The sequence below is a fragment of the Rhinichthys klamathensis genome, unplaced genomic scaffold, assembly GCF_029890125.1.
Source record: "Rhinichthys klamathensis goyatoka isolate OS25496 unplaced genomic scaffold, OSU_Roscu_1.1 h1tg000303l_1, whole genome shotgun sequence".
NCBI lineage: Eukaryota > Metazoa > Chordata > Actinopteri > Cypriniformes > Leuciscidae > Rhinichthys > Rhinichthys klamathensis.
Window position 1 is genome coordinate 2786387 of NW_026606822.1, and position 60948 is coordinate 2847334.

General features: G+C 38.9%; 1 protein-coding gene across 1 annotated transcript; it reads left to right on the forward strand.

Moving 5' to 3' along the window:
• Positions 1 to 17749: 17749 nt before the first annotated feature.
• angpt4 (angiopoietin 4) lies at positions 17750 to 59490 on the forward strand. Its single transcript, XM_056270527.1, has 9 exons — positions 17750 to 18572; positions 46475 to 46624; positions 48017 to 48138; positions 51047 to 51279; positions 53420 to 53532; positions 53658 to 53759; positions 54686 to 54852; positions 54969 to 55099; positions 58777 to 59490. The coding sequence occupies exons 1-9, from the start codon at positions 18258 to 18260 to the stop codon at positions 58935 to 58937; spliced, it is 1494 nt and encodes a 497-aa protein (XP_056126502.1). The 5' UTR covers positions 17750 to 18257; the 3' UTR covers positions 58938 to 59490.
• The last annotated feature ends 1458 nt before the right edge of the window (positions 59491 to 60948 follow it).

The window sequence follows — 60948 nt, forward strand, 5'->3', positions numbered from 1 at the left end:
GGAGTCTCGGAGAAAACATGCCAAATACAATGTGAAGTGACACATTATATGATGTGCTGTGAGCTTGATGCTGAGCGAACAGCTTCAAACCTGACACATGTCTTCTTAAGAATGCAAACACCCTCTTTTTTCTAAGATTTATGAGTCCATATGATTAAAGCGCCTCTGGGTGAACTGTTATCAGTGGTGTTTTCTATAAGAGAAGCATTGCTTAGGGCTATGTTATTGCTCTAACAATATTTGCTACAACAATGAATGATACGGTCTAAGTTGCGTTTATTCAGCTGTCTCCAAATTGCTCAGATGCCTGTAACCTTTTAACCCTACACACACATGCACACACCCATCATCTGTTAATTGTCAACAAACTCTGCAATTAATAAACACCCTAATTTAATACATGTTTAAAATGGTAGTTCAGGAGTTCTGGACGGTTACAGTATTAGGGGTTGCTCAATGTCTCAATTTCCTAGATACTGTGTCTATAGATATGACCTGTATTTTTTTAGTTGTTTGTTTATTATTATTCATTTTATTATCCACCAGATTTTAATATTTCAATACCTTCATGTTCACTGCTCTCTGGTGTAGGTTAAAGGTCACATGACATGCAGGTAAACAAATAATCTTTTTTGTTGTTGTTATTTAATCTTTTTTTAGTCTTTTATTTTTTATATTGTTCAAAAAGGGAGAGACCTCAGCGAACGAATAATATGAACAATACGAGAAGGAATGATTTGTTTACTTAAATGATTCGTTCAAAAGCACAGATTCGCTCACAGATGAAGCAATTCTGCTTTATACCCATAGAGCATTTTTCTTGAGCGATTTTTTTGTTTTCTACAGTTAAAGTGAAGGTGAATGCTAAATTACCATACAGGCCTACTTAACTTATTCATTGAAGGAAATAGATTATAGGCCGCTGAAATTTCATAGAAAGTAGCTAAAGCAATCAAATGTTTGGAATCTTTTAAAGTTTGATATTTTTGAAAGAAGTCTCTAATGCTCCCTAATGCTGGATTTATTAGATTTTGTGCTCAAGAAACATTTTTTATCATTATCAATGTTGAATATGGTGTGGAACCTTTTTTCCGACTTTTCTCGGAATTCTGACTATTTATTCCTCTGAATTGCGTGATACAGGCTAAACTCGCAATTGCTAGTCATAAAGTCAGAATTGTGAGCTATAAACTCGCAATTCTGAGAAAAATCTGTATTTTTTCCCTCAGAACTGGACTTTATAAATCTTTCTTTTTGAAGAATAGAAAGTCAATAGGACCAGCATTAATTTGAAATATAAATCTTCTGTAGCATTATAAAAGTCTTTACTGTCATATTTGATCAATTTACTGTGTCCTTGCTGAATAAAAGTATTTGTTTCTTTTAAAACAGAAAAACGTACTTATACCTCAAACTTTGAACAATATATCACAGTTTCCACAAAAATCAACACTGATAATAATAAGAAATGTTTCTTGAGCAGCAAATCAGCATATTAGAATGATTTCTAAAGGATCATGTGACACTCATTTATTACAGATCTACTGTACAGCCGAAACAAACTTTGTTGTGTTATTTTCCTGTTATCACTGTATAGCTGTTTTGAAAATAACCTGTATTGTAAAAAGCGCTATATAAATAAAGGTGACTTGACTGAAGACTAGAGTAATGATGCTGAAAATTCATCTTTGATCACAGGAATAAATTACATTTTAAAATATATTTTAAAAGAAAACATTTATGTCTTGGACACTCGGGTGAAGAGAGGGGCGGAACTGTCAACTGATCACCACCTGGTGGTGAGTTGGATCCGATGGCGGGGGAGGAGGCTGGACAGACTCGACAGACCCAAACGTACTGTGAGGGTCTGTTGGGAACGTTTGGCCGGGTCCCCTGTCAGAGAGATCTTCAACTCCCACCTCTGGCGGAGCTTCGACCGGATCCCGAGGGAGTCTGGACACTTTGATTCCGAGTGGACCATGTTCTCCAGCTCCATTGTCGACGCGGCCACTTGGAGCTGTGGCCGTAAGGTCTCCGGTGCCTGTCGAGGCGGCAATCCCCAAACCCGGTGGTGGACACCGGAAGTAAGGGATGCCGCCAAGCGAACTGCAGCCCGGGTGGTTGTGGAGGGAAAAAAATCGGGCCTGGGAGGAGTTCGGTGAGGCCATGGAGAATGACTATTGGTTGGCCTCGAAGATATTCTGGCAAACCGTCCGGTGCCTCAGGAGAGGGAAGCAGTCCCCTATCAACACTGTTTACAGTGGAGGTGGGCAGCTGTTGACTGGGGATATCGTCGGACGGTGGAAGGAATACTTTGAGGATCTCCTCAATCCGACCGACACGTCTTCTATTGAGGAATCAAAAAGGCAGAAGGCTCAGAGAGGGACTCGTCCATCACCCAAGCTGAAGTCACCGAGGTAGTTATGAGATCCGCCCTGAGTACCTCAAGTCTCTGGATGTTGTGGGGCTGTCTTGGCTGACCCGCCTCTGCAGCATCGCGTGGTGGTTGGGGACAGTGCCTCTGGACTGGCAGACCGGGGTGGTGCTCCCTCTTTTCAAGAAAGGGGACCGGAGGGTGTTTCAACTACAGGGGGATCACACTTCTCAGCCTCCCCGGGAAAGTCTATGCCAGGGTACTGGAGAGGATAATTCGGCCGATAGTCGAACCCGGGATTCAAGAGGAACAGTGTGGTTTTCGTCCTGGTCGTGGAACACTGGACCAGCTCTATACCCTCTCCAGGATGCTGAAGGGTTCATGGGACTTTGCCCAACCAATCCACATGTGCTTTGTGGATATGGAGAAGGCATTCGACTGTGTCCCTCGTGGCGTCCTGTGGAGGGTGCTCTGGGAGTATGGGGTCCGTGACCCTCTGTTAAGGGCTGTCCGGTCCCTGTACGACCGGAGCAGGAGCTTGGTTCGCATTGCCGGCAGTAAGTCAGACTTGTTCCCGGTGCATGTGGGACTCCGGCAGGGCTGCCCTTTGTCACCGGTTCTGTTCATAATTTTTATGGACAGAATTTCTAGGCGCAGCCAGGATTGGATCGGTGCAGCTTCTGCAGTCCGGTTGATGTACCGGTCTGTCGTGGTGGAGAAGGAGCTGAGCTGCAAGGCGAAGCTCTCGATTTACTGGTCGATCTACGTTCCTACTCACACCTATGGTCATGAGCTGTGGGTCATGACCGAAAGGACAAGATCTCGTATACAGGCGGCCGAAATTAGCTTTCTCCGCAGGGTGGCGGGGCGCTCCCTTGGAGATAGGGTGAGGAGCTCAGTCACTCGGGAGCAGCTCAGAGTAGACCCGCTGCTCCTCCACATCGAGAGGAGCCAGCTGAGGTGGCTCGGGCATCTGTTCCGGATGCCTCTTGAACGCCTTCCCGGGGAGGTGTTCCGGGCACGTCCCACCGGGAGGAGACCAAGGGAAGACCTAGGACACGCTGGAGGGATTATGTCTCCTGGCTGGCCTGGGAACGCCTCTGTATTCCCCCGGAAGAGCTGGAGGAAGGGTCTAGGGAGAGGGAAGTCTGGGCGTCTCTACTTAGACTGTTGCCCCCGTGACCCGGCCCCGGATAAGCAGAAGAAGATGATATATATATATATATATATACAGTATATATAAAGAGAGAGAGAGAATTTAAGATTTATGTAGCTCTGAAGTACTTATGGCAAATGAAGAAAAAGTAAATCGTTAAAATATATTTACAGTATTAACTTAGATTACATATAACTTTGGCATTTGGAAGATTGCGCAAATGCATGCACACGTAGGCTCCATGACCACACTCATACACAGCCTATAATTCAAAACATCTATTTAACTATGGGAATACAGACATTAACAAATTATTATCATTGCTTACCCTTGTGTTGCTTTTAGGGCCACATTCTAGAAAATGTTTTCCCATTGTCAAACTGCAAAGTGCGAAACAACCCCTCTGGGACATTGTCAGCTTTGACCTGAACAGACATCAATCGCGGTCTTGCCTTGGACGTTATGGTGTGTGTTTATGTTTGTGTGCACATGTGAAAGAGAGAATGCTGCGGACAGTGATCATGAACCAATTGTTCTGCAGTCTGTAAATTACATCTCTCTAGGGAGCAGTGCTCTTAGCTGCAGGAAGTTTCCTACTCAAAGGAGGATTAATGAGGGAAGTTTGAACACTGCACAGACCCCAGACCCTCTGAAACTCTGACCGTAGTTAAACATGCCCCCTTAAACCTCACATGCTCTCTCTGAGGAGGAGGAGGAGGCTGATGCAGATTTAGTTTCTAAACAGTCATTTAGCAGACTTTTCTTGACTAGGCCTGTATTGCCAGGTTTAGTGGAATGATTAATTCTTTCTTAACCTTTGTGAAAGGCAAAAATTGCATTAAATGTCATTAAAATATATACAACTTTAGTGTTTCTTAAATATCATTGCTATAGCAGTTTGAGACAAGATATTGTCACTTTGAGTGACCTTTCAGTGTTCATTGGGTGATATGTTTAATCATTTGACAATTTTATATGCATTTAGACACTTCCACAATAGAGCAAACCAAACTAAACAAATACCTCCCTGGTGTTTTGTGAGCTGGTACTGGGAATGACTTAAGTACCATGTTTAAATTGTCATGACAAACAGCACATTTTGTTTCATTTGAATGAATAGGTTTTGCATGATACTGTTGATAGTATAATGAAAACCGTATACTGTATGATACAAACATTGCATTCTTTGTAAATCACATATTGACTGGTGGTTACATCTTTCTTTTTAATGATCTTATTTTTCCCTGAAGCCTATTTATAGTGCTATAGTCGAGTTTCCTTGCGACAGAAGAAGTCATAATTTAGTTTTTACACCCTCTTTTTGAGCCATTGCATTAAAGAACGCTGTTTTTGCTTTTGTATTAACAAACACATTATCTGTGTTTTGATTGGCTAACCCCTTCGAATGTGAAATTAGCAACAATGATTATTAGTTACAGGTTAGGGGGTTTCTGTCAGGTCCTGTAGTTTGCAGTGCTCCATCCTTCAGCCCCTTTTTCACAGCTGATAATTTCACACAAAAATATATAAAGAATTGATGAACTAAAATATCTGAAATGGCATCCATGAAAATTTCCTGGCCATTCTTGCAGCTTAGTTTGAATACATGATGTTTCGGGGCCAGGTTATTTTCAGTTCTGGAAATAAAAAAAAAGTGTGATTTTAAATGTGAGGGCGTTTACATCTTAACCTACTTGAAATACATCTGAGGAGATGTTCTATTATTATCATATTCATGTGCGTGGAATATCAGGGAAAACTCTAATCATATTTTCGTATAAATCTAAGCCCACAAATTGAAATGCCGCTAGAGTTGCACAATTTAACTGTAGCTGTACACAAGTTGAGAGATATTAAGCATATCCTGCCATTTCCAAAAACTTTTATCTCAGATGTTGATTACTATGACAAGTTCATTGTTTTCAGATCAACAGAGAACATGTAAGTGTAGCTTTTCCACATAAAATTAATGATTTGCTGAATGATATATTAAAGGACATATAGTGTGTACAACATCACATTTAAATCGCTGATACTGCACTCCTCCAGATAAGATTGATTGCTTTTTCGTTGAAACTGTTTATATTTTCTCTCTTGGTATATTTAGAAGGTCATTCCTTAAAGCTTAAACACATTTCTCGCTGGCTCGGGTTTTTGAGATTGCAAATCTGGTCCATGTTGCCAGCTCCAGTGGTCACTCCAAAGGAAACAAAGCTTGTAGGGAACGTGTTTACGAGTGGCTCTGATTTCGTAGAAACGTACTCCAATCTCGTAAGAAAAACAGAGATAAGATAGAATTTACGCAGAGCTTGAACACAGCCAGAAATCCAAAAGGCAACACTCGACAAGTAGTTTAAACACCCCGGCCTTAATTTGTTTAAGAGGACCTGATGGAATCGCAGCAGTAACATGTTGATTGTTGGCTTTCAGGAGATAATTGCGATTCACAATCAAGTACCTACTGGTTGATAAAACGCCACCAGAGGCTAAAATAAACAGAATAATCAAAAAGAGTTATTAAGAAGACAAGCCTGAGATTGCAATTAAATTTCAGTGGGTTCATGTTGTCTTGGGAACTGAGCGCTGTGTTTATGTGAAGACTCTAAAATTGTCAACCAATACAGGCATATGTGACCTTCTGAAGTTGCTCCCGTTAAAATGTCCAGCTTTTGCCAGAAAACATGACGTCCAAGCTATTCACAGTCATTTCATCCATATGCATGTTTTATGAAGACCTGGTCCAATAAACACAATGAACGATGAGAGAGACAGGCAAAGTACAAAAGCTACAGTGAAAAAACGATAAAAACACCAGGTGTTAGCGTCATATCTCTGTTATATTGTCTTGCATTATACATGGGTCATTATCATATAGCCTACTGGATGCCTTGATGTATAAATAAACAGTAAATTAACATTTTACAACATTTAACACTGTATTAAGGGATAGTGTTACATTTGAAATAAGTTCACTGACTGTCTCTGACTGTCATGAAAAAAACTTTATTGAGTTGTATGTTAATGTACTGCGTATTGCATTCACTTGAAGAAAAAAAATCTACTCTGTTTTTCTGAATTAACGAGTTAATTATCTCAGAATTACGAGATAATTTTTCATGGAAAAAAAGTTTTTACTCTGTTTTTCTGAATTAACGAGTTAATTATCTCAGAATTACGAGATAATTTTTCATGAAAAAAAAGTTTTTGCTCTGTTTTTCTGAAATAACGAGTTAATTATCTCAGAATTACGAGATAATTTTTCATGAAAAAAAAGTTTTTCCTCTGTTTTTCTGAAATAACGAGTTAAGTATCTCAGAATTATGAGATACATTTTTCTTGAAAAACCTTTTTTTCACTCTGTTTTTATGAATTAATGACTTACTCATAATTTTGAGATAATTAAGTCGTTAATTCAGAAAAACAGATCAAAAACTTTTTTCCATGACAAATGATCTCGTAATTCTGAGATAATTAACTCGTTAATTCAGAAAACAGAGTAGATTTTTTTTTCCTCAAGTGAATGCAATACGCTTCCGTATTAATGAAAACATGTTTTTTTTTGGAAATAATTCAGCTTTACTTTCTGTCTCCTCATTCTTTTGTAAAATTCCTTTAACTAACACGAACCAGTTTCTATGACATCATCCTTAAGAAGTGGCATAATTTTAGTTGGAAATACAGTTTAAACATCATTAAGTAAAACAAGGAAGACATTTATATCAGTTTCAGGAGTGTGTTGGTGCTGAGAGATTAATTTATGGAAATAGAAGGATGTTATCATATCAAGATTGAGAATTGGGCATATAGATCCACCAATAGGAAACCACAACTATCCAATCAATTCCCCATGGACAATATCAAGTCCCACCCTATGTTTTTTCTTGTTGGAGAAGCCGTTTCACTCAGATATATGTCACAACGTGGAAGAATCACAACTTCCTTTTTATGAGGACTTTAAAGGTATGCTATTATAACCGGTCCTACTCGACCCGCTCCAAGCGGGATTCACACCGGGGTCTCCGGCATGGGAGGCAGGCACGCTAACAAGGCTAAAGACCGCAGCGTCTAGCATCAGTCGCTAGCGCGCCTCTGTCACACTATGAAATTCTGGGCTCTCTAATGATTTTTTGCCAGTTTATTCGCAGAGACATGTTTTTGTCAGTTTGTTCTTCTATATACATTACATGAATCTGATGGCATTAGGTACCCAGTTGCCATGTGATCACTATACCAGAGAAGTCCTCCATAGAGTACCTTTATACTATAATAACACAAGCATATTCATTCAATTGAACAAGTTCAAGTTAATAAGATGATACTACAGGGAGTTATATCAAAAAATAATTTCCAAGGACAAGAAAAGTCAACACGTTTCTTACGTTTTACTATTAGGCTGCTCTTGTATTTCATAGCTCACCTTTACGTTGTCACTTATCTGTGGAAAACCTGCCTTAAAAAAAGCCTAAGTGCAATGCAACCAAGCGCCTTAAGAAGTTTAGGTCAAATCTGAAGCTAAGGCTTCCCCAGGAGTATTCGACCACTGTAGATCACGTACATGATTAAACAAGCTTGAAAATGTGATTGAAAGCACGGTCTAGCTCTCTGGATGCAGTCATCACCTTGACTTGCTTCAAGCAGAGGATAATGATTAAAAAGCAATCCAAAGCAATTAGCCATTATAGCTACTCGGTTTCAAAATATATCAGCCAATTTGTCAAGATTTCATCATATCTGAATGATTGGGCCAAATAGCGTCCAGTTGATTGAACTTTCTGGGAACTGAGACATGACTAATTGTTGGGGTTCCAATGAAATTGGACTTGCATAACAATATGCGATCACAAGGTATAGCGATCAGCTTTTTGACCTCTTTTTACACATTTTGGGCTTGTTCTACTTAAACTTTTGACAGTTTACAGCTGTTCTTCAACTGCCAAACCTAAATGTGTTAATATTCAGAGTGCATGAATATGCATAACACTCGGTTTGGCCTGATGATTTCAAGCTCATTGTTTCTAGTGTTTTTTTAACAAATTGTGTTCATATGGATTTTACAAGTCTTTGAATGTCTTGCACATGCCAAATGGACCTACTTTTTAATTATGTTGTGTTCTGTCTTTTTCAGAGTCTGGTATGAAACATGTGGTATGAAAAAGAATGGTGTAAACATTGTGCTAAACATGCGGATTTGAAATGACATGAAGGTGAGTAAATGATGACAGTAATTTCAATTTCGGATGAAATGATGGCTACATGGCCAGACCGTATAGCAAAGGGCGACTTTGAAGACCTGTATCTGGGCCCCTATGCGACCTGTATCTGATCTTTTCATGACAGTCTGAACGACACAGATCCGATCTTTTCAAATGCGACCCAGGCCACTTGGGTATGTGGTCCAAATCCGATGTGTATCCGATCTTTTGAAATGCGACTTCAATCTGAACGGCCAGGTCACATGTATCCGACCCGCACGTCATTGATATGTGACAAACGTCATAATTCTGCGTTGAAGTAGGCGGGAATTGACCGTTGAGTACTCTTCTGCGCATGCGGGTCACTTCTGGGTCATTTCACGTTCACACAGGAGATCACAAAAGGTCGCATTTAATTGGAAATGTGAACGGCCATGCAAAAAAATCTAATTTTTAAAAAAAATCGGAATTGAGCATTAAGCCCCTGCAGTGTGAACGCAGCCTTAGGCAGTTTTCTAGGGCGCAAAAAACGGGGCGCCACACGAGAGGCATGCCCTGTTCTACAGGGGCTAAGCACCCTCAAACGAAAGCAAGAGCATCCTCAGTTGATACTGTAATAATATAATATTGATGAAGCTGATTTGACAAATGCTCCAGTGCGTATTTGTGTTTGCCCTCTGGAGTGCGTCTATTTACAACGTGTTTTTGCAGAGTTGAGCAATGAAGCCAATCACAGACATGTCTGTGGATCAATGGCCAATCAGAGGTGTTTAAGTTAGAATCCACTCAGAGTTTTTGTTCAGTGCTGACTCTGAGTTCTGCATGCTTGCGAATCCTCTCAATATAACAAGCGTAGTGTAGACACGATGCAAGTAAGAGATGTATTGTGCACTGTAGACTGCTTCATTGATTTTAATGGAACTTTGTGAGATCGCTATGAACTGAGATGAGTGACAGCTTTTTAGTGAGCGCGTTTTTTCCAAGTAATATCCGTTTAGAACTTTAGAAGATTACAATGTTTACAATATCACTGTTGATATCAGCAAAAAAAAGCATGTACCATTCATCTATTTATTGAGCATTGTAATTCTAGCACTTTAATAAAATCTCTTTTTAAAGCCTGCTCAGCAAAATATGCGTTTCTGTTCAGCCTAATGAAGGGTTTTATGAGGTCTTTAATGCATTTCCATGGGCAATCATAAACGCTACTGAATCATCGCAGGGGAAGTGAATTAATCATCCTTATCATCACACTCAGACAGCCCAAACTGAGAGGCTGTCATACTGTTCTGATGGTTTTATTTTTGTAAGGGTTCAAGAGTGAGTGTGTGTGTATTTGTGCAGGTGGAGAACATTACTGAGAGAGTGAGGCACGTCTTGATCTAATCTTTGAAAATGAGAGAGAACAAGAGCAAAAAAGAAAGCATTGAGTGCCAAAAATGTTTTAATTATGGCTTATACACATCATTATTATTTTCAGTTCATCTAATCTTTCAGACATAAATGCTGTCTGAATAAATCTTCACACATGTTTGATCTCTCAAAGACTGATTTTTATGTAGTAGAAATGGACAATATGTAAGTAAATATCGACTTAACTAGTTTTCAAATTTCACCATTTATCACATTTGGAGTCCAACAAAAAGATGTGTGTGAATGACACATGGTGGCAATTTGAGGAGTTTCTCAAACATTTTAGCTGTATTTGTGAGGTAATTCCTTTGAAACCAGTATCGGTACAACAAACCTCGCACATGCATGCATGACCTAAATGTCAAATGTGCTTTAAAATCACTGTTGTATTTCAACAAAGCAAGCTTTGATTCAACAGAGGCTGAAAGAGTGAAATTAACCTTTAGGATCATTAACTATTATCAACATCTGTACTATAAACAATGTCGTAACTTGGAACCACGAACACATGCATGATAAATCAGCGGTTTACTGATAAATTATGCAGCCAATTGGTAGCTGGAAGCTAGCGGTCCCTTTAGGCATGATAAGAGCTTTCATTATGAGTACCAGCAGTGTTAATACTGCAGTGTCAGACGTCAGACCCCCAAAAAACACAACATAACATTTCCCCCCAACAACTACCGGGTGGGAGTAGTTTTGGTCATGCTTCAAAGTTTGCCTTATGCGACGGACTATCAAGGTTATGTCGTGTGCCATGCAGAAATTAAATTAGAATGTATTTTAAAAAATAATAAGTATGATTTTATTATTCAATTATTATATACATTATTATTTAATTTAAATAGCACCTTTAAAGAAAAATGATGAAAACAAAACTAAACCTGCATAATAAGACAATAAAATAAAAACTACCCTATGGTCACATGTATCGTATGTTGGTTTTATTGTGTTTTGGTTTGTTTTAGTTCTAGTTCCTGTTTCCTTTGTTCTCATTTTCATGCCACTTGTTAGTTTCCATGGTCTCTAATGAGTTCACACCTGTTCCCTTTTCTGTTGATTAGTTTCCCATTTGTCTTTAAGCCCTTGGTTTTCCTCAGTTCCTGGTCTAGTGTTAACGGTGTTAGTGGCTGCATCCGAAATTGCATACTTCCCTGCTAGTAGGCGAAAACATTTATAGGGGACAAAAGAAATATGTCCAATTTCACAGTACTCATAAAAGAGTAGGCAATAAGTATCCTATCTAAAGGCAAACATTTTACATATGTCTTAAGATTTTAGATTTAAATGAATAATTTTTATTTAATTTATTAAATAAATAAATTAAATTGCTATTTAGAATACAAATAAATATATATTTTTAATAAAATAGAATGAAATTCTATTTAATTCATATAACTGCAGTACGTGTAGTTTTAAATCATACATTTCAAATGGGGAATTTCTTAACCATTATCTCAGTAATCAATATTTTTTTAAAATGCTAAATGTAAAGTTGTCAATATTTTGAAAAGAACTTTATGTAAAGCAGAACAGCTTACATCACCATCTGAACAATGCAGGGCCAGAGATCCTTCAGTCAGCAGAGACGCCAGCCAATCACAGGGCTCGATCATTGTCTAACAAATAATTGCATTTGAGACATTTCATCACATTCTTGACCTTTACATCAACCCTTTTAATTGACTTAATTGAATTGACTTGAATGTATTTTCTGGGTGTGAAACACCATATTAGGTTTATTTCTAAAAGAATCTGGTCTCTATGTTTAATTTACACCTTATATAACCACTTAACTCGCAAACCATTTACACAATTAATGCAATTAAATCATACAGTTTGAGTGATGACAGGGGCTCCATAAAAGGACAACACTGGAACTGTCCTGAAAGATGACCTTGAGTGGATTTTCAGGGTAGATGATTTCTGACAGGGAGCTGTGTTTCTCTCCCCTGGTCATTTCTGGTCTGAATTAGTCACTTTCTTTTGTTGTAAAACAAAAATTCTACATTAGGTAACTAAATCCAGTCTGGCCCTTACAAACCCAGCGGCCTTGACCGAATCAGGCCGACAGCCAAAGCAATGCTCGCAGACACGGCTGTTGTTTTGTATAATGTGACATTTCCTGATTGAAGGGTAAGAGGGCGGCTGACAAATAACATGAACTTTTGTTCAACATCAAGATTTCAGGTAAAAGTCATTTTTAATGTGTAAGGGAAATATATAATTTACATGATTTGTAATCAGGTTGTTCACATGTGCCATTTGTGCTGTGTGTCTATGACTTATTAGTGATAGCCTACAATCAACAGGACACTGAACTTACTCACATTATTTGATTATTGACTGGTTAGTGTGAAAGGCAAAATTAAAAAAAGAAGACAAAAAATGCTTGATGTTAAGAGATTTATGGCGACACCATAAATGGAAAATGGAAAACTTTTTATGTGTTTTGGCCGTCCATTTACACAACAATGGCATTTTGGGGGCCTGAAAATGCTAACTTTTGAAAATGGGTTTAAAAGTGCACGTTTTTTGAAAATGATACCCTAATTGTCTCTGTGTAAGCTACAAAAATACGAATTTGTAAAAACGGTGATGTCATGTGCATGCATATTACTTGTTCAGTCTATAGACACCTGGTTTTTCTTTACAAAGTTACATTGCCAACTACTGGCCTGGCATGAATAATACAGCGTCTTTAATCGTTTTCGCGGGTCTGTGTGAATGGGGATCGTTTTGACAACATTGTCGCCTGTAAAAAAACAAAAGCTTTTCTGTTATTTGTACATTGTTGTCGTGTAAACGTACCCTCATTTTAAATGTTTGTTTTATATTGGCTTACCGGACAATTTTGCATTTCCAAATCAAAATGCCATGCTTTTAGTGTCTAAATGTATATATTTTTTATAAAATGCTTTTCTGAAATTTTTTGACCACATGGTTCAAACTTTCTTATATGACACTGAAAAGCCCATTTTCGATGATTGATAATAATAATAAAGTAATTGTCCTTACATTCTATGGCATGTTTAGTGAGAATAACCCTTCAAACTTTTTTCAGTTTACCTAAATATCCCTGTGCTGTAACAAATAAATGACCTCTGTAGACCCTCACAGCATGATCTAAAAGCTGCATGCATAAAATTATAAAACTATTTAAATAAAATCTTTTTAATGGTTTTAGATGGAATATAGCATTTTACTCTGCATGCCAACCACCCAGTTTACTCTTATTAAACTACATAGTATTTAAAGGCAGGCTAGGTAAAAATCCCCAAAAATCGATACTGGTAAAGTTTAAAATATTTTACTAGCTCATAACTGAATCAAACTCAATATAAGCCAAAGCTATAAATAGCTTCATTGATACAAGTTCGCCGTTACTATCAGTTACACTGTGATGAAGGTGAATTTGTAAGATTCAAAACATATAGGCCTACAGGTGTTTTGCAAGAGCTTCCACAATGAAAGCACTGGTTCTGATGTATTGTTTACAGATCAACACATTCTCATCCCAAGGCGTAAGCTAACTGACACTTTTGACCATGCGTCAACATGCCGACGCACATGGTGCCCTTTAAGCGTCAATATGAGACGCTCATCCTCGGGCGTAATTTAACTGACGCTTTTGACCAGTTAGATGACCATCAGTTAGATGACGCTTCCGTTATGGGTAGGTTTAGGTCTGGGGTAGGGTTAGGGTTAGACCACTAGGAGGCGCGTCTCATATTGACGCTTAAGGGGTGCCATGTGCGTCGGCATGTTGACCCATGGTCAAAAGCGTCAGTTAGATGACGCCTTGGGATGAGAACGGGCTGTACAGATAAACTGAGTAACATATACTCAAACACCTTCTCACAACTGCATTGCAGACACCAGATAATATAACACACACAACATACACTCACCGGCCACTTTATTAGGTACACCTGTCCAACTGCTCGTTAACACTTAATTTCTAAGCAGCCAATCACATGGCGGCAACTCAGTGCATTTAGGCATGTAGACATGGTCAAGACAATCTCCTGCAGTTCAAACCGAGCATCAGTATGGGGAAGAAAGGTGATTTGAGTGACTTTGAACGTGGCATGATTGTTGGTGCCAGAAGGGCTGGTCTGAGTATTTCAGAAACTGCTAATCTACTGGGATTTTCACGCACAACCATCTCTAGGGTTTACAGAGAATGGTCCGAAAAAGAAAAAACATCCAGTGAGCGGCAGTTCTGTGGGCGGAAATGCCTTGTTGATGCCAGAGGTCAGAGGAGAATGGCCAGACTGGTTCGAGCTGATAGAAGGGCAACAGTGACTGAAATAACCACTCGTTACAACCGAGGTATGCAGCAAAGCATTTGTGAAGCCACAACACGCACAACCTTGAGGCGGATGGGCTACAACAGCAGAAGACTCCACCGGGTACCACTCATCTCCACTACAAATAGGAAAAAGAGGCTACAATTTGCAAGAGCTCACCAAAATTGAACAGTTGAAGACTGGAAAAATGTTGCCTGGTCTGATGAGTCTCGATTTCTGTTGAGACATTCAGATGTTAGAGTCAGAATTTGGCGTAAACAGAATGAGAACATGGAACCATCATGCCTTGTTACCACTGTGCAGGCTGGTGGTGGTGGTGTAATGGTGTGGGGGATGTTTTCCTGGCACACTTTAGGCCCCTTAGTGCCAATTGGGCATCGTTTAAATGCCACGGCCTACCTGAGCATTGTTTCTGACCATGTCCATCCCTTTATGGCCACCATGTACCCATCCTCTGATGGCTACTTCCACCATGTCACAAAGCTCTAATCATTTCAAATTGGTTTCTTGAACATGACAATGAGTTCACTGTACTAAAATGGCCTCCACAGTCACCAGATCTCAACCCAATAGAGCATCTTTGGGATGTGGTGGAACGGGAGATTCGCATCATGGATGTGCAGCCGACAAATCTGCGGCAACTGTGTGATGCCATCATGTCAATATGGACCAAACTCCCTGAGGAATGCTTCCAGCACCTTGTTGAATCTATGCCACGAAGAATTGAGGCAGTTCTGAAGGCAAAAGGGGGTCCAACCCGTTACTAGCATGGGGTACCTAATAAAGTGGCCGGTGAGTGTATATTGTATAACACATACAGATACAACATAAAGACATAGGTAAACATGTGTAGAGCATATAACAACAAACCAAACGTGAAAAAACGGAGCAGAGTTCACGGTGAACATAGGAACAAAGTTTTGGCAGAGGGTAAAGCTAGGTATAAAAATAGATCCCCTAAACTTTTAACCTAAAGTTAGATTTGGCGAAATTAAACAAAACAGCTTTCAACTGCAGATAGGCCTATTGATTATTTATCGTCTCAACCCTGGCTCACTAACAGTAACGTTATAACAGTCGACACCAAAGTTACACTGTCATAGCTAAGCCAGTGTAACGTTATGCTATGTAACGTTAGGTAGCTATATTAGGTAGCTACGTGTGCTAGTGATACATGCTTCATGAAAAAATAAATGCCATCAAAATGAAACTGCTGAAGACATATCTTTTTCGGCAGCACTTGATTCAGTAGAATTAACACTTTCTCTTCTCTTCTATTCTATAAAAAAAAAAAAAAAAAAAGAAAAAAAAAAACTGCACTAAAATTAAACTGAGAGGGGTTATAGCACTTACGTATTGTTGTCCTACTGTTAGTTTAACTGCTTCTATTGTTCTCATTTGTAAGTCGCTTTGGATAAAAGCGTCTGCTAAATGAATAAATGTAATGTAAATGTAAATGAAAACATCGAGATTACCTGTCCAGCAGAAATAATGCCATAATGGGGTCACTTTTTTCAGCCCCTTGAGATCCCAGTTGTCGCCACACCGATATTGACTCTCGTATGATTTCTTGATTTATCCAAAGACTTTTTGTTCATAGCCTTTTAAAATACTGTCTTCGTTTTTTTACTTGTTTGACTTCGCTGCCTGTATATGCAGGTACTGAGAATTTTGACTGTTCTTTCTCTGCCATAATTGTTATTACCGGTAGCTTCCGTGCCTCTTCAAACGGGTGCGCGCATTTGGGCTGCTCCTGTATCAGCAGAGGTGGTGGTATCCATGGTAGCGAGGGAGAGTGACAGCCAATATTTTCTTTCGTCCCGAATGGAATAATGAGCTGTGTTTATTGCAGTCCTGAGAGGACTACAGACACTCGATTTTTATCATTTCTTTTCCAGATTACTTACATTTTAATTATGCATTGATATATAAAGACAGTTTAAACAAATTTGGAAAAAAGTATTTTTGGGGATTTTTACCTACCCTGCCTTTAATGGAGATTAAATTGTAGTCAATCAATTGCAATTACAAAAGGTCAGGATTACATACTGGAAATTGTACAAAAACCCTAATCCGTACCTTAAAAGAGCCGTGTCAATCTTGCCAAGCACCTCGCATAAAACTGAGTTGGAGGCTCAATAAAACACAGCTATCCTTGAGTGGAGGAGAGCTATGTGCAATGTGTGAAAACAAACATCAGATCAATCCGGCTGTGGTATTCCCAAAGGAAAGGTGAATAGCTACGTGTAAAGTTTCACCTTCAGAAAAGGGCCCTTAAGTTTCAGTAATTGTGAGGAGCATTCTGGCATTGGCCCTCTCTCTCTCGTGTGTTTCCCATGAGAATGATTTCAGTCGGGGCAAAGAGTCACTCAGTTTGACCTCTATCCCCAAGAGCACAGCCTCACCACAAACTGAACCAAAATAAGAATTATGTAAAAATAAACAAGTGGGTAAGGGGCATAGTGCATTAAAAAGTCTCATGAAAAGTAACATCAATCTGCAGACTGAAAAAAGCTTGCAAAACATTTTTATGTAATCAAAAAGTGAAGTTGTACGTGTACAACCACTTAAAATGACAAATTGCCGTTTCTGCTTCAGAATCCCATCTTTAAATATTTCAAATGTTATTCTGAATGAGTGCAGATCAACTTACTGTTAAAGATTTTGGCCTAACTGTGAACCTTTTTAAACGTGTGCATCACTCGTCTTCAAAGCAGGATTGTGCAAAATTCAGATTTGAAGAACTGGATCCCTTTTAATTCATGAGTGTGATTTTGGATTTAACTGGCCACACCCCACATTATCTATCTATCTATCTATCTATCTATCTATCTATCTATCTATCTATCTATCTATCTATCTATCTATCTATCTATCTATCTATCTATCTATCTATCTATCTATCTATCTGTCTATCTGTCTATCTGTCTGTCTGTCTGTCTGTCTGACTTTCAATCAAAGTTTCTGTCATTACAAACAATACTTATCTAATTAAAATTTATATGAATTTCTTTAAAATTCACTTCTTTTAAATTCTACTTCCTAACATTTAGATTTTAATTGCACATCTGCATCTATTTTGCTACCTCAGTTCAAATTCCGGAATTAAATTCGAATTCCAAAAGGCATTCCAAATCCTTTTTTGAACGGTGCACAACTAGACCACAAAATAATACTTTAGAAAGAATTTTGTGTTGTTGTTAATGAGCTAAATCTGACCTATAATCAATTTTAGAACAGGGAGAAAAAACTCTCTATATATCCTTCAAGCCGTGGGGTGAGAAAATGCTGCGGAGGAGACGAGAGACAGAACGTGTGTTAATAGACCTCCCTCAGCCTCCCCCCGCTCCTTTACACACTCCCTCGCTCCCAGATAAGAGGACAGAACTCTCTCACTCCGGTCATTTCACACACCGCTCTGGGATAGGAAGGAAAGTTCTCCTCTTTTGTTTACTTTTCTCTCGTGTTAAGAGCCTACAGATTGGGAGACTCATTTAGACAGGCTGTCTCCGTTTCTCCTTGAATTCTTTTATTGCCTTCTTATCTATCTGTGAGAGTCTGTTGTAGTTACTCAAGGGTCAGTGCCTGTGCCCAGTTCCTCAGGGAAACCTCGTGGAAACCAGGAACTTCTCCAGCATCAAAGGTCCTGCAGCAAAGAACAAAGTCCAACTGTGAAGAAAAGAAGAGAAAAGAGTCAAAAAGCCTCTTCATCTCAATCCAACCATGTTTTCCTTCATCAAAAGAGCGTGAACTACTGAGTTGGCGCTTTCTCTTGACAGCAGGTGGCTTTTCTTTTTGCTCTCGCTGCCATGAGGCTTGCCAGAGGTGGTTGGCATTTGGCTCTGCTGCTGGCGTCGATTGGCCTGGTGAGTTCGGGAAACGGGAACGGTCAGGGGAGACGTGGAGGAGGCGAGAGGAGGAGAAAGCTTCACCGCGTGCAGCAGGGCCAGTGCAGCTACACCTTTATCCTTCCAGAGATGGAGAGCTGTCAGGGTGGAGGGGACCAGACGAGCGGGACCAGCGTGGTTCAGCGGGACTCTCCACCGGCGGACGGCGAATGGTCCTCTCAGAAGCTGCAGCATCTGGAGACAGCCATGGAAAACAACACGCAGTGGCTGCAGAAGGTGAGAATGACTTCATAATGAGACACAGGTGTCATTACGTCCTTTACTTCCTCAAACCTGGCAGTATTTCAGTAGAGGTGTAATTCTGCCTTCAAGACATTTTGGGAATGATTGTATTTACGAGTTGCACGCATGCAAGTCTTAAGCATGCTGAATTACAAAATCATGGCAGAAGCAAACAGTATTCATCATAATTGTTAATGTTGATGGTGCAATTTAGTTCACAATTTGGCACTCTGACGATGAAGAATAGTGGAAAAGCTTGCCAGAAAATTATGAAGCGACAGGTTTGTCCAACAAAACTACACTTACCAATCCAGTCATTCTCTGTGGCAACACTAGAACACTAAAATTCAAGATAATACATAAATGACTCACCGTTGCTGCACTAGTGCCAAAAAAAGCTTCCTGTCCGTGAGAAAAAGGCAAATATGAAGTTGACCAATCTTATACATTTTTTTTTAGACCTTGACCATCATAATTATGACTTTTAAACTCATTAGTAGGAGCTTCCTGGAGAGCTTGAAGGCTGCATAAAACTGCATTGATACATTGCAATCAATGCATCAGAATGTAATGATTGATCATAATTACTATAACAATATGCTCATTTATATTTAAATGGGTGAACTGGGTGCAGATGCTGGCCAAATGGCCAGATGTAGATGTTGGCTGAGTTGGTCTGAGAAGCTGAGCGATGCAAATACATTCATCAAAATAGAATGGAAAGAAAGATCTGCTTGAATACTCAATACTGCGCTGTTTCCAAAAACACAACCTGTTGAAAGCGGCTCAGCCATTTGATTCCAAGACCTCCATTGCTTTTGGAACTGCCATGTGTGATTTCCATTAACAGAACTCTATTTGTAATTTCAGCTAAGTGCATTGACCAAGCACCATTTCAAACATCAAAGTGAGCTTGCAAGAACTTTCACATCTGAATAAATAGATGAAACACTCATTTCGCTAATAATAGAGAAGTGGCAATTAAACAGGAGCCAGATGACAAAATCAGAGAAGCATTTGATCTGCATAAGTGACTGCCGAATGATGTATTACTCCATTCAAATGTGAAGAATGCAAGTCTAGATTGGCACTTCAAGGGAACTTTGCTCAGTGACATTAATTGAGCTAATGAATAGATGAAGTGCTGCGATGTAGAGTGAAAGTTTGCCAAGTGTGTGCATGTTTTGCATCTGTGTCTATGTGTTCAGTCCACCACCCAAGTTGACAATCAATACGGCTCAAAGGAAGACAGCTTGCACCTCTACAGGAAAGAGACGCGACCCTTGACTCTGTTTAAGAAGAGGTCAGATTGCGATAAGAGTCATTTAATTATAAACACTTGCTGCTTTCATTGCATTCAAGCCTTTATGAATTAAATTGGTGGTAAATAACAAGGAGCATGAAATGCTTAAAAGCAGGCCTATATAATCAACTCAATAAAGCTCTCTTTTAATTCTCTCAAGATGCAAGTAAAAATTATAACCAAATTAGCAAATTATGCATTTACACACAGTGAGGTCCAAAAGTCAGTGACCACATTAAGCAGAAAAAATTTGCATTTTGATAATTATGAAAGCTGTGAAATTAATACTTAAAAAAAAAAGATTAATTAAAACTCTTTGTAATATTTATTTAAACAGGCCCCACAATGTGCTGACTTGAGTGTTAGGTATTCTGCAGGCTTATTAAAATCCTTTGAGGGCCTGGTACATGTGTTGCTCTGGCTGTATAATTGGGCAAAATGTTTATGGAGGAAGAGTGTTTAGTTTACAGGCAAATGACTGAAACTAAACGGATATGCTCTCTTAGATTGCTCTTGCTGCTCACCCCTTACCTGATAACTGCATTCACAAGCAATGGGGAGACATTCCATGTATTTGACTCCATTAACTAGAAGGAGAGGGGAGGGGTGGTATATAGACTATAGGAGGATATGGAAAGCATGAGGAGCCATTTGAAGTCTTTGCTTATTTTTTGTGTAATGGCCATGGACCAAAGATCTCCCTGGAAAAGAGTTCTTCAAAGGCCAAGGGATTAGCGATAGTACGTCCCATTTAGAGCAGCTTGAGATATGGCAAAACCCCAGACCCCTGTGAGTGGGAGCCTCACTGGATGCAGAATAACAAGAAAAGAACCTTCTCAACCTTTTTAGCTTAATGCTTTGATTGGTATAGAAGCAGAAAAAAAGTTGTAAAAGAAATTGTTAATGTGAAGCTGAGAAAAACATCTTCATATAACAACATTTTTAAAATCATAAGAACTTGTTTATTTGATCTAATTCTCTGCATTAGGGTGGAGATTTGGGAGTGCGTTTTTCTGCATGTTACATCGCTGTACCAGTAAGTGGTGACAAGCTGACTTGTTGCCTTTCTGCCTTATCAGGCAATGACTTTGTAGGCAGCGTTTGTGCAAAAAGGTACCTCACGAAACTGATTTCAGACAGACTTCTGAGGCAGCGTAACGGTTGAATGATCTACAGTGATCTTAATAACTACATTAGTAATTTCTCGCTGTAAATGACATCAGAAGTGGAAAACATTGGTCAAAAATGTACGTCTACACACAAACTGACCACCAACCGCAACTTTCAGATCTTACGAAGGATACGAAGCGAAGGATACATGCTGCCTTCAAAAATCAATCAGATGAAGGTATCTAAGGAGACAGGAAGTGAAGCTTAGCTAACATTGGATTCGGACGTGCCTTGATGCCTTCCTATAGCCTGGGAAAACCCAGACAACTTCCGGCAAATTTAGATTTGCTCTGAAAGTTAGTCTGGCAAAGAGCTCATTCAAGCCCATTTCCAATCCGTCAAAATCGAGGCACCAATCAGAAACGTTGGGGCGGGCTTTACACGATGAAGACAGCGCTGGGATTTTGAAGCAGATTTTGTAGCCTACATTACAAAGATGGATGCCGCCGTCGAACATCACTCGTTCGAATCAGCTATCGCGTCTGTTTTAAGCGATTTGAACGTTTCCTTTTTGTTAAAAACCGAGCAAAGAACAACACTCGGAGATGTTTCTCCGCCGCTCTGCATACGTCATCTCCTTCATCGCTCTGATTGGTTTTAGGTCTATCTACGACGTCCGTTGGTGACGCCCCTCTGGAAATGATTTGTCTATGACGCTTTGCCAGACCATAACTCAGTTACAACTGAGAATGGTCTGGTTTTAACCAGGCTAGCCTTCCTACCTTGGAATGCATCCTCTGAAGGCAGCCATTTTAAGCCCATGAGTGAGTCATTGAATCATTCATTCAACTAATTTGTTCAGAAACACGGATTCTTCTTTTAGCAACCTCCACTGCTGTGTGTTGCTTAGACGCTTTCTTCTGCTGCTTTGTTTAGAACTACATTCATTGGAGGAGAAACAATGTATTAATATACTACTGAAATTAGTACTTTATTTCGGTAAGGATGCATTAAATTGATCAAAAGTGAATTTTTGATAATAATAAGAAATGTTTCTTGAGCAGCAAATCAGCATATTAGAATGATTTCTGAAGGATCATGTGACACTGAAGACTGGAGTAATGATGCTGAAAAATTCAGCTTTGCATCACAGGAATAAATGACATTTTAAAATATAAAATTGTAATAATATTTTACAATATTACTGTTTTATTGTAACCTTTGAACACTAGTGTGGGTGTGTATATAGTTTTATGCTTAAATCAAATGCTTAAATCCCAACTCTCCTCAATGAGCTGCACGATTTGAGGTATCATTCATGTCTGTAGTGCAAATTGTGCAGGACAAGTATGCACCAAAGTTTAATACTTATTGTTAGGGGTTTGTTCATATCCCTAACCCTAAGTTTGAGCAATAATAATTGTGATGCTTGCCTAATTATTGGCAATACAACACAATGCCAATGGTCAGCAGGCCCCAGAACTGAAACAAGACCTGCAATTTGGTAATGGCTGTGCATTCATCACTCTGCAATCAATGCTCTTTTCCAAGGACGCTGAAAAAACAACATTTAGTGCCAAATGTACTTTAAACTGTTTGAGCAAAGGTGGCTCAATTATTACTTTGTAAAAGAGCCACTTAGAAAATGAAAGTTCGAAGTTAAATACTAAAGAAGACAACAACAGTAAAAACCTCTCAGCATGTGACTGGTTTTAGTATGTGCTGTTCCTCCTAATGCAACACCACATTAACAAGCCTCCAGCGTCTTGGCTAATGTTTTTTTTTTTGTTCTCTGGCCTATTGTGCATATCATTCCTCTGTGGAGAACTGAGAGAGATCGACGGAGTGAAGGATCGCTGGAGGAGAGGATGGGAAAACACAAATCCTGCTGAGTTTATAATGTCTGGGCACTGTCTTTAATGATCCCGTAAAACACGGTTGCAGGGCTTCCTTGGGAGTCGAGCGAGGGCTGGACTGGTGATTACTCCCTCTATCAACGTGCCGAATCTGAGCCGTACACATCAAACGCTCACTCAGCACACATTATCCTGCGAAGAATGTTCTCGGAGAGCTCGAAATGAAAGTCTTACCCTTGCGGGAGACTCACGAATATGTTAGGGAATCTGATTGTTGCATTGATTGTGACCTAACTTTTAGTCCCTAATGAATTTAATGCCATTTTCGGTTAGTTGTACGTACGTTCACTCGAGTCTGCTGTAAAAATCTATGAGCATTTTTGACAGCTATGAATGATTCCTCAAGCCAAAGGCCTTCAAATTGCATATAAGTATTTTAATATCCTCTTTGAACTCTGAACGTTCTGGATCTCTGCAGAAGTCCAGTGGCACAGCAAGACATTGAGTTCGGATAATACGCACAACGGGAGTGATGTGTTAAATGTGTGTGTTCTTGTCTCTTATAAATGTCGTCTCTGTTTATGCATGCTCGTATATTGAGTTTGGCTCAGATCACAGCAGAAGGCTTCGCTTTGTTAAACAAACATTGTGCTCGTGTTTATCATTCTTGGGGAAGTGTCTTTGAGAGCAAAGAGAGATGCCGGGCTTGGAGAAGAGCTGGACGTGTTGCTTTCACTGACATCAGTCAACATTAGGAGATCTCCCCTGGAGCCAGAACTCCTACAGAGCGACAACAGCCTCGCTGATAGCGCTGAACTTTAACTTTACAGCCGCTTTGGCAGTGGCATTGTATGCAGTCCATCTACTGAACACATTCAGCTGTCAGTATCAGTGACATGCTACGATTGGAAACCTTAGATTGTTGTTTTGCTCCCTAATTGAAGTAACAGTAGATGTTTGCAGTTTCTATGAAATTGTGAGTGGTGTTTGCTCGTGATGCTATATAGGGAGTTGCTATGCAGTTGTTATAGTATTTTTTTATCATAGCAGTAACACTGGAAAATATTGTGACATTTACAAGAAATAAACTTGCAATTATGAGACATGAAACCATTAAAAAAAGGTCACAATCAACTTTTTTATTTCGAGCTTCCACAGGGTTCAATTGTCTGTAAAGCCCGTTCACACTACACGCGACCAAGCGACGCCATACCATTCATTTCAATGGTGAGCGGACGACTTCCGGCGACACGCGCGACAGCAACCGTTGGCGACTAGATGGGGCGTGTCTGACGACGCGACAAAGTTGAGATCTGTTTAACTTTATGCAAATGCGGAGCGACTTTCGGGAGCGACAACCAATAGGAGTGAAGTCAGTGGAGCGCGTCACTCTTCAGTGCTGAGTCTGACCGAGGCAAGTTGAACGAGAAGGTCGTTTTAGCAGTCAGAAACTGTCCTATTATTTATGACATATCTCCGTGTACATACAGTGGTATTCACCGTACTGACTCCATGCCTGAATGGTTTCGGGAACCCAGATAGACCGGTATTTGCCCGTTTTCTGCAGTTAAATAGCCGCGATGGCAAAGAGCACTCACTGTTTCTCATTCATCTTTAATATTATGCATTTTATGTACTGATTCCATTTATATTTAGACTTTTCCTTCTGAAATATTTGTTTGTAGCGGCAAGAAAACGCATTTGTTGTCTAACATAGAGTAACATCCGTGAATGTCACTCACAAACATTACTAGGCAACCAGTAGTGGGAACGCCCACTAGCGACCTCATCGCCAGCGACTGGCGACTTGCAGCGACAAAGTCACGTGTAGTGTGAACGGGGCTTAAGTAAACGGGACAAATAGCATGTTATTCAAAAAAGAAACTGGGGTTTTATGATGATGACAGTTCTAAAAGTAACATGTAACTTGTTACTTTCAAAAAGTAAATTCTTAACAACTGTGGTAAACGTGTTCTTATGATAAGATAATGTTGAATGTGTTTTGTGTTGCATTTGTAAGTTTGTGTGTGGTTTGAACTAGTGCGAGTCTCTTGTCTCTTGTCTCAATTATGGAATATGGAAGCAAACAACAGCATAAGTGAAAAACAGTTCTTGGCTTGGAAGAATCCTTGAATGTACCTTTATTATTCCCTTTTGCACAGCAGATGCCTTTCAATGTAAAACAAGCCCTTCATCGAATAAAAAACTCATGTTTAAACTATGAATCATCTTTTGGCCTGTTCATCTTCTACAACATCTTCTTAATCGATTATATTGTATTACATTTTGCAGGCAAAACCATGGTACAGTGCTAATTAGAACATACAGCAATTATTACCTCAACATAGCCTACTTTGATAAATGTGGTATCGCATTGATCTAGCTATGTGAATATTTACATTATTCTACTTCATGGACTTTGTCATGGCATTTAATTACACAATCATGCTATAATATCATAATCTTAGGTCCTAATCACGCTTATATCCTGGAGTTTGTCTCAGTAATGATAAGGGACTGAAAGCAAACATTGTTGAAGTAAGCATGTTCTTTGTCTAGCATCACAAGTGTCCTGAGACATGAGGTTATGGGTTCTTGAGTCAGCACTTCTCATTCTTTGCTCTTGTGCATGCATCTAGATTCAACATCACGCTACTCGTGTAAAAGCTACAAAACAACCTTATTTTTGCAGTTTTGGTTGGTAACAGTAGATGCACGGAAACTGCACACTTAAAGCCGGGTGTACAGGGTATGATTCTTGCTGTTGTACAAGCTCGCAGGTGATTTTTTTTTTAACAGGAGAACTTGTAACGTGTGCAAAGGCTCACAAGCTCCCAAGTGTCTAAACTTGCAATGCAACAAGCAATGTAAAAAAGCCTGAGACTACATTTAAAGTAAAATTACATATAAAGTAACGTGTTGTGAATTAGAACTAATGCATTCTTTCATTTTAACCTGAAAACCAAATTTCCATCCCACACCTGGAACTATAGCTGACTCTAATTCCAGACCAGTGGCTCATTGGTCTTGATTACAGATGGGTGATTAGAGTCTTGAGGTTTGCTGTTTGTTCTTATGTGGCACAGGGTTTTGTCTTGGGTTGATCAAAGGCATTTTTTCCAAGTCAACTCATACTAACTGGTAGCAGCAATTTACCCCCACCACCACTGCATATGCAGTAGACTAAAACTGTGATAACTGTCTTCCTCAATTTCCTTTAAAAACCTAAAAAGCCATACTAATAATAACAAAAGCACAAGATAATAAATGTGCATCCTGTTTTAGGGTCAAACATGGAGATCACATGGAAATAGATGCTTTCAACCTATTCTGTCCCCACTTGAGAACCCATTAGTGTTGCAACCCTCAAGCACAAAAAAAGGGAAACCTTCAAGTACTGGACCATCTGTTGTGCTTTTCCTTGTGCTGAGTTTCAGCTCTGTTGCTTTACACTGTCTTGTTACACTTCTGTTTTTTTCTTGTCGTTGTGAAGGACTTTCATATAAAATTTCAGTTTGGGCAGGTTCAGCCAGAATTTCCAACGGCACATTACACAATTGCAATAATCCATTATATGGAATAAAATTGATGCTTTTACAAGAGATGCTACAGATGGGACTCTTATAACATTACTTTCTCCAAATATAGTAAAAAAAAAAAAAAAGCTCATGCGTTTCCATGGCTGCACATCAATAATAAATAAATGTGTGGATGGCTTTTCCATCCATCGATCTATCGATCTATCTATCTATCGATCTATCTATCTATCTATCTATCTATCTATCGATCTATCTATCTATCTGTCTGTCTGTCTGTCTGTCTGTCTGTCTGTCTGTCTGTCTGTCTGTCTGTCTGTCTGCTTCAAACTTTCATTCAAAGTTTCTGTCATTACATATATTGCAAACATACAAGACCACACTCAAAATCTGGAAATCAAAATCTACTTTAAACCTTGAAATTAATGATTTAATTATGCTGGAAAAAAACATACATTTATATATTTTTAAATCATGTTAGGTTTTTTTTGTCACAGTTAAGTAAACTATGAATAAATGCTAAATTATTATTTTATAAATTATTCTGATTTATAAATAAATGTACAAATAAATATATTATATAAATTATGAAATTATTTTATACAATGCTAAATTATACATTTATATTTTTATTACTTTTTTTCAAACATTTATTTTTAGCAATATCAATTTTCACCCTAAGTTTAATTTATTTTTTTTTGCTTATGACATCCTCTTCTAGGAAGTGACATAATATTAGAGGGAAATCAGCACAGCAAAAAGCACAAACATAGTAAGTATTGGATCTGATAAATCATGTGATGTTTTGTGATATATTAGATGGTTTGTGTGTGCCACTCTAAAATCTTGTTTCAAGACAGAAATCAGTTTAAAAAATATCAAAGTGTCAAAACATTAGCTTCAAGCTACCATCATACGATAACTGTCAATCCCTCTCTTCAGTTCCATCCTTGAATAAATCCAGTTAGTCTAGATGTTTAGACCAAATGACGCACATTCCTTAGCCATTTACCCAATCGGCCTTCAGTCTCGTGTCGTGCATGTGGATGTTCCTCGGCCCTGAGCATTAGCCCTGCGTTTGTTTGTTTATGTTAGCTCAGAGAAAGAGGAACCTCAGTTCTCGCTGCACAGCTGCACTCCCGTCTGCCACAGGGTCAACAGACACTCTCTGATTGGCTGCAGCTTCATCTGAATTGCAAAGAAAACACGGTTGTCTTCCAGAGGAGCATTTACTTTGATAATCATAATTGATGGTAGAGTCTGGCTCAATCAAATATAGTCTTAACCCTTCCACCTCAGAGTAATCATAGGCCCAAGATTAGAAAATACAAATGAAGCAGCAGTTTTTGGAGTGGCTTGTTTATAGCATTAGAAATTTGAATAGAATTACATGACATGCTGATTAAATTATCGGAGTGTCTATACACTAAGTGCAAATAGCCCGCCTTGTTGACAGAGGCTATATAGACTAACTCCACCCACTGGCGTCTGGTTGGGCCAGACAAAATTACGGAAGACGCTGGATCATCATTAGTAGCAATAGTGTAGGGGTAAGGCGTGTGGAAAGTTTTGACGCAAATCAACCCGAGTCGAATCTGCCTTTTGCTGAACTTTTTACTCCCTTTTCCCATCACATATTGTCACGAAGAGGCTGAGGCGGTCGGATCCATTCGCAGATATTTATTGAAGGAGATGACAAACTGAGAACAAGCAGACAAAAACTAAAAAGATGTCAAGGGCAATCCAGAATCGTAGTCAAACACGCAGTGGTCAGAGGCAGGCAGCAAAGGTTCACAAAACTATATCAGAGTCCAAGTTCAAACACAAAAGATCAAGTCCAAGCATGGAGAAACAAGAGGTATAAACTAAGACAGAGTTTGGGTAAAACAATACTTCACAAATGGGCACAGAACAGAACAGTCCAGATAAAGGGTTGCTGAGAGTGCACAGGTGAAACCATAATAAAACATAATGAGTCCATGGTGGAACATAACGCAGGAAGAGAGTGCCCTCCAGTGGCTCATGCAGGCACTCCAGCCACTGATTGTCACATAACCCCCCCTCTAAGGAGCGGCTTCCAGACGCTCCTAAGAGCTCTGGGGGGAGGTCAACGGGGGATGGGATGGAGGGCCAGGTCCGTGGAGAGGCAGGGGACCTGGAGACAGGAGCAAGACCCGGGACCACGGAGAAGCAAGCTTCGCAGGCAGCCCAGGCGGGGCATGCTTGGCAGGGAACCAGGCCGGAGCACAACAGACAGGAGAACAGGGCGGAGCACACTGAACACGGGAACGGAGTCGAACACACCTAACTGGGCTAGCCGGAACCAGTAATCCAGGAAGCTCAGACGTAGGCAGTAGAGCAAAGGTCCATGTAGATGCCGCCCCCATGGCCCTCTCAGGGTACCTACTAGCAAAGGTCCATGTAGACGCAGCCCCCAAGGCCCTCACAGGGTACCTCCTGCCCCCCCCCCCCCAAAAAATACTTGGGGAAATCCACGGGAGGAAGGTGCTTGAAGGGCGCCGGCAGGGCGAGGCGCAGAGGCGGGCCCGGAAGGGCGAGGCGCAGAGGCGGGGCCGGAAGGGCGAGGCGCAGAGGCGGGGCCGGCAGGGCGAGGCGCAGAGGCGGGGCCGGCAGGGCGAGGTGCAGAGGCGGGGCCGGCAGGGCGAGGAGTCTGGGAACGCCCTCCGGAGCCTGGCGAGCCAAACGAGTCCTCCCTCTCTTCCTTCTGCGACGGCGCTTCACTGGGCTAGATTCACTACTGGACGTACTTGACTCAGTAGACTCACTTGACACAGTAGACTCAGTAGACCCACTTGACACAGTAGACTCAGTAGACTCACTTGACACAGTAGACTCGGTAGACTCACTTGACTCGGTAGACTCACTTGACACAGTAGACTCGGTAGACTCACTTGACACAGTACTTGATTCACTTGACTCGGGACTTGATTCGGGGCTAGATTCACTTGACTCGGGACTTGACTCACTTGACTCACTTGACTCACTTGGCTCGGCGGCACTTGACTCGGCGGCACTTGACTCACTTGACTCGGCGGCACTTGACTCACTTGACTGGGCGGCACTTGACTCGGCGGCACTTGACTCACTTGACTCGGCGGCACTTGACTCACTTGACTCGGCCGGCGGAACCTCCGCGGTCTCCGGATTGGCAAATCCAACAGGACCAGTGCGGAATACGGGCTCGAGTGGGCATACGTGAGTCGCGGGTTTGGTAAGACTGCAGTGAGGAGCTGGCTCGGCCGGATAGGACGGGAACGTGGCTATGGAACAGTCCACGAAGCAAGCCTCAGCAATGTACCGGTCCAGAGTCCAATCGGTAATGTCGCTCGGCATCCATCGAGCGATCCGGTAATCCAGCCCGTTCCGAAACAGGCCTATGAGCTGGATTTCATCGAGCGTTCCGAGATGGCAAATGGAGAGGAAGTCCTTAGCATAGCTTTGGACGGACTGGTTCACTTGAAACATTACCGAGAGATATTCTCTCAGGGCCCGGTTGCTGACGACTATGGGAGAGACTGCTGGAGCAACTGCTGGTTCCATTTTGCGGTGAGTTGTTCGGTAATCTGCTGGATCCTGATGTGGTGAAGTATTCTGTCACGAAGAGGCTGAGGCGGTCGGATCCATTCGCAGATATTTATTGAAGGAGATGACAAACGGAGAACAAGCAGACAAAAACTAAAAAGATGTCAAGGGCAATCCAGAATCGTAGTCAAACACGCAGTGGTCAGAGGCAGGCAGCAAAGGTTCACAAAACTATATCAGAGTCCAAGTTCAAACACAAAAGATCAAGTCCAAGCACGGAGAAACAAGAGGTACAAACTAAGACAGAGTTTGGGTAAAAAACAATACTTCACAAATAGGCACAGAACAGAACAGTCCAGATAAAGGGTTGCTGAGGGTGCACAGGTGAAACTGATGAAACCATAATAAAACATAATGAGTCCATGGTGGAACATAACGCAGGAAGAGAGTGCCCTCCAGTGGCTCATGCGGGCACTCCAGCCGCTGATTGTCACACATATCAGATCGGAAAGGCATTTATTTTCAATAAAAATTAAGTAAATATTGGAAAAGTGGAAATAAAGTCTCTAACGTGTTTAATAATAAAGTGTTTATCGGTTAGGGGTAGGGGTAGGTGTAGGGAGTGCTTATTGTCCCAATAAGACACCATCTATTAACGTTTTTTAATAAGTACCATCATTTAGATGTTATTATTGTTTAATGCACTGTTTAATGTACAACAGTACTGAGGTGCAAATAGTATCTGCCACTATTTATAATATCATCTAACTCCTATTTACACTTATTGCAAAGAAAATACTGCTATTTGTTACAGAATCTATCGGTATTTTCTCTTAGTGTAAATAGCATATTGCTAAGAAAATGGTGCTATTTTCACTTAGTGTAAATAGCCACTGCCATTAAATCCATCAACCTCATATTGCACAGGTGTGCCTTAGGCTGGCCACAATAAAAGGCCACTATAAAATGTGCAGTTTTATCACACAGCACAATGCCACAGATGTCGCAAGTTTTGATTGAGCGTGCAATTGGCATGCTGACTGCAGGAATGTCCACCAGAGCTGTTCCCCTTGAATTGAATGTTCATTTCTCTACCATAAGCCGTCTCCAAAGGCGTTTCAGAGAATTTGGCAGTACATCCAACAGGCCTCACAACCGCAGACCATGTGTAACCATACCAGCCCAGGACCTCCACATCCAGCATCTTCACCTCCAAGATCGTCTGAGACCAGCCACCCGGACAGCTGCTGCAACAATCGGTTTGCAGAACCAAAGAATTTCTGCACAAACTGTCAGAAACCGTCTCAGGGAAGCTCATCTGCATGCTCTTCGTCCTCATCGGGGTCTAAACAAGAGTGCAGTTTGTCGTCGTAACCAACTTGAGTGGGCAAATGCTCACATTCGATGGCGTCTGGCACTTTGGAGAGGTGTTCTCTTCACGGATGAATCCCGGTTTTCACTGTACAGGGCAGATGGCAGACAGCGTGTATGGCGACGTGTGGGTGAGTGGTTTGCTGATCTCAACGTTGTGGATCGAGTGGCCAATGGTGGCGGTGGGGTTATGGTATGGGCAGGCGTATGTTATGGACAACGAACACAGGTGCATTTTATTGATGGCATTTTGAATGCACAGAGATACCATGACGAGATCCTGAGGCCCACTGTTATGTCATTCATCCACGACCATCATCTCATGTTGCAGCATGATAATGCACGGCCCCATGTTGCAAGGATCTGTACACAATTCCTGGAAGCTGAAAACATACCAGTTCTTGCATGGCCAGCATACTCACCGGACATGTCACCCATTGGGCATGTTTGGGATGCTCTGGATCGGCGTATACGAGAGCGTGTTCCTGGTCCTGCCAATATCCAGCAATTTTGCACAGCCATTGAAGAGGAGTGGACCAACATTCCACAGGCCACAATCAACAACCTGATCAACTCTATGCGAAGGAGATGCGTTGCACTGCGTGAGGCAAATGGTGGTCACTCCAGATACTGACTGGTTTTCGGACTCCCTCCGGGTCCGAAGCATCCCCCCCCCCCCCCCCCCCCCCAATACAGTAAAACTGCACATTTTAGAGTGGCCTTTTAGTTTGGCCAGCCTAAGGCACACCTGTGCAATAATCATGCTGTCTAATCAGCATCTTGATATGCCACACCTGTGAGGTGGATGGATTATCTCAGCAAAGGAGAAGCACTAACACAGATTTAGACAGATTTGTGAACAATATTTGAGAGAAATAGGCCTTTTGTGTAGATAGAAAAAGTCTTAGATCTTTGAGTTCAGCTCATGAAAAATGGGGGCAAAAACAAAAGTGTTGCGTTTATTATTTTGTTCAGTGTAAATAATACTAAAGTAATACTGGTCCATTGTGCTGTGGCAATTCGTGGGTCCATGATGATGCAAAGTCGGCTTTTGCACAAACAGAGCTTGTTTAGCTGAACATCATGCACTTCACACTCACATGATGAATGCTTAAGCTATTAAAACAAACAAAGTTCTCATCAATAGTAACTAACTTTAACGATTGAAACACTAACATTTCAATAACATTACACAAACAAACGTAAACTGAAAATACACTTTTTCCTGAATATAACAGAAACAATTGCACAACAGTCTGATAACAAGCATTAACAATGAACTAAGAATTTATTGCATCATAATCCACTGTCACAGTCCAATTTGTTAATGAATCAGCGGTTCTCGGATATAAATAATTCCGTTGATGTTATCTGTACTGCCAGTTGCAGATGGTTTTCAACCTTATCTGATTGCATTACCAGAAATAGTGACCACAATAAAAGTGTAAAATATGACATGATATGATATCCTCGATTTCCCTTTCTTGTATTCTAGTGAGTATGATGGATTGCTTTCTTCCCTAAAGGTCTCCTTGGCAGATCACATTATCAGACTGTGTTGTAAAACATACATTAACTTTGACAGGCAAATCGTATATTTCACATCTTTTAGCACTACTCTGTATTTTGTATTTGCTTTCCATAATCTTTAAAGCCTCACCATCTGTGATGGGTTTACAGATAATAAAGCCATAACCAAATCCCTGTAATCGTAAATTTGGCTTACCACAAGCAATTTTTTGGCTTATTTATGAATTATAGTCCGAAGACGGAAGGTAATTCTGGTGTTTAATCCAAGAGGGAACCATTTCGCTATATGGGGTAGGAAATGTGAAAAGAAAAAATGTTAGCTTTTTTATGAGCTACATCATCTTCCACAATATATATCATATAATCTGTGTGGTGAGGATTCTTTTTCAGTGACTCATCATATATCAATAGGGACTGTATTTATGAACTTCAATATTCAAAGCACATTTAGGCTGTGCCAGAAATCGACCCCATATATCCTTAATAGGGCACCATTTTTGTAGTGGAAACCATAGTCTGAAACCATAGTGGCTGTTATCGAGTGCACTCACTCAATCCCATAATGCACCACAATAACGAGTGTTCAAGTGATGTACGCTCATTGGCTAGAAAATACCCATAATGCACTGTGAGGGTCGTGCCGAATGAATTTCGCCAGAAGATGAATCATCCATCCATCCAGTTTCCAAACCGCTGGTCCAATGTGAGTACAGCGTAATATAAGGATTATTCAAATGTTTAATTAAGATTTATACATGCTAGTTTCCATAACAGAATTCAAGATAAATCTTTTCATTACTACAGGAGTGGACAGTTTGCTAAATTTCAAATGATTAGTAAACGGCAAGCACAAACTATGCAAAAGCGGCAGGCTTCCCAGCTTCCCAGTGTCCGATTTCACTCACTCTTTTTTATTCACTGCTTCAAGTGAACTATATTAGTGGAGTAGTGTAGAAAATAGTGAATAGGGGGCGATTTCGAACACAGCTTTATTTTGTGACTGACTCAGTTCATGAGTAAGTCATTGAATCATTCTTTCAAAATGATTCAGAAACAGAGTGCCGCTACTGTTTGTTGCTTATATATGTGTAATGATTCAGGTTTATTTGAAACTAATAGCAGATAGCCTGGTTAAAACCAGACCATTCTCAGTTGTAAAGCCCGCCCCAACGTTTCTGATTGGTGCCTTGATTTCGACGGATTGGAAATGGGCTTGAATGAGCTCTTTGCCAGACTAACTTTCAGAGCAAATCTAAATTTGCCGGAAGTTGTCTGGGTTTTGCCAGGCTAGTAGGCAGAGCAAAATCTAAATTTGCCGGAAGTTGTCTGGGTTTTGCCAGGCTAGTAGGCAGAGCAAAAACAGACAAAATAACTGCAGATATTGTGTGTAATATGAACTCAATTACTCAAAACTTTACTAACCGTAAAAAAAAAAAAAAAGATTTTTATGCAATTAGACGTTTGATTTAAAACCTATAGGCCTGGTTTGTCCTTCTCCATGTGACAACTAGCCCGTCTCTTTATACATATCAATTTGGAAATATTGTTTAGTCATCATAGTATCAGGTCGAGTATGTGTCAGTGGGAAGAATCTGTACAAACGTCAGTGTTGTTGAAGTCTCCAGTGGCTGTGACAGTGGGGCGGCTCTCTGTAGCCATGCTGATTGAATTAGCAATAGGATGTTCTCAGACCCCGGGCTATTTTTGGAGCATTCAGTACTGGAGAATAGAGGCAGGATCTTTGTGTTCTTTAAAAGCCTCTCTGTGTTTTCTGTTTGTGTAATTGGGTTGTAGTGTAAAGGGAAAATTGGAGATTTTCCAGACTCCACGTATATGAACATACACACACAAACTCAACAGGGTTCCCCTTTGACATTAAGTCAAACACTTTAGCTATTGAGGGACACATAACATCCCACTCTTTCCTTTTCTGAGTATCCGGTCTTTCTCTGGACGCTGCCTGTGTGATGAATGTTAATCATAATCCATACACATACAGTGCATTATTAATGACAAATGAGTATACTTGCTGTCTGGGGAAACAACTTGTTGTCACATCATCACATGATTTTGAGAGTATGTTAATATTGTTCACAAATGAATTGAGCATATTTAGCTGTCAGAAGGACAAGCTAGAAATATTCCTGTCCAGTCTGTTTCCTATGTGCACATTCCTGTCCCGTCACAGCACACTGTCATAATGGATTAGTGGCTCAATGCCACCATACAAAGCCCGACCATCAACACAGTCATTCTTATGCACTGTTAATTCCCCATTTACAATAAACTGACACTCTGAGACCCTATTGAAAAGATGCCTATTGGAATTTCTATCATAATTTGGAACCAATCCTAAAGGGATTTCTCTTTTGGAATTTCAATGTAGCACATAACAAAACTAGGTCATTTAGGACACATAGTTCCCAATAAGAGTATTAGGCTACATTTTAAATAGGATAAAATACCCCTGTAAAACATTAAAAAAGAATCTTTTAGGATTTTAAAAGTTAGTTTTATAAACTCTACAAACTTTACAGTGTACTATTAGTATAGTGTTAGTTCAACCTAAAATGAGGGTGTGTAAATTACGATAAAAAATTGTGAAATATTACAATTTAAAACAACAATTTTCTATTTAAATGTATTTGAAAAAATATAATTTATTCCAGTGTCTGTATCAATGTAAATGATCAATGACTGACATTTGTGACTTTTGTATGGTGAGTGGGTGGAAAAATCTATATGCCTTTTTACTGAAGAGGCAAAAAGTGAAGAGCGAGTATAGGCTCAACAGCACAGACTCTGTTCATCTGTTTTTAGTTTAAAAGCGAGGTGTGTGTGAGGATTGTTGCAGGAATGATTCCCCGCGGGTCAGGCCTGGTTCTGCTCGTCGTGGCCTCGTTCAAGCCACAATTTAGTTCACTTGGTCCAAGTATTAACACAAACCTTCAACTCAGGAAGTCCTTGTGACTAAAGCAGTCCTGCTAAATTGAGCTCAAATCTAGTCATGTTAATCACGTTAGTCATTTTATTTGTTGTGCTCTTTGACCCTGAGTTTCTGTCTTAACACACAATGTCACACTAAGGCATGAGAGGTCACACTTGTGCAGTCGTGTTTGAGAGCAGTGAGGCATGCTGGGGTCTTAAAGTAGAAAGATAACATGATAAAAATTGAACCAGGCAGCACACAGGGGTCTGTATAAATATCTCCTCTTCCGAGCAATATTTCTCACACCTACAGATTTACAAAATCAGATCCATAAAAGGATGTTCAAAACTCTGCATCCTGGAATATTAATAAATGGAAGGGGGGAAAAACTGTAGCTGGAATATTTTCAGTTATTCCCCAATAAAACCTAGCAGGCTTTGTTTGCAGACATTGCAGCACATTATAAACAAGTGTTTAAATGTAATAAATGTTTTTAGAAATGAAGACTTTGCAATGGTGCAGGATTTATTTTTATTTTTTTTGGATGGGATGTTGAGCAATGTTAAAACAATGGCGGATATTAAAGCTTAGAAAGTGTCATTATTTGTAATAAATACAGAAACACGTTAGCTAAGTTCCGAATGGAATACTGGCATATTGATTATGGTATTATTAGTATGCTTCTGTAAATTGTTGTCATGTGATCTGATTTAGTTATTAGTTAATTCAGCGAAAGGCCTCTTATTATCATCTTGTAAACAATTGTGTTAATTTTTTAACAATGTTTTGAATCGCATATTATTACACACCACGATGTCTGTATGTATACTATAGTATGCAAATGTTCTGTCTATAGAATATCTTAATTAAATTTGGCAAAATATACTGTATCTCACAGTGCAATGTTTTCACTTTAACGTTCCAATTCTACTTTCCATCTTATGATTGAACTGGAAGTGATATCAGCCATTTTAATATATTTTTTCTTGACTCATTATTTGATTGGGCTTTCACAAGTTTTTAGGATAACACTTTACAATAAGGTTTCATTAGTTAACATTAGTAAACTACTTTAGTTATGAATTAAGAATGAACAATACTTCTACCGCATTTATTCATCTTAATTAATGTTAATTTCAACATCTACTAATTAAACTCAAATGTATTTTGCACTGTGAACTAACAGGAACAAACAATGAACAGCTGGATTTTTTATTAACTAATATTAACAAAGATTAACAAACACATAACAAATGTATTTCCATTGTTAGTTCATGTTAGTTAATACATGTTAACAAATGAGACCTTATTGTAAAGTGTTACCATTTTTAAATACAATTTTATTAAAATGCAAAGGAACCATATTTATTTTCGAGGTGATATCTAGATTCCACAAGCTAAAATGATTTGATTTAATTTATTTGATTTTAATTTATTCTTTAAATTATTTTGATTCATTCGTTTATTTCATTAACAATTAATTTGATTCATTAAATTTAATTTATTATCGGATACTGCGTTTAGTTTTACATAATTTTTACAGTAGGCAGTATAGTGTGCTGTGTGTGTAAGTGAACACTGCATTCATATGAAATGTAGCCTGTATGTATGTATATGCAATATATTTGCATTCTGAAAATTTGCATACAATATATCTATTGCAAAACTAGCTAACATAGCTCTCCAGTAAATATGTAATAACTTCTGAAGACAGACCCTTGACCACCTGTGCTTGAATCTGGTGTTTTCTGCTTGTCAAAACAGACAGTAAATGTATACAGTATATTTTTTTATATATAAGGGCAGAAAACTCTTATAGACCACACAGATTTTATGGAAAATATTTCAAAAGGACCCTTGACAGAACCGGCACTTTTCTTGACACGGCCTGTCAAAAATGTTTCTATATACAGTGTTCCACCGAATATCCTACTAAAATACATACAGAAGATCAGTATCACTATTATTATATAAAAGATGAAAATAATCAAGATTCACATTCCCGTTCACCCTCACAAAGAAAAACAGTTTCCCTCTGCAGGTCGTCTACACTGTCAGACCTAATTTGACATGATTTGTTGTCAATGGTGCGGTGACCCCTAAAAGCACTAAGTGAACAGTGTGCACTACAGTTAAGGGTGAACAAAGGCTCTTCCTTTTTGAAAACCTCTGCCAAAATGAATAAAGCAAAAAACAGTAAAAATATTTGATCTGTGTCAGACTCGTAGCTTACGTATTAAACTTCACTGTGTAACTCGTCCTGCACCATTTGTGAATGATTCCTCAAATTGTGTGACTTCTTGTTTCTTTTCAAAGCGAACATGCAGGTCTAGTGTTTAGATGATAAACTGCATGAAAATATCTTGCAGACCTACATTCAAGATGGCACTCGAGCAACATCACATACTTTTTTGACTTGGGCCAGTATGCAATCATCTAGCTATAGCAACAGCCTAGAAACTGCATAGCAACACCCTGGTAACCAGCCTGAACACTTTAGTATAGTTGGCATCTTTTGTTTTCACTGCATGGAAACAAAATGCACGGATTAAATTAATTAAAGATACATTCTATGAAAACAAGTTTTAATATTTTATGCAGTGTACGCTTCTCAAGTAAAGTTAAATTTTTCCCCAAATCTTTTAGATTAGACACAATTAATATTGATTGATGCTTCAGTAGATGATGAATTCTTGACTTTATGAGCAAAACACTGAACTGGAGCCAACACTTCTTCACAGCTCTGTGATTAGAAACCTGTCAGTAATGTATCTCCATATTTGATCATTTTTACAGAACTTTAAGGGTTAGTTCACCCAAAAAATAATTAAAATGATCCCATAATTTGCCCTCAATCCAGGTGTATATGACTTTCTTCTTTCAGCCAAACACAATCGGAGTTATATTAAAAAATATCCTGGCTCTTCTAAGCTTTATAATGGGAGTGAATAGAGCCTGAGTTTTTAAAGCCCAAAAAAGCACATCCATCCATCATAAAAGTAATCCATACGGCTTCAGGGGGTTAATAAAGGGATTTCTTAAGCAAAGCGATGTGTTTTTATAAGAAAAATATCCATTTATAACTTATAACTAATCACTGGCTCCCAGTAACGGCTATGCTCGAGTCGAGTTCCAGCGGAAGAATGACCTCTGACCCCGACGTATTGACGAATGCGGAATGCGAGACGTGGAATCTGGAGGACAGAACAAAACAAAACAAAACACTGGTCACAAATTAGAAGTCTAAAATGAGAATTTTTAAAGAGAAATGTGGGAGGAGCTTGAGTTTGTTGCCCTATATTGTTTGAACCTATTTTTTAATATAATATAATTGGCTGAAAGAAGAAAGTCATAAAGCCTATACACCTAGGATGGCTTGAGGGTGAGTAAATAATGGGAAAATTTTCATGTTTGGGTAAACTAACCATTTAAGGATAAAGTCTTTTAGATTAAAAACAATCTTTGGGCTTTTCAGGCCTATAGGAGTGGATGTCCAAGCGAATCCTGACAGGATCAGACTAAAATCTGATTGACATGCAGAATGCAGAATGACACTGGCTATTTCTGACAGTCTTAAACCCTGTTTATAATGACAGCAAGAAACATGACACAATAATACTAGAACATTCCCATTATAATTCATGAGGCTGTCTGCACTAGACCGATTTCTTGCGGTGTAAACATGCGGTAAATCTCGGATTCCAAGATCGTTTGATGAGGGAACGCAATCAAATGTGTTAAAAAGGCTAAACATTGACAGCAATTTTCCAGTGTATTTGTGTAGTTTTAGTCTGTTACAGTTACATGAAAGGGACATTTCTCCCACAAAAAATGAAAATTATGTCATCAATTACTCACCCTCATGTCGTTCCAAAACCGCATGTCTCGAAAAAAGGAGAAATTTATAGCTCAATGTTCAACTGGTGAAAGTGAAGGGAGACCACAGTGTCAAGCTAAATTTTCACTGAAAAATATCAGTCTATTCCAATCCTCACACAAAGCTGTCGTATGACTTCAGAAGACCTGAAATATAGTTCACACATCATACACCCTCAGAAAAAGCAACGCATTCTCATCCCAAGGCGTCACTAAAATGACAATTTTGACCATGTTTCAATATTCGACGCTTTAGGCACCCTTTAGCGTCAGTTACATGACGCGATCCTAGGGCGTCATCTTACTGACGCTTTACCTAAGCGTCAGTTAGATGACGCGGGTAGGTTTAGGTCTGGGGTAGGGTTAGGATTAGATAGCGTCATCTAACTGACGTTAAAGGTAAAGCGTCAGTAAGATGACGCCCTAGGATCGCGTCATGTAACTGACGCTAAAGGGTGCCTAAAGCGTCGAATATTGAAGCATGGTCAAAATGATTCCCAAGGCGTCAGTTTCATGACGCCTAGGGATGAGAATGGGCTGGAAAAAAAGGTGTAAAAGCTGTCACTGGAAATGGTTCCCTCTAAAAAGGTTCTGATATGTACCTTTTAGTTCCCTATCAGTCGCTCACGTTCGACGTCACGTCGACGTAACGTCTCCCGTTCCCTCCTTCAGGAAATGAGGGTTAGACGGTACTAAAATGTACACTTTTGGTACAAATTAGGTACATTTGAGGTACTAATATATGTCAGCTTTTGTACCGTTTTTCTAGGAGTGTATGGATGTTTTTATGATGCTTTTTGAAGTTTGCCATTCACTTTTTGAAGTGGTCATTCACTTGCATTGTGTAAAGAGCAGTGTGAACATTCTTCAAAACATTTTCTTTCATGTTCCACAGAAGAAAGGAAGGTTTGAAATTGACATTATAGTGAGTAAATGATGACGAAAATCTTCATTTTTGGCTGAACTAACCTATTTAGATATACACATTTCTTACTTTTAATCACATCTTGGCTTTTGAGCATTTCTACAGTATCTTTCGAACATGAACTACAGCAAATTTGTATGGTCCATTAGTTTTAACCAAACATTTTTCTTAGCATGTTTCCATCTCTGTTTAGAAAGAGATTTGAGAATCCTCCCGTCTGTTATGCTCAATAATCCTCGTTAGGAAATGAATACCTTACAATAATCCACTGCATTCCACCAGCCAGCCAGCCATAAATAAATGATGTCGCTCGTGTCCTGGCTGGGAGGCTTTGCTAAGCAAGTGTGTCTATAGAAATACCCATGCGGGATGAAAAAGAAGAGAAGATTGAAAACGATCCTAAAAAGAATCAGAAGAAAGGAAGGTGTAAGGAAGCTGCTGATTGTTTTGTAGGTCGGTGAGTTTGATGAGGGCAGCGCCGCCGCTCCCACCACGCGCATCACGCGCTGTGCGTAGGGCACCAAGTGCTGAGGGGGCACCAAAAATAGCCTAATGAAAAACCAATCATCAAACTTCTTGTTATAATCAGATTCAGCGCGTTCTTCCTCTTCATTCCGCAGCGGCGCCGAGCAGAGACAGAGAGCACGTCAGAAACACAGGACAGGGTGTGTGTGTTCATGTGTGTTCATCTGAGCCTCATTGGTCTGTCACCGCTCGTCAATGTCAGAATATTTGAGATGACCAATCAAATCAAAGTAGGCGGGCTTTATGTTCACAGACGCTGAGCGCGAATTTTAACAGTGCAACTCGACGCTTCAGTGTACGGTCAAGTGCGAGATAAGATGTAAGTAGCTAAACTTAACTTTATTTGACAGTTTTTTTTAGGTCATAAATGTTAAACGAATGACAAAAAATAATTAGGCAAACTAATATAGTTTTGTCTAATTTCGCCATTTTGAACTGAAAATAGGCCTACATGTAGCCTAGTGTAATAGTTTAGGCTACTGTCATTGTGAGGGGACAAGAAACATGAACAAAGCCGTTTTCATCATGTTAGGCACAGGATTTATAATGAATGTGTACATATTGAGAATAAAATACAAATTGTAACCTTTAGTAAATTAAAAAAGCCAATTTTAGGAGAGGAAGAGACAGGGCAAGATATAAACAAAGAGAAAAAGAGTGTGATGCTGATGAGGAGAGAAAAATAATCAGCTGCCCACTGACATGGTTTTAAAGCTGTTGTTATCGAATTTTTTTTTTTTTTTTTTTGCCTTCACAACATCTTAAAATGCACATCTGTAGTTCAGAAAAATCCAAAAATTTCCCCCGAACACCCCTAACTAACCTGCCTCAAATTCGGGATCCCAGTGATTATAAAACCATGCCATTGCATGGTAATGAAACTAGTTAATAGTAAGCATTAGACCCTAATCTAAAGTGTTACTTTTTAGCTTTTAATTTTTTTTATAAATCATACCCTCATTGGGGGCTTAGCCCCCCTAAATGAAAATCCTAAATGAAAATGTTTTTTTTAGGAGGGAGGGAGGGAGGGAGGGAGAGGGGGGGGGGGGGGGGGGTGGGGGGGGGCATCATAAAGGAATTATGCTTAGGGCACCAAAATGGCTAGCAGCGGCACTGGCAGCGCCGCCGCTCCCACCACGCGCATCACGCGCTGTGCGTAGGGCACCAAGTGCTGAGGGGGCACCAAAAATAGCCTAATGAAAAACCAATCATCAAACTTCTTGTTATAATCAGATTCAGCGCGTTCTTCCTCTTCATTCCGCAGCGGCGCCGAGCAGAGACAGAGAGCACGTCAGAAACACAGGACAGGGTGTGTGTGTTCATGTGTGTTCATCTGAGCCTCATTGGTCTGTCACCGCTCGTCAATGTCAGAATATTTGAGATGACCAATCAAATCAAAGTAGGCGGGCTTTATGTTCACAGACGCTGAGCGCGAATTTTAACAGTGCAACTCGACGCTTCAGTGTACGGTCAAGTGCGAGATAAGATGTAAGTAGCTAAACTTAACTTTATTTGACAGTTTTTTTTAGGTCATAAATGTTAAACGAATGACAAAAAATAATTAGGCAAACTAATATAGTTTTGTCTAATTTCGCCATTTTGAACTGAAAATAGGCCTACATGTAGCCTAGTGTAATAGTTTAGGCTACTGTCATTGTGAGGGGACAAGAAACATGAACAAAGCCGTTTTCATCATGTTAGGCACAGGATTTATAATGAATGTGTACATATTGAGAATAAAATACAAATTGTAACCTTTAGTAAATTAAAAAAGCCAATTTTAGGAGAGGAAGAGACAGGGCAAGATATAAACAAAGAGAAAAAGAGTGTGATGCTGATGAGGAGAGAAAAATAATCAGCTGCCCACTGACATGGTTTTAAAGCTGTTGTTATCGAATTTTTTTTTTTTTTTTTTTTGCCTTCACAACATCTTAAAATGCACATCTGTAGTTCAGAAAAATCCAAAAATTTCCCCCGAACACCCCTAACTAACCTGCCTCAAATTCGGGATCCCAGTGATTATAAAACCATGCCATTGCATGGTAATGAAACTAGTTAATAGTAAGCATTAGACCCTAATCTAAAGTGTTACTTTTTAGCTTTTAATTTTTTTTATAAATCATACCCTCATTGGGGGCTTAGCCCCCCTAAATGAAAATCCTAAATGAAAATGTTTTTTTTAGGAGGGAGGGAGGGAGGGAGGGAGAGGGGGGGGGGGGGGGGGGTGGGGGGGGGCATCATAAAGGAATTATGCTTAGGGCACCAAAATGGCTAGCAGCGGCACTGGATGAGGGGTCCGAGATGGCAGAGGACCCCAGAGACGGAGGCAGGATTAGAGGAGATTTGGTGGATGTGGAGGTGCAGACGTCCTGCGGGGAGAGATCTACATGCTCACATGTTTGCTTTGCTACTGGTTTAATGAGAAGGTTAATCTCTCTGTGTTCCTGTCATTCTCACTTTCTGAGATGTTCTGGTGGTAGAGATTGTGCGTTAAACTGGTTCTTTGTTTTAGAAAGACAACAGAAAACAGCCTTCACAACACATTTGACTTCTATAATGATAAGACTTTATTTTGTCCATTGGGAATGGATTGCTTCATGTAAAGTGGTGGCAGACATGAATGTGATTGCCGAGGTCTTTGAAGTCACCCGAAAAGGAAAGTTGTTTCAGAGGCAAGTTATTACATTTTGATGAAAGATTACGAAGACAAACAGTTTTTTTTCTTTAAAATAACGTGCACTGATTAATTTTACGCAATAAGGCCAGGAACATGTTTAAGAAAGTAAATATAGAGTTTATTTTGACTTCATGTTGACCTAAGAGTGTAGCGTCTCTTATTCTGTTGGTGAAAAGGGATTCTGAAGGATGTTTATTTTGCTTATAAAACAGATATTGATGGAATGTATCGTTTATTATTCGTTATTCATTTAATTATTTAATAATGTAATAATAATTTAACAATTTACTTTCTTTCTATATTTATAAATGAACTGTAAATCACCTAAATGACAAAAATGACAAAATGACTTATTTCTATTATAAGAGGCGGTGAGTAATACTTATTTATGCTGTAATTTATTTTTTTGAAATGATGCAGTCTGTATCAATCTTTATAATATATAAAATCATACAATATCATACGATAATCCTTTGTAATTTTTAGTTGTTTACATTTATTAGCATTTTATTTAAAGCTTATAAAACAGACATCAAGTAGTCATATCTGTCATTCTGAAACAATTTGGTCAATAGATGTAATATGTGCGTGTGTGTGTGTGTGTGTCTGTGTGTGTGTATTACATATAGAATGTGTGTATATATATGTGTGTGTGTGTGTGTGTGTGTGTGTGTGTGTGTGTGTGTGTGTGAGTGTGTGTGTGTATTTATATATATCTGTGTGTGTGTGTGTGTGTGTGTGTGTGTGTCTGTGTGTGTGTGTGTGTATTACATATAGAATGTGTGTATATATATATGTGTGTGTGTGTGTGTGTGAGTGTGTGTGTATTTATATATATCTGTGTGTGTGTGTGTGTGTGTGTCTGTGTGTGTGTATTACATATAGAATGTGTGTATATATATATGTGTCTATGTGTGTGTGTGTGTGTGTATTACATATAGAATGTGTGTATATAGTATATATATATATATATATGTGTGTGTGTGTGTGTGTCTGTGCGTGTGTGTCTGTGTGTGTGCGTGCGTGCTTATAATTACACGTAGTATATATAAATGTGTTTGTATGTGTGTGTGTGTATATATATGTATAATTTTAATGTGCTAATTTGGTGCTCAAGAAACATTTCTTATTATCAATGTTGAAAACAGTTGTGCTTCTTAATGTGGTACCTTATATAAGTTACTTAATCAATATTGATGGAATTTATTTGTAATACTAAACTATGACCCTCCTTTTTTTTCAAGCCTTGTAATTCAGTATTTGTCCTTGTGTAACCCATAATATATTATAGTGGCTCAAAATCTGGTCTGTTAACAGAAAAGTTATAGGTTGAAACCCCTCAAGGGTTGATCCATGAACTATACCAATGTTCCCTTGAGCAAAACACTTAACCCCAGGTTGCTCCGTAAGTGTACTGTAAATCACTTAGTCAGCTAAATGACAAAATAGTTACTAGTTTGAAAGCAAAACGATAATTCATTGTCACTGGGAGAGGCCATCACGAAACGCTTACTGGAATTCATGCTGTTGTTTTTGAAAATGATGTAATCTACATGAATCTTTATGAAGCAAACAACCCAACGCAGTCTTTCTGAAATGACCACTTGTAAACATCTGCGGTGCATATGAATGATCGTTCGTGTCGGGACTTCATGCAGATTGTCGTGACTCAAACGCAGAAAGCAGCTCCAAAACGCTTTACCTTCACATTGGTGGTGGTGACTTACAGAACATCCCAGGAAGCTCCAGTCAAAATGAGATGAAACATCTGGTTTTGGTTAATGCTTGTAAAGCTGATCCAACTGAATCCAGATCAGTGTTCCCAAGCTGGACTTGTCCTATGTGATTTTAATCCAAGGCAGGAAGCTCGGGTCAATTAATCGGTCGGGGCACAATGCGTCTTTGGGGAGTCAACAGCAACAGAAGGAAACCCAACCTTTTGCATTCTTGTTTACGTTAATTCATTTTTCTAAACCAACCATCATGTCTTAATTATGACTATAACAAACAGAAGCATAAATGCCAGGGCATTGAGTGTGCTTTGGAGCGCTTGAAATTGAAATATCACTATTTCTAACAGACAGTCTCTACATCTTTATTCTGACAGACCACATCAAGCACATGACGTTCCCTCAGGGTTTAACCTGTTTATTTCCATTGTGATAAAATTATCCTTCATTAGTCCTTCTCTCAGGGTCTATGCGGTCTTGGTGATTCCATATTTATTTTTGCAGAGCTCAGAGTCTTTTGGGACTAAAAGGGTCACTATACCGCACCTTTGCCTGGCACTGGATCTTCTCCCTGAGGAATTAAAACCCACTGGCTAGGGGGAAAAACACCGTGTTTGATAAACTCAGCTCTTGAGTCCTCACTGTTGAGTGCTTCACAAAAGGGAGCATCAAGGACACATCACAGCCACAAAAGGGGCCCTCGTAAGCACCCTTCTGAATCATGAAATGACAAATGCAACTTTATAGTTACATTCAAACGAAGGCCATGACACTGGAAATCTACTTGATGCAGTGTGACTATATGCAGCAAATCTTGTTCATTCTTCTACATATTCACCGTACACATGGGAACCGATGAAGTTTATGCATGTTTTCCTCCTCATTCTGTCATGAACTTCTGACATGTATTGTGCTTTTAGGGTCAATCCAAAATTTTCTTTATGCAAAATGCAATATCATAATTTTTTTTTCCTTTGCTCAACAGTTAGAAAACTACATCCAGCAGAAGACGGGGATGGTGCATATTCAAGCTGATGCTGTCCATAACCAGACGGCCACTATGCTGGAGATCGGCACCAATCTGCTCACCCAGACCGCTGAGCAAACCAGAAAACTCACTGTGGTGGAGGCCAAGGTAACCACATTTCACATCGGAGAAATGCAGTAATGCATACTTGTTCAGTGTCATTAAATACAATGAGTGCATTTACATATATACATACAACTAACATTCAAAAGTTTGGAGTCAGTGGGATTAGTAGTATTAAGCAAGAATGAATTAAACTGATCAAAAGTGACAGTTAAGACATTTACAAAGTTACAAAAGTTTTCCATTTCAAACAAATGCTTTTCTTTCGAAATTTCTATTCATCGTCAAAGAATCTAGAAGAAAACTGTATAACGGATTCCACACAAATATGAAGCAGCACAACTGTTTTTAACATTGATAATAAACAACTCTGGGGTTCTTTGGGTCAAAAATGAATAATTTTTTTTTTTAAAATCGTAGCTTCATCGGAATGGTCCAAAACTTGGTGACTTTATTGGTACTTGGTATATGAACACCCAAAAAAATTGGGGACAGGATTTGAAAAGTCTAAGTGGTCGTAAAAAAAATAGTCACACTCAGGACCTTCGGGTCTAAAATGACCCGCATAGGAGATGAATGGGAAATTAGCAAAAATATGAAAATACAGAGTTTTTTTGTGCATATCTACCAAACAGCCAGGATGCAGAAAAAAAGCACACAACAGTGAAGGGGTGAATCTCTTAAACCAATGGGTGACAAAATGCTTTCCATTTGTTCTCTTTATAATGCAATGTTCAGGTTTGAATGTATCATAAAGTAAAACTGCCACTTCAAATTACCATTTAAACCAACCAAAAAAAAAAAAAAAAATTTTTTTTTAAATTTTAAAAAATGACAAAAATAGTCTTTGAGAATCTGTTATTATATATTCAAATCAACAACCTGAAAAAAATTAAACAATATGTGAAAAAATCACTAGAGTGTTTCTACCATAGGTTTCTACAGAGAGCTGTAAATCCACTAGTGGTAAAAATATGCTATTGCTTGATAAAAATAATCAGTGTGTCCACCAGATGGCTCCGATCTCATTTCAAAAATTGCTTTCATGAGGCCTAGACTTTTTACTCTAAAATGAAATACAGCTTTAATAATTTTTTCAATTAAAATATATTTAATTGATTTTACTCAAATAAAATGTATCTTAATGCCGCCCTCCGGGTCATTTTTGACCCGAAGGTCCTGAGTGTGAGTCATAAATGAAGAACCCCAGAGGGTTAAGAATGATTTCTGAAGGATCTGAAGACTGGGGTAATGATGCTGAAAATTCAGCTTTGCATAAATTATATTTTAATAAATATATTCAAACAAAAAAACGTTTTAAATTGTACTAAAATTTCCCAATATATCACTGGTGTATAAAGGAGATATACAGATAAAAAATGATATTGTATATATACTTTTCTGTTATTTTCCATTATTCTTTTCATTGTGTTCCAGGTTATGAACCAGACTTCAAGAATTGCAATTCAGTTATTAGAGAATTCATTGTCAACAAACAAACTGGAGAAGGAGCTCTTAACGCAGATTTCAGAAATCTCAAAACTTCGAGACAAGAACAGGTAAGACTTTAATGAATATAATTTAATGAATATATTTGTTTATTTCTCTTATTTCTTTCTTTCTGTTTCACAAAGCCCAAGTCTAATCTACACAAAAAAATGTAAATGAAATATTTTAGTCAAGTTAAAGAGATTATTAAAAGCTGCATTCCGTAACTTTTGGGTTAAAAATGATCCAAAATAAATGTTTGAGCAAGTACATAACCAGCCAGTGTTCAAAACTCTCTGCTTGCTTTAGCTCGATTCAAAAGGTAAGCATGCAATAATGTTTTTAATTCCAGTGGTACTGGTGGATTTCCACGGGAATTCGAGCATGTCTTTGCGTCATTACGTCACATCTGTCCACATAAAGAAGGAGTCTCGATTAGTATAAGCTATATTGCAAGTGAGGATGCTGGAGGTGGAGATTTATAGCCTTTTCTCACAGCACTTGATATAATTAAACTTAGCAATTTGAATGCGGATCCAGAAAGGTTCAAACGACAATCACCAGTTACAACTAGAGATTCACCCGTTGTAAAATGCAAAAGACTTCGGACTTCGGATTGGCTACAGAAAAAAAGAGACTTCAACCGGGCCCATGGGAAAACAAGGATAAATATCAGAAGGACATTAAATGTAGTCACGCAATGCTGACGTTGTTAACATTAACAATTTGAGAACAAAGTATAATTTGATAAATATGATAAGCGATCATTAGATTTAACCAGCGTGATTTACTACAATGCTTTTTTTTCCCTTAGTTGGTCAGAAAAAAATGGGATGTTACTTGTTCAGATTACATTTTCCGGTGATAATTATTATGTTGTTCATACTTCCAAAAAGTACAATCTGTGATTCTGAATGCCAGTATCCACACCGGCGCGGTGACTGACAGCCGCACATTCTCCTCAAAACATTGTGTTCATCCGCGCTGTGCCGTGCCGAGGCACAACCCACGTAAATTTGATAATTCCGCTAATAACTGCAATTGCAGATTTCAAACAGAGATGGCGACAAAGAGGAAAAACTACGGACAGCTTTAATGTGACTGTTTCAACCTAAGCAATATACTGTATGTCAGTTGTTGCTCCGAAAAAGCAATGAGATGAAGAGAAATTAATTTAGCTCTATGTCAACAATTAGACACTATTTTATTTCTCCCCTGATATTGTAGTAGGAGAAACATCAAAGAAAAAATCCCTGAATGAATCATAACTGAGGACTCCATTATGTAATTGTGCGCATTACAACTCTAAACAATCACAGAGCAATAAGATCTTCCAGTGCAAGTCATTTCTCAGATCAGATCGCATCTGCAACTGCACGTTCGTTCGCACAGCGTAGAGCAACTTTTGTCTCTCTTGTTGTTCTCAAAACTATATTTTCCCATAGTCGGCCAGCTCTGAATGCACAGCAGGGGGAGAGGCTTTGTAAAAGGAAATAATCAGCCACTTAATTGATTGTTTGTAATGTTTAATAACTACGGAGTAAGCACAGCACACAAAGCAGACTCCAGGCAAGTTTCCTCTGCACACTTCCAGAGCGGGACAAAGGGTTTTCCCAGAAAGCTTTGTACTTGGCTCTCGCTAGATTAAACAGATAACGCTTGTTGTCATTCAACTTTGACGACCAATTGAACTGTGTTGCGAGTGATGTTTTGGTAGCTGCATGGGGGCATCAGACGTAATTATAGTGGACCGCTACGTTACAGACGAGCCAGAGCTATTCAATTTTTCATGTTTGCCAGTATGAGTGAGAACAGAGAGTTTTCGACCTTTCCAAGGCGACTTACAACTGTGCAAGTGAAAGTGTTCATAATTGCTCCCAGAATTGATGCGGGTTTAGCGAGGGTCAGCTTCATAGTATAATAGCAGCAAACAATTGCTCAGCATTGTGTACACATTACCAACCCTGGCAAGGGATTTTAACAGTCCTTGCCAATCGATTGTGCGAAAACTATTTGTGTAATCAATCATGAACAATTTATAAACATATAAGCATCGAGAACCACTAGCAACAAAAGCATGTTTAATGACTATATCTACTGTAATTTAACAAAGCAAGCGTTCAGTTACATGGCTCGATGGAGTTTTGATTTGCTTTCCAGTTATTTTCGGCCTCAAACCCTCGGGTGATGTGTTTTTTTTCAGCGTTCACACACTCACTCACTAAATCACTCACAGATTGAAGTCGGCAGGATTTTGCGGCGTTTTTGTAGCAGTGGCTCATTGTTGTGCGGCTGTAAATTGTTTTGACTGCAGGCTTGATCGATTCATGCTATCTCCTCTGATCCAGACACTAAATCATGAATCTACATAAAGCTCAGCTAAGCACTGATGGAAATCTGTATCTCCATTTCCCAAAGGCCCAAAGTTCAGTAGACTTATTTCACATGACACTGCAATCCGCTAGACAGTGGCAAGCAAACCGCCAGTAACAATCTAACAATAGTTGGCCATTTCAAGATGATAATATCACACTTATGATATCATAATATAATAATTGATATAAGCTGTAAATGTTTGCATAAAAATAAACTGCAGAATTAAGTACATTTTTACATTTCTAGGGGGTTCTGGGTGGTTACAAGGGTTTTCCAGCCATTTCGCTGGGGTATTCTAAAAGTAATAGTACACTTCTTCTCAACAAAGCAAATGTTTTATGGTCAAATTCATGTCTGTAGTAAATGGCGAGGGACGGGTTAAGGGCCAAAGTGTAATACTTAGATGTAAATGTTTCAAACAAACCCCTAATGGTTGCAAACACCATTCATTCGTTCAGAAATGTCCATCCTAATGTGAAAGTCCCAAGGCATTAATTCCTGCTCTCTCTAGGAATTTCTCAGAAACATCTGGAGATACTTGGGAAAAAGGTTTCTATTTTGACTTAAGGTTTTTTTTAATGAATACATTATTGTTTCGACCAGTCGTTTGGAGAGTAAGGTCTTAGTCCTGGAGTCGCAGCAGAGGACAGAGTTGGAGGACATAAGGGAGGAGAAAGAGCGACTGCAGGACCTGGTGAAGAGACAGACAGCCGCCATTACGGCTCTGGAGAGACAGCTGAGAGCGTCCAGCAGCAACAACTCAGCCCTGCAAAGACAGCATCAGCAGCTCATGAAGTCCGTACACACACTTATTGGCATGGTGTCTTCTGGGACAGGTAAGAATACACACCTTTAACAATATACTTTAACACATCTCTGCACATATGTAACTTTCATGTTTGATTATCATCCTAAACTGTGGAATAATATCTCAGTATATTAGTCTACAGTAACCTAGATTGCCTAGAGAAGTGCATGATGTCGAAGCGCAGCTATGCTGTTGGTTAGTAGTAGGCCTGTTTCACTTGAAAGTATGTCATGTTACGGAAGGGAAAATGCATTTCGAAAATCATTTCATGTCGATTAGCTAGTTTGTGGCATAGCTGCAGCAGTTCCCTGTCTGTAAGAAAAGAAAAACACTCGGTTAGAGTGTAAGGTTAGTTGTCTGAGAATGATGGTCATGTCTGAATCTTGGGCTTACAACAGCTTTTAAATCTGGTGGCAGATTCTTAACATGACCTGAAAGTCCTGGTTAATTAACTGAGACACTAATGATAAATCGAGCAGCCGTGAGGGGATAAGCTCTCGCTAGTGATGTCTTTGGCAGCGTTCTCTCATGTCTTGGATGAAGCTCGCATGCGTCACAACACGCACTGATAAGCTAAATCAAGACTGCAGCATTTTATACAGACAGAATACATATCAGTTTATAAATGTCTGTGTGGAGGTTCACTCGAAGAACCAAATATACCGAATTTTAAAAATAAACTCTCTCAGATGAACAAACACATTGCATTTAATGTTTAAATGACTCATCCCAAAACTTGACCACAATGGACGTTCTATTTGAAAAGTTGAGGTCATGTAATGAATATAAATCTTGTTCTTTTGACAAGAGAAACCACATCGTTTTGTTGTGTCACACTGTGTGGCGAATCCACAAAACAACTTTGGCATGTGATGTTTCAGCACCAAAACCCGCATCACACTGTATGACTACTAATCATCAGTAGTTCAACTTGACCAGGCGCTACATGTGCTGGTTTAACGCAGCACTACACAGATTTATTGTTATTTAAAGTTATAGCCACCTTCTTTCTATGCTAATGAGGTCAATTTCAAATCAGTGTTATTTTACTATTTTATCATTAAATATACTATTTATTAATGTTTTGAATAGTTTTTATATTTTCTGTTTTCATTTTTATCATTTTTATAGTTTTTTATACATTTCTATTCATGTTAATTTCAGTTAAAGTTCTAGTACTTCCACTTAAACTGAACAGAAATTTAAAACGTTGTCTTAGCAACTAGTTTGTTAAATAACAAGTTATTTCAGTTAAAGGGTTAGTTCACCCAAAATGAAAATTCTGTCATTATTTACTCATCCTCATGTCGTTCCAAACCCGTAAGACTTTCGTTCATCTTTGGAACACAAATGAAAATTTTGTTTTAACGTAATCTGAGAGATTTCTGTCCCTCCGTTGTCAGATACGCAACTACCACTTTGACGCTTTAAAAAGTTAATAAAGAGATCGTAAAACCAATCCATATGAATTAAGCGGTTTAGTCCAAAATTTTCTGAAGAGACACGATCACTTTATATGATGAACAGATTTAATTTAGACTTTTATTCACATTTAAGCATTGATCAGTGGACATAATCAGAAGCTCAACCGAACCTGCTTGACTCTTGAGAATGAATCTCATTGGTTCTCGCACGTCAAGCGAACATGCTTGAGCTTCTGTTTACCACAACTAATGTGTGAGTTGATGAATGTTCATATGTGAATAAAATCCTAAATTAAATCCGTTTATCATATAAAGCGATCGAGTCTCTTCAGAAAATTTGGAGGGACATACTGTAAAGCTCTCAGATTTCATCAAAAAGATCTTCATTTGTGTTTCGAAGATGAACGAAAGTCTTACGGGTTTTGACATATTATTATACATGCATTTTTGGGTGAACTATCCCTTTAATGTTTATTTTGTTTCAGTGCAAAGTTTTTTTTAAATACATTTTTAGTTTTAGTTAACGATAATAACATTGAAAACTGTTTTATGGGGCACCGCACAACAGTAAATCTTTTAGTTTATTATACTAAATAATGTATAGATGACACATGTTGGATTTACACAAGACTAGCACATTTTGTCTAGAAAGGCTACGCCATAATGGCCTTTTGTTGGATGATTGTCTTTCCTACCTTCAAATCAAATTCTGAACCCCAGTGTCACTGTATTTTTCCTTTACAGGCTTATCGCCAAACGAGCAGCGCTTCCGAGACTGTGCCGAGGCCTATAAATCCGGTCACAACGCCAGCGGAGTCTACCACATTTACATCGGAGACATGACGGAGCCAACCAAGGTGTGGGATGCGTTCTTTCACAAGTATGGGGAATCAGTGTGATATATCTTGGCTGTGACATACAGAACGAGGAACAGTGCACATGTAAGAGAGTGAGACTGAGATGTATCATATGCTTCTGACAGGTCTTTTGTGATATGGTGACAAGTGGAGGTGGCTGGACAGTATTCCAACGCAGAGCTAATGGAAGTGTGAACTTCCAGAAAAGCTGGAAAGAGTACAAACTGGTGAGTGGACATAAAGCCAAAAATCACATAACGTTTACATGTGACTGGAAAAAACTGTCAAGCAACCATACATTAGCAACCACCCAACACTATAGCATCATGCCAGTACAGACAAATGCTACTCATTACATTTGTAGACAATGAGGAAAATCTTTATTGATTATGTTTAAAGAATATGGTGACATTTAAGAAATGTTTTTCTGCCTGTGCTGGGAAGACTTGATTAAAAGCTTGACATAATTCTAATGACTCAAAAACTGGCCAAAGCACAATGAAGCACAGAGTCTAAAATTGTACGTGACAGATTGGCGTCATTGGCAGTAGCCTTAATGTTTGGTGCATTGTGTATTTAATAGCGGCACATTTCGCTGATATTTTTAGTGCTTAAATATGCTGAAATGGATTTAAAACTGGCAGGTCTGTGAGACCACAGCAGTGGAAATCAATACAGCAATTTTCTATCTTTATTGTTTATCTTGTGCCAAATGACCTTTATTTAAAAAGCTGAAAAGGTTAAGTCCCTTTTCTGGGAAGCACGTAATAATAAAAGACTGACAATGTACTGATTTATTTCTAGAAAACAAAACTGCCGACTTGTGTCTAATGCTGCGTTCGATTCAAAGTTGGATATGTGATACTACTTGATATCTAACCATAAAGTGTTGTCCAATGATAAGAAGATGAAGTACAAAGAAGCAAAATGGCAACAGAGATGATCATTTACTTTGTTTTGCACAAGAAACTTTTACTCTTTGATGCATTTTACTCGTTTAAAGTGTTTATCATTAACTACTAATCAAATGTTGGAAAATTCCCACTCAACTTCAAGTGCAGTTTTATTGCTTTCCCAAATAGGAAGTTAGAAATCCCAACTTTACAAGATGAATGGAACACAGCATAAGTTTGGTTATATGTTGTTCCCACAGGGATTTGGTGATCCCAACGGAGAGCACTGGTTGGGTAATGAGGCTGTTCACCTGATCACCAGTCAAGCCCAGTATTCCCTCCGAGTGGAACTGAAGGACTGGGAGGAGAACGGTGCCTATGCACTCTATGACAAATTTCAGCTGGCCAGTGAAAAACAGCAGTACAGGTATCACCCGAAAACTGTAACAATTAAGACTAATTTTACTGAGATATTTCAGATAATGTGATAATGTTCGGCAACATGTCTTAATCGTAATCTTGAACGTTTTTCTCTTTCTCCAGACTCTTGCTAGGGGGCTACAGCGGAACATCAGGACAGCAAAGTAGCTTAGCGTCAAACGGCACAGGCTTCAGCACTCGTGACGCTGACAATGACAAGTGCGTTTGCAAGTGCGCCCTCATGATGACCGGAGGTGAGCTACTGCACATTATCTCATTCAAAAACATAGATTTCAAATATTAAATATGAACAGCATTTTTGAATGCACCGACGCAATGTTGAGGAGTACTTATCAAGATGTAGATAATTGATAATTAACCAGCTACCAGGCTGTAAGGACCTTTGCAATAACTGAAATAATTTGGCAAGGTGATATGGAACTGTAATGCGGTCAAGACCTGTCTGGAACTACTTTAGCCGTGCGTTTCCCTGAACATAATTGCACACCTTAGAACGTTCAGTATATAAATAAAAAAAGAACAAAAGAACAGAGCCTCTGCTTTTAAACAACAACAAAAACATTTTATTCTAGCTTCATGCATTCTTTTTTTATCAACACTTGAATGTGGGTGAGCAACATTTCGAACAAAAAGCTGAGAAAATGTGTTTGCATCCAAAATCGCATACTCTCTTGAGTAGGTACTTATTTTGAATAAGTATTGACTTTGCGACCACTAAAAAAGTACATTCTATATAGTATGAGTGTGTGTAGTATGAATGTAATCCAGACGTACTACATTGGCCATGTTGTCATTATCATGTGACCAACCAGCGTCAGTTATGTCGCTTCACTGCCATTCATAAATCCTCTCCCGTGGCCTCATGGGAAAGTAAAGTGTGCATTGTATGCTGCACACTTCAGAGGCCCAGTCCCAATTCTCACTTGAGCCCTAAGGCCTTCCTGGAAGTGGACACTTGTTGAAAGTGCACTTAGCGGAGTAAGTGCGCAAGGGCCGAAAGCTGTGAAGAGCAGAATTGGGACAGTTTTGCACACGTCACTTCTGTTGTGATCAGGAGAGCAAACACCATTCATTTGGCTAATGTGTGTGCTGCTTATAATAGCTGTAACATGACACAATCCTTTGAATGAAAAAAATAATATCTTTTTTTACTCTTAGCTACCAACCTTTCTGTTAATGTTATTAATATTAAAACAGTTTTTGGCTAAGATAAATTGTGATTGGGGTTTACCTGAGCTTATACTGCCTTACCGTATTCACAGCGATTCGAAATGCAATTTTAATTATGTTATTATGGAAATTGATATATGAAATTCTTCCCATCCCATACATGAAAAAATACATGACGTGTTGGTGATATATTATATATAGGCTAAGGCTCTATATTAAAAGCCTTACATAGGCTATATGAATTAAAATGACACAACCCTGTCTCTTTTTGTTAAATTTCAGTTTTATTGATCAATAATAGCCATTATTAAATTATAAGTAGCCTAAAAAGTTTAAGAAGCTATATAAGTCAAGAAATAAAGCAAGTTAAAAGATTCAGTCAAACATAAGTCAACAGGCTAACGTTACAACGTTACAGTTAAATAGCATAAATATATAAAGTTATGAAACTTCACTTTGCCCTCAGCCAAAACGATTTGCCAGGGAACAAATCATAGATTAATGAGACCAAAGATCGCCTGTTAGATATACACAAGCCGATTTATAGCTCATGTTTAACCACTAGACACAGAGCCCGCGGGAAACGTCAGAATGACTAGCCGAGGTAAGGCTGTTCCAGGCGGGGTACATGAGCGCTGTGCGCCCGCTGATCCCTGGAACTCCGAAAAAGTCAGATCAAAATTTTAAATAGGCGCTATCTTTATAAACAAACCACAGATTTGAGCTTTAAACAACTATATTCTCGACTGAAAAACTCTTAAAACTACATTTCGTGACACGATCACACTAATATTTTTAAATTGCGCGGCCTTGAAAAACACTTCACCATACCGGCTTCCTTTATCTTCGGAGTTTCCGCTCCCGAACAGCACCAGTTCAAAACGTCACAACACTACAAGGATTCTGGGTAATATCCCACAGCAAAGTGAGGTCTGATGCGCACTTGCGAAAGGGGTGCATTAAGTGCCCTTATGATCACCCCTGGAGAACACTATTAGAGGATCGGGACACCCTACGGTCTTGCACCCCTTAGCGAGAACGCGCATTGAGGGGCACAGGGCGCAAGTGCGGGTATTGGGACAGGGCCAGAATCTCACCGGAAGAAGAAGGTCATCCGGGTAATTTCACTTTGAGTACTGTGTATTCAATACTTCTTTTGTCACATACTGTAGGGAAGTATGCAATTTTGGACGCAGCCTTTGTCCGAATCAGATTCAGAACGATGATCAAAACATTCAGTAGATCGAGATCGAGTCATCAACACCTCAGTCATATACCTCTTTCTATTTGTGGGTTTGACATTTTTCTCAGGCAGTTTTGATTTATATGCTGCTGAATGCTTGATGATCACGTTAGCTTACAAATTCTGGTTAACGCAGATATTCTTCTTCAACGGAAAAACTCATTTTTATTTCATCCATATGATGAAAACATCACCAGAATTGAACAAAGACCTTGATCTTAGATTATAAAGTCATTTGACTTAAAATACTTGTTACATAAAGACTAATCTGATTGTAGACGGGCACTCACCAGCCATTTTGAATGCAAGCCATCTACATTCATCTTCTCACTTCGCACATTTCTTCAACTGTGGCCTGGATCTGAAGCCGAAAAGGTAATGCAAAATCCCTCTGATCCTCTGCTAATCGAAGAAAACGCAACCCCGTCGCAGAATTATGTAAAACACGTCCAGAGTTCAGACCTGCTTTCAACGCCCGCTATCCAAACAATTTACTTTATGGCTGCACTCGACTACAGATCCCACACCTCTGGGCTCCAAGATAAACAGCTTTTTAATAGCATGCATTGCGATTGATTTTGAAAGTTGTTGGAGGTAATTACAGTCGAACCGGCTGGAGACCTTCGAGTGCCCTTTTTGTTTGCATTTCAAATGGTAATCAAAAGATCGAAAGATGGATCCATCTGTGCGGACGGTCCAAACTAAACACGCGTTGAGGGAGGTGATACTGATTTAATCAGGGTTAGATAGACAGTGTCCTCTCTGAAGAGCGAAAGTCTGGTTTTTATTGAAGAATCACAGTTTGCTTTGACAGGTCTTGCTGGGACATCAACCGCACAATGGGAATAACATACTCTTTGAAACACTGACAGACTGCAGAGAGAAAAATAAAAAGACGTAATATAGAGGAGAGGGATGGGTCAAAGGGTTTGGTTGTTTTGAGATGTCATTTTTATTTCTTCTGTGGAATGCAAAATAAAATATTTTGTCAAATCTCCAGGTTGCTTTTTTCATTAAGTGAAGGCGTGTTGTAACTCTGTCAAGCTCCAGAAAGCAGCGTAAAAGTACTGTAAAAAATAGTCCATACAAAGCAAGATTTCTGAAGCCATTTGATGAATGTGAAAATTTTATATTAAAATTTAAAATAAAAGTTTTTAAATATTAAAAAATGTTAGTTCTTAAACAAAATTCCCAGAAGAATTAAACATGGATGTAAAATTAAGACCCCTGATATTTTAGTATTATTTAAATATTTTTAAAGTTTTGTATTAAGATTTTTTATTAGATTTTATTTATTTTATTATTTTTTTAAAATATTTTTTAGTAATTTTGTTGTGTGCTTTTGAGATTTTTTTTAAACTAAACTAAACCTGTCATTTTCATTTAGTTTAAATATTTGAATAGGCTTAATTTTAATTTCAAATTTTAATTTTAATTTCTAATTTTAATTTGTTTAAAGTATTTATCTCAATCTCTTCTCATTTGTCATTCATCCAGGCTGGTGGTTTGATGCTTGTGGTCTGTCCAACCTTAATGGAATCTACTACACCGTGGGCCACAACATCCGCAAGCTCAATGGCATTAAGTGGCATCACTTCCGAGGACCCAGCTATTCACTCCAGTCTACTTCCATGATGATCCGCCCAGCTGATTTCTGACGTGAATGAAGCTTGTCATGTTGTCTGAATGACAGGACTTCGAGCAGCTTGCTTTGGGACATGGACGCAACGAGGTGGAGGAAGATAAAAATGTCATTTAATGGATGAACAGCGATGAATGGAGCTGGAGCGGACAAAAAAAGCGATCAGACTGGAAATTCAGCTGCATTCCAAAACTCATGCCACAGTTCACCTTTTACACATGCAGACATGCTTCACCTTCACAGCTGAATCCCTGTGTCGCTCATCACCTAAAACATTCTCAATGATGGCCATGGCGACTTTCGTTGTACTCTCATCATGGTGTCAGAACATCATTTGTGGCATGAAAAAATTCCAAAGGAATACCTTTCGAAACTTAACGAGACTAAAGTCTCACGAGCCTCACTAGATTCCGGAACTGTTCTGGATGTTCCAGAGGAATACCAGAGGCTCCTTCATGTCTGAGAGGTTTTATACTACTTTGTAAAAGATAATAGCTGGTAACTACTTAGCGAGGCAGCTGACTAAATAGGTAGACTACTGTTAAAAGTTTGGGGTTGGTATGATTTTTTTTTATTTTTTAAGAAAATGCCGACCAGGGCTGCATTTATTTGAATTAAAAAAATATAAGAAATTTTTAAAAAATGATTTCAATCTTAAATAGCTGTTTTCTATTTGAATAACATTTCAAATGTAATTTGTTCCTGTGTTGCAAAGCTGAATTTTCAGCATCATTACTCCACTCTTCAGTGTCACTTGATCCTTCAGAAATCATTCTAATATGCTGATTTGTTGTTTAAGAAGCGTTTTGTATTATTACCAATGTTGAAAACAGTTGTGCTGCTTCATATTTTTGTGGAAACCATGATACATTTTTTTCAGGATTCTTTAATTAAGTTCATTCGAACAGCATTTTTTAACAATATATATATTTTACTCACCCCAAACTTTTGAACGGTAGTGTAGCTAACTAGTAAGACAACTAGTCCGATAGATAGATTGAGACATTGCATCATTTTGTGTGTATATAACTGGATATTTTGGTGACGCTTTAGATTACAGCCCGGAAAGTACTGTGTAATTAAGAGGAATTTACAGAGTAACTTTCGGTAATTATAGTGTACCTATAAAGTACTTACATGTAAGTATAAGGGAACAATATGTAAAGTTTGGGGAATAAAGGGGTAACAACCAGGAGAATTAAAAAAATATTTATACTATAAGTATTATAGAACTAAGGGGTACTTATTCTACTATTATGATACAACAATCTTACATATGGGAGCAATTTGGCGAGAACATACACTGCGTACCTTTTTGTAATAATTGTGTACCAATACATACTGTATAGGCTTTTTTTAAATTACAGGGTATATCTATGCATTTATACTTTTATTTATTTATTTTTTGATAGCAAAAGTGCAGATGCAATTTTTTTTAAATACTGGGAAATATGTCTTGTTTCATATGGTTACAGGGTAAGTGGTGCTTGTATAATAAATAAAGGTTTCCGAGTCAGTGATATAAGATTGTGTATGCATTTTTATTGTTACCCTGTAACTACATGAAACAAGAGGGTAACAAGCACCACTTTAATTTACAGCCCGCAATGTCACACTTACCCTGTAACTACATCGAACAAGGGGGCAACAAACATGAAACAAGAATATCTTTCCACAATATTTAAGCAAAAGTTGCAATAGTTTTCGTTTTCAGTGCACTTTTGTTAAAAAGATTACATTAAAAAAATTACATGGTACATATCTATGCATTTATAAAGCCTGGTTCACCATTATTTCAAAAAGGTATGTTCTTGCTAAATTGCTCCCAAATGTAAGATTGTTGTATCACAATAGTAGAATAAGTACCCCTTAGTTCTATAATACTTACAGTATAAATAATTTTTTAATTCTCCTGGTTGTTACCCCTTTATTCCCCAAACTTAAAATATTGTTCCCTTATACTTATATTGTAAGTACATTATAGGTACACTATAATTACCGAAGGTTACGCTGTAAAATTGTTTTAA

Bases quoted from the DNA above. Each gene is read 5' to 3' on its own strand.
- angpt4 (XM_056270527.1), top strand. From the start codon at position 18,258: ATGAGGCTTGCCAGAGGTGGTTGGCATTTGGCTCTGCTGCTGGCGTCG. The intron at 18,573-46,474 runs GTGAGAATGACT...TTTGCTCAACAG, and splicing joins ACACGCAGTGGCTGCAGAAG to TTAGAAAACTACATCCAGCA. The intron at 53,760-54,685 runs GTGAGTGGACAT...TTGTTCCCACAG, and splicing joins GCTGGAAAGAGTACAAACTG to GGATTTGGTGATCCCAACGG.